Genomic DNA, 58,179 nt, shown 5'->3' with positions numbered 1-58,179 from the left:
CCTCCATTCTGGGAGTTTCCCGGTAACACCTTACTGGTCATTTCTGTTGGTCTTTGCCCAGCTCTGCTGGTTTTATAGACTAAACCAGAATAATACTGGGAATAGCAGCGTGTGGGAAGGATGAAGAAGGTTTTAACTGCATGGGGTCTTCCATCTCCAGCTCTGTTTCTATGGATATCTGAATGGAGTTTATATTTATCCCTCCCGTTTGAGCCATGTGTGCAACTTTGGAGGAGGAGGAGGAGGCCACGAGCAATGCAGCTCCGTCAGAACTGCTGGCTCTGCTGAGCCCTGACCCCTTTGGGTCAGCAGTGAGAGCATCAACCCGATGGGCAACATCAGCCTCCTCGTCCTTTCTCCCAAGCCAAAATGTCACTGCAAGGGGGGAAAACAGCAGAAATACTTGGGCTAGAGCTTAACACAGCAGCAAGTGCCATGTGCAGCAGGGAAATGGTTCTGTCTGCGACCCCCAGCTGCCATCCAGAAATGTCAGGGCAGAAGCTTCACTCCTGGTCCACAGTCCACAGTCCCTCATGCAGCTTCCCTGTAAACTGCCAAATTTCCTGGGAGCAAAGGATTTTCCATCCGTCACATTGTCCTTTGCTGTCAGGAGAGGAGTCGGAGCAGCCCCGGTGCTGGGGCGCCGGAGCAGGTAGGAGTGGGAAGGCGAGCGCGTGACTCGGCCTGGCCCTGGCGCACCGGCTGCTGGAGCATTACTGTGATGGCTCCATCATTAATTGATCAATCACAGGATGACAGTTAATTAAGTAGAAAATAAAGCTACTCTGCCCAGCCTGGCATTAGTAGGCAGCAGCATTAAGATTTCTGGAGTACAAGGGGGGAAATTAAAAAACAAAGGCACAGCTGGAGGAATAACCCCATCGCCGGTGGCTGGGGGTGGCAGCCTGGCACAATGGTCCCCAGGCTGGGATGTGCGGGCAGCCCCTGCACAGTTGTGATGGCCAGTTCCTGGCTTGTCCCCTTCCTGAGAAGCCAGATCCCACCCATTGCCTTCCAGGAATATCCCCTGTTATCTGTGTGGCCCCTTCCCTGCCGGCCACGGCACCCTCGCCAGCCTCCAGATCTGCAAAGGGGTTTTTCCCTTCAACCCCATTTTCCCAGCTCCCAGTCCTGCCCTGTGGGCTAACCTGCAGCCAGGGTGGGGAAAGAGAGAAAGCCAGAAAGAAAGCGTACTTCTCCCCCACACCTCGTGTGCCAGGGATTGTCTTGATATGAAAAATTATGGGTTTTGTTAAAAACTATTACTAATGAGGCGTCTTTCCTGCCCTTAATTGTTGCCAAGGCGATGACCCCAGCCAGCCATCTTTAATTAACTTAGACTAGATCTCCTGAAATGAGTTCCTCGGGTAAATTGCTCACCACAGCTTTCAGGCACGGAGCCGTGTTTGCCAAGCCCACCCACTCCAGCGTGCCACCACAGCCACCAGCAGAGGTGATGGCACAGGCTGGCATTCCCCCCTCCGCCTCCCCCTGCCACAACCAGGCCAGGTAACCCTGAAGCCAACGGGTAGAAACTCAGAGCAATACAGGGGTAAGGATGAAGGAACGACCGATGCCTGACCGCAGGGAATGGGACAAATGTGAATTTCTCTGTAAAAAGGGAGTTCACCCTGGCTGCCGGCTTCTCCCAGGACCAGAGCACGACAGGGGCCATGGGACCGGCCACGCAGCGGCTGGCGCCTCTCCAAGCGAAAATCACATTTCCTGCCTGACAGATAACACCGGTCAAGAGAATGCCAGGACGATTCCTGAAAATGCCATAATTGTTTTAATCTGATGGCGGATAAAAGATAATGATGCTAACAATATTTAAACGTAATTATAGTTTCCTGTGGCTGTTGGGCTCTCTGAATCCTCTCCACTCAAGTGGCTTTGTTTACGAGCAGCTTCAGTAAGGCAGGGCCCGTTTTCCTCTTCTATCACCTTCACACCTGCACCTCCATCGAGGCAGGGGGGTGGGCACGTGCCAAGGGGATGGCTCTCCTCAGGGATTGGCGCTGGCTGGCTTTGTGGTCCCCTGGGCTCTTCTGCCCTTGTCCCACCATTGCCCACTCTCTGCCTTCTGGGATGTGATGCCTGCATTAGGAGAGGGGCTGGGATGTGGTGCTTGGACCCTGGCAGCACCCAAATAGTAGGAATCTGTTTAGGGACAGGTGGTAGGGGTAAATCCCCCGCATTGGGATGGAGTAGGCATAAGGTGGCTGATTTATACTGGCCACCTGTGTCAGAGCTGTGACCCTCCCTATAGTCCCCAAATCACATCCTCAGCTCCCCTCCAAGGTGAACTCGCTGACATCGATATAAAACAGCAAAGTAGCATGAAGGGATTTTTCAGGAATGATTTGCTAATGGCAAACAAATAAAAAGCCCTGGAGGTGGATGTCTGGGGGCTCAGCATCCGCAGGAGAAGAAAATGGAGGAACGAGAAAATGGGATGAAACCCTGCATTGGAGACTGCTAGCATGATCTTAAAGATATTCCCCCAAAAGCAGCTTTCTTTCTGGGGGGCTGGATGCAGTGATGGCCCAGGTAGCGGTAGGAAAGGTTGCAGAACAGCCCCGTTGAGTGCGCAGAAACAAATAGTGAGAAAAGGCGGGATTTAGGCAAGGCTTTTAGAAGAACTTAAATATGAAATGGCTATTTCAGTAGCTGGAGTTTAGCCTCCTGTGTGAATCAGTCTTTGTAAATAGGAATGGAGGATAGCCAACTTCCCCAAAAGGGCTCTACAGGGGGTCCGGAAAATCACAACGTCCTGAGTTTAATGGGGAAAACAGATAGAAATGGTAACAAAGAATGGGGAGAAACAGCAATAAACCTGATTGTTTGGTAAATAAGGCCAAGCCTGTTGCTGAGAAGTGAGGTTTGAAAAGCAGCTGGGGAATGAATAACCGGTGAAAAGTTAGGAGACAGAGTGGCATAACAAACCCGGGGGGTTCCCAGCGCGGAGGGGTCAGTGCCGGAGCCCCCACAGCAGGCAGGAGCGTGGGCCTTCAGAAGTGCCGGGAAGGAGGGAGGAAGCAGCAACAGGACAGTATCCACTGCTGCTCCAACAGGATAAAATCTGACTCTGTATAGAGGGGAATGGAAGGGTCTCACTGTGCTGATGAACTTGGCCTTAAAATGAGGGAGGAATTGTGTTGAGCACAGAGAAAGCAAATCCATTGCCTACACGGCCATGAAACCGCTACATACAGTGAGGAAGAGTGCTCTGAGCCATGGATATGACTCTGGAAAGATTGTCTTGGTCACTGGCAGGGGGCAAAAGGTGCATAGCAAGTCAGGAATGACTCAGGACAGACCAGAGGAGAGGGCAGGCATGGGCTCACTCAGGGCTCCCTGCCTCACCAGGGGGATCTCACAGGGCCAGGGAGGCAGCAGGGAAGGACAAGGTGGGTTGGAGATGTGTGATAGCTGCCATCCAAGGAAGGATTAAATAGAGTAGGCCTGCAGCCTGCAGAAATAGGAGACTAAGGAGGAGAAGAGAGAGGACTGTGGAAGCATGAATGGCAGGGAGAAGGTGAATGGGCGCTTACTACTCACTGCTTGTCTCAGCAAAAGATGCAGAGGGCATCAGATGCGCCAGCTGAATGCCCAGCTCAGGGAGCTGCTTTGGCAGTCACCTGGGGGGCTGCAGGGACCAAAAGTTTGGAGAGGCTGGAAAAGTAATTGGGAAATCGAGAGCAGAGAAGTACCAGGCTGCTGGAAGGGCTGGGAGCCAGCTGGGGCTAGGGGCTCTACAGGACACTGGGCAGGAGAGCGCGCCCCTCCCTGCCGCCATCCCGTGCCCTGCCCTGGGTTGGGATGCTCTGGGGAGGGGGTGGCTCATCCCTGGAGCTGCCATGAGCTTGAGGGTGGCCCAGGGTCCTCTGCTCATCCACGGAGCATCTCTGACCCCCAGAACCAGGGATGCTCCTCAGGAGGGGACCTCTTTCCTAAAGCACTGGGCAGGACCCACTCCTCCCTTCCAAAATGTGCCTCCAGGTTTCCCGGCAGCTTGCCCCCAAGCCGCCGGGAGGGGGATCTCACCAATTACCCCGTGTCTCTGGGGAAATCCACACGAGACACTCAGGGACAGCTCTTTACACAACACACATGCACAACCGTGCTCGCCCACCTTGCTCGCCCACGCAGGGTCGAGGAGCGGGTGGGGGAGCAGAGGCTTTACCGGGGAAGCCCGGCCCCTGCCCTCCCCGGCCCCACAGCCCACAGCCCCAGCTAGCGGCCCACGGCCACGCGTGGCCGGCGCGGCACATCTCCACGGGCTCGGCGCAGCCCCGACGGGGCGCGCTGACATCTGTAACCAACACGGCGGCTCCGGCAAAGGCAGGGCTGCCCGGCCAGGCGGAAAATTAACACTGACATTGAGTTTAATTAAACAAAACAACCAGGCTGCGAGCTGGAGCGGGGACGTGGCGGCAGCTGGAGAAGCCGGGCTGGCCGCGGTTTGGGGGCGACACCCGTGGGACAAGCCCACCCCGGCCGGCTGGAGTCACGCCGGCCCGGGAGGCCGAAGCCGGTCGGGGGTCCCGGCTTCCCTCCGACCCCGCCGCCCAGGGCCGGGAAACGCCTTTTCCCCTCCCCTTTTGTCCCGTCTCTTTAAAAAAAAAAAACACAAAACAAAAACAAAACAAAAACAAACGCGCGGGGTGCAGCACGGCGGGGGAGGCTCACGCGTGTCCGTGCCCTGGCGTGAAGCGGGGGGGGCTGCCCGGCGGGGGGCGGTGCGGGAGGGGGGAGGTCGGGGGCGCTCCCGGGGGCGGATTTCGTTGAAGGGGGTTTGGGGAGTTGCTGCTCCGGCGAGCCTGGGCAGGGTCCGGCGCACACCCTCCCCTCCCACCGTTACCGGCTGCGGCCCCGCTCCCACCCCGGCCCCAAATAAAAGAGGTGGGACGGGCCCGATCCGGGCTGGGAAACCCCAGCAGAGCATCTCCCGGCCGACTGCTGACCGCCGGGCACCAGTAGCCCCAGTAGCACCAGTGGCGCTTGCATTTGCCCAGTGCGCGGGAAGCGGAGCGCAGACAGCGCGGGCAGAGGGGGAGCCCTGCCCGCACGGGAACCGCCCGGCTCCGCCGTCCTGCGGGCGAGGCAGAGCTGCCCGCTGCCTTCTGCCCGCTGCCCGCTGCCTGCTGCCCGACGTCCCTGCCCGATGCCAGATGTCCGATACCCGATGCCCCTGCCCGATGACCCTGCCACTGCCGGCTGCCCCTGTCCGCCGCTCGCACGGCAATTCTTCTGCGGAAGAGCTGAAAATAGCGCGCAGCCCCGCGCAATCCGAGCGGGAGCAGCCCGCGGGCAGCCGCAGCGCGGGTGTCCGGCCTTCGGGGCCGGGCGATCGCCGCTGCTTCTGCCTGACCCCCGCGCCCAGCCCCATGGCCCCACCCCGGGGCCTCCATCCAGCATCAAGGACCCCTCTCTTCCATCCAGCCCCCCTGCGCCCGGCTCCTGGAGGCGAGGGTGATCCCTCCACCGCCAGATTCACCAACCTCCTCCCAGTCCATGGCTTTGGGGCTTTTAGTCTGGTCGTTTTATTTTATTTTATTTTATTTCATTTCTTCCTTTTTTTTTTTGGGGGGGGGGGGGGGGGCACGTGAAATGTCGGCTTTGAAGGATATTTGTAATAACATAACCAGCAAAATGAATGTCATATTTTTGCTCCAATGAATTGGATTTCCTGAAATATTGTCTCCGTAATGATGCCTTTAGGCTCCTCTGGATTAGATAACTCTCCAACCACATCAAGTAGGCTAATTATCCCAAAGCCACTTTCCCCGCATTTCCACATTGGTTTCGCGTACACCTGGGTGTGCACACGCACGATATTGTTGCGACATAGCGGGGCTGCCGCGAGGCGGGGACACGCACCAGGAGGGGAATAAGGGCCCATCACCGTGGTGTCCCCCCGCCCGGGCCGGCGGAGCAGCGCGGGGTGGGGGGAGGGGAGGAGGGGGGGAGGGGGGAGGGGGGAGGGGGGCCCCGTCGAGCTGCCATGACGCCATCAAGCCCGACTCCCCTGCCAGCCAATCAGCAAGGTCCAGCCGTATGTCGTCAGACCACGCTGCCCAATGAGGGGCGAGCGGCGCGGCCCCGGCGGGATCCCCTCGAGGGCTCGAGTCGCACGTGGGGAGGTTGGGGACCCCCCCCCCGCCCCCTGGGGACCCCCGGGGCCGCGACGCCCGGCATGGGGGTGGGGGTGGAGAGGGCTGGGACAGCGCCGGGGGTGGCAGGGGGCTTGAGCCACGCTGCCCCCGAGGTCACGCGTGGGGGGGTGGGAGGGGGTGAGGCCCTCGCGGGGGTGTGTGGGGGTGCTCAGAGCTGAGCCCCAACCAAGAGTGAAGGGGCTGCCCTGGCCCCACCAAAACCCCAACTGGGTGGGGTGTGGGCAAGGCCACCCCTGCACATGCGTGGGCGGGGCCATGATGGCCCACGCGTGGGTGCCCCTGCCGCTCCCCCTCCCCCCCCAGCGCGGCCTTCTGTCCCGGCCTTTTGCCTGGGCCGGGGAGTTCGTACTTGGGGATTATTCATCTCCTGCGAGCTTTTTGTTAGACGGCCCTGAAAGGCCTCAAAGGCTGGGAACACCATTCTAATTACGGGGAAGCACAGCTTATTTAGGAGATAAAAAGAGACTTGTAGTCTCATAACAGCTTCTTATATCCGTCAAATAAGGATCTCTAATGACGGGGTGAGAGCCAGTGAATGCCTAAAACAAACTAAAAAAAAGGGAGCGAAAATAAAGCAGCCAGGGGCTTAAGATATATTAAATTACCCTGATTAGGAATTTAGGCCGTGGCTCGAGTCTGCTGGAGAGGCTGGCGAGGGGGGGGACGGGGACGGAAAGTGCTGCTATTCATTTCTGGGGAGAGGGGTCAGTAGGTCGGAGGAGTTCACAGGGCCTGGCTCTATTCTTATGCTAACAGAGAATACGAGCGCTGGCCTGGAAAATAGAAATGAATTTGCAATAATCCGAGCCCCTCTGTTTGCAAGGCGAGCGGCTCTATAGCTAATTGCAGCCCGGCCTCCCCCGCCTCATCGCGGGCCGCTGTAACGATGCATGGGAGATTAGAGTCCAAGGGGCTGGGGGCGGGGGGACGGGGGGAGACGGGGGTGATTTCAGCTGTCTCACCCCCTAGTTCCCGACCCTTCCCTCGGCCCGGCGGTGAAATATTCCGGGGCGGGCGCTGGTGTTTGGGTGTCTCCGCTCGCAGCGAGCGGGGCCAGCCAACTTCCTGAACTCCCCTGGAGCCGCGCAGGGGAGCGGGGCGGCGTGCCGGGGGAAGTGGGGCCGGGGGGAGGCAGCGTAGGTCCCGGAGAAGGGTGGGGGAGAGGACGGACGGACACGGGGACCCCCACTGAGCTGCCGGTGACAGGCAGTAAATCGAGGAAGAATAGCGCCTGGAAACGCGCCGTCGGGGCCGCTCGCCGGCCCTACAGCTGCCGCCCCGTCTCGCCGCCATCCCGGCTGCCCGGCGGGATGCCTGGCTCCCTCCCGGCACCCGAAGGGTTCCTCCCCGCTCCCGAGGGTCCCTCCCAGCCCCCGAGGGGTGACCCCCCGCCCCCCGCGGGGTCCCACCGCCCCCCGCCCGGTCCCGGTCCCGCCCCCTCGGCGGCCGCGGGCGGTTTCAGGACCCTGGACAGGGGCGGGACCCCGCGCGTCCCCCGCCACGTCCCGTCGCCCCGAGAGGGGTCCCTCCCCGGTCGGGACCCGTCCCGACCCCTCTCCCCCTTTTCCCTACGCTACCCGGCTGGGATCAATACCCGCAAGGGGCCGCCGAGCCCCGGTGCCGTGCCGTGGGCGCGGGCCAAGGTTTGGCAGTGGGTCCGAGCCCAACCCAAGCCAAACGCACCCGTCTGTGCGGGGAAACGGCGTACAGGGGACGAAAAATGCAGCTGCGGAGCTGTTCGAATGACTATGGAGCGACTCGGCCAGCCTGCGCTGCCCTCGCCGGCATGCGGGGCTGCTCCGGTGCTGGGGACGGTGCGGACGCCCCGCCGTGCCCCGACGGCGGACCGGGGTGGCAAAACCCCGGGGTCGCCCTGCCCGGTCCCGGCGACAAAAAGCCGGACCTGCTGCCAGAAATACAGCCCTCTTTCGTTAACGGCCGCTTCCCCCTCCTCCTCCTCGCCTGCCGCTGGCCCCAAAGCCGGAGCCGGAGCCGCTCGGGGTGAGGGCTGTGCCTGGGGCCGAGGGACAAGGCTGTACCAGCCCCGGAGCCAGAGCCCGGCACCGGCTCCGCAGAGCCGGGCCGAACCCCGCGTCCCACATCGCCCTTGCAGTAATTCTGCCGAGCGCTGTAAACTTTGCCCGGCACCCCAGGGCTGTCCCCGCCGCCCCGATCCCACCGGCCGCCCGGGGGAACCGGGCACAGGGGGACGGGGAGCAGCACCGGGCACTGGTGCGGGGCCGCTGCGGTGGCCGAGGGTCTCAGGGTCTCCGTAAACCTCTTTTTCCGACACTATGAATTTTCTCACTCGAGACTGAAATTAAAAGGACGGTTCCCGTAAGTGGCACACGCCGGACAGATTCCTCCCCGCTCGGCTTTGTCCGTACCACGGCGCTTCTCCCGGAGCCTTCACCACACACTTTTGTCGTTTGAAAAGGCAGAACCCCCGGATTTTCCCCCAGAGGGCTGTTCTGAAGGGCTGCCTAAGCTTAAGAAAATTATATTTCAGGTACATTAAAAAATCCCAACCAACTAACAACAACAACAAAAAAAACCCAAACACACAGACGTTAAAAAATCCCAACAAAACAACGGTGTTTCTAATTTCCAATCGTCTATCGAGTCGCTGAGAAAAGAGGCGGCATTATTTGTAATAACAATCTATGAACTGGATTTAGGAGGAATTTTCAGCAGAAAACAAAAAATTCATTACTGGGCTGCTCTGTGAATTTTCGCTCTCCCGAGGAAATACGGGAAAAGGAAAAAAAAAAAGAGAGAGAGAGAACAACAAAAAAAAAGACATACGGGAGCTTTTAAAAATTGTTTTGGAAAACAAATTCGCCGGCGCTTTTATCTCCCCCGCGGTGGGACACAGAGATGAGCCGCTGCGAGTTTATTTCTCAACGCCCGCCGGGGTCTGGGTTTCCCCCTCCCCAAAATAACGCCCGGCCCGGCCCCGGCGCCTCTCCCCGCCCTGTCCTTCCCGACCAGAATTAAACCGCCGAGGCGCAGAAAAGCGGGTTTCTTTACTGGAATAAAATCGGGTTTATTTGCAAGAAAAAAAAGGGGGGAAATCGTGTTTATTTGCAAGAATGAAAAGTGTGTTTCATTGCAAGAATAAAAACCGGGTTTATTTGCGAGACTAAAAAGCCGGTTTCCTTGCAAGAGCGGGGACCTGCTGCTTTGGGAGCTGTGGGACGGAGCGGGGTACTGCGGCCCGAGGGAGGCAGGGAAAGGGGGTGATTTCCCCGCTGAGAGCCCCCCGACGGGGGCTGGGGTTTGTCCCCCTGCGGGTCCCCCCGAGCTGCGGAGCGGCCGCTGCGGGGGACGCCGGGGGCCGGCACCCAGCCCCGCACCCGGGCGCTTCCCCCCCCTCCCCCCCCGCGCGTCTCAACGCAGCCGTGCGGGGATTTGGGGGGGGGGGGTGTGTGGAAGGTGCCCGGGGGAAGTGTCCACCCCACACACCCCACCCGCGGAGGGTGGGTTCCCCTGCGGATGCTTTCCCCGCGGCCCGTTGCGGGCTGCCCCGCCTGCCTTCCTCGCAGGGACGGGAGAGCGGTTCCCCCTTCAACGAAAACGCGGTGGGGTGAGGGCAGGCCCCGCTGCGGGGCCCCCCCCGCCGCACGGCGGCCGGCGCGGAGGGGAAGCCCGGCCGGAGGGGGGTCCCTGGCCTCGGCTGCGAGCGGGGGGCGGCGGCCTTCCCCGCACCCCCCAGCCGTGGTTGCGGTGCTCGCGCCCGCGGTGGGATGCACCCCACGGGTGCCCGGGGAGGGGGTGCACCCGGTGTGTGCGGGCACACCCAGCTCAGGCACACACACGCGTGTGCGGGGGGACACACACAGATCCACCCCCACACACCCCCCAGGTCGGATACCCGCCGGTGTGACACACCCACCCGAGTGGGTACGGGGCGGGAGGGATGCCACACGCGTGTGCGGACACGCACGGGTCGGCACATGCGGAGGTCGCGGACACACTCGTGTCTACACACGGACACCAGATACACCCTCGCCGTCTGCAAACGCCCCCCACGCTGGCTGCGCCCCTGCTGCCACCCAGCTTCACGGGGACCTCCCGGGCCAGGCCGTGCTCCCCCCGCCCACAACTTCCCTCCCCAGAATCACCAGCTTCCTCGCCCCCTTTCCCCACTCCACCACCCCACGCAATTAAGGGCGGTGGCGGAGCGGGGCTGCAAGAGGCGGCGACTCAGCGGTAAGCACACCCCCCCCCCGCCCGCTCCCTTGCCTTGCACGAGGTGAAAGAATACAGAAATAGGTGAAAACACAGAAATAGCCCCAAAATAGCGCTGCACGAGGTTTTGCTTTATTTATTCCTGCAGCCCCGGGCCGGGCGGGACGAGCCGGGTACGTGGCGGGGCAGCCCCGGCGGCGGCTCGGCGGGCCCGGGTGATGGGGGGAAGGGGCGATGGGGGTCCCACCGCCCGCAGCGGGGGGCCCGGGGAGCCGCAGGTGCCGTGGCGGGAGACACCAGCAATGGCTGTTTGGGTGTTGCATTAAAGCACGCTGCAGTGCGCACACAGGCGGCCCCTCCCCCCGCAATCTGCCTGTATGCTAATGACATGCAAAGCGACTCATTTGCATGTTTATCTCTGTCAATGGGCAAGCGTGGAAGGCGAGGTAATACGTTTCCCACCGTGGCATGGAGGCCTCTCTCCCCCCCCCCCTCCGCGCCCCTCACCGCCCCGCCGGGCCGGGGAGGGCAGGGCGCACCTCCGCCCCCCCCCCGCCCAGCCCTGGCACGACGGCAGGCACTGCCACAAAATGGCTGCCGGGGGGGGCCCTGCCAGCGCCCACCTCTGCCCCCAGCAGTCCCGGGCCCACCCGCGCCCCCTCCTCTCAAACCTAGCGCCGGATTTTGTGCTTAAGCAGCCAATCGGGGGGGGGCGGCACCCTTCCCCCTCCCTCCCTCCTTCTCCCCCACCATCCCTTCTCTTCCACCCTCCAACCCTCTTTATCCCAGCTCCATCCCTCCTTTCCTACCCTTCATGCCTCCTTTTCCAACCCATATCCTTCTTTCTCCCCCTCCACCCTTCCTTCTCCCACCTCCATCCCTCCTTTTCTCCCCTTCCAACCCTCCATCCTCTCCCCCAAGTCTCCTTCCCCCGCTTCCATCCCTTTCTCACCCAAATCCCTCCTTTTCCACCGTCCATCCCGCCTTCCCCACGCCCAGAGCCAAGTCCTCTCTGTTTCCACGCGTGGGGGGATTCCTGGTTTCCCACCGCCCGGGGGGAAAAGTCCCTTCCCTCCTTCTGAGGGCTCCGACCCCGGCGTCGCCGCTGAGACCCCGGCAACTCGTGACCGCTGTGGGTCTGCCAGCACTGTCTGTGGCCCCGGTGGGCGCGGACACGCGGGTGGGCGGCCCGGGAGGGGGCCGGCGGTCAGTTCCTCTGCTGAGGGGTATCCACGGGCACTAGTGGAGAGGAGCCGTGTGTACACTCACGCGTGTGGGCCCACGGATGGGACGGGCATTGGAGGCGCCTGGGCCGGTGTGGGTTTCCTAAATAGCCACCAAAGTAATAGTAGTACTAGTAGTAATAATATTAATAAATCCTGAAGAAGCCGCTCCCGCCGTCCCGAGGTGCGCCCACACTGCTGCTTTCAAAGAGGCCCGTTGGAGGGCAGGGGTCTGGTTTTGGGGAGCGGGGGAGGGGATCCCCGCCTGCGTGGGGATGCGGCGACCCCCATGGACTCTCGGCGGAGGCACGGCACGGCGCAAACCCCACCCCACCACGGGGCGTGGGGGCCAGCGGGACCCCCCGGGGTCGGCGCACGGCTGTAACAGTGTTACGCACCCTCCGTACTCCATATATACATAAACCACGTATATGATGTGTTAGGCTGCCCTTCAGGAGGCTGCGATGTGGCAGCAGGGCACCCGCGGCACGGCCCCCCCGAGGTCCCCGGGCGGCAGCACACACCCGGCACGGCACTGCCCCGCCCCGAGGCGCCGGTGACGGGCGCCCGCCTCGGTGCGCTGGGCTTGGGGACGGTTTTCGGGGGAGCCCCTCCTGCCTCCCCACCCGCTGTCCCACCCCTTCCTCGGCCCCTCTCAGCCTCTTACACCCCTCCTTTTTTCCCCTCCAAGTCTTGCTCCTCTTCCCCTGTCAAGGTGGTTTCGCTCCCTCCGTCCCTCAGCTCTACATTAACCGCGGGGGAAAGGTTTATTCTCCCTCCTTCACCCGAAAATGTCTTAGAAAAGAATAAAATAACCTAAAAACCCCAAATCTGCCAGTCTGTGCCCGAATCCTCCGAGCAGGCGCGGCCCCCCGACCCGCCCTGTCCCGACCAGTTTATCCCAGCAGTGCCCAGAGGCAGGTACCGGGAGGGGATTTATGTGGGGCATCAGCCAGCCCCCGCCGCCCCCCGGACACCCTATTACCACACCACCCCCATTATCGCACCTATGGCGAGGGACGTGTGCCTCCAGCAGGCATGCTGCCGCTGACCCCCCCCGGGGGTGGGGTTTGCCCCCCAGCCGCCGGGGGGCAGCGGGTCTCGGGGTGCCGGTGCCCGGGAGCTCCGGGGGTGCCGGCCTGCCGGGGTCCACCCCAGCCCCCCGGCCCGCTGCCGGGTGGGTGTTCCCCTCCCGCGGGGGGCGGAGAGAAGCAGGCCGGGGCAGAGGCAGGTTTGGGAAGGCCCCCTCCCCTGGCTTTCCGGCTGCCCCCGCCAGGCAGTGCCGTCCCCCCCGCACCCCCGCCGGGGGGGGTCCGCACCCCCGGGGCAGGCCGGCCCGGGGCTCCGCATCACTGTACCGGGGGCAGGGCTGGTTTTGAGGGACCCACTGCAGACAGATACCTCCCCTCCATCACCCCCCAACACCTGCCGTGCCATCGCGCCCCGCAGCAGAGGCAGCCCCCCAAAAGCGAATGGGTGGGGTTCTTCCCTTACCTGAGAGCTGGCCCGGGGGAGCCCCGGGGAGGGGGGGGTGCTGGATCCGGCTCGTTTTCTCCCGCCGTGTCCCGCAGCAGAAACTTCCTGCGGCCGGGGCCGGGGCCGGGGCCGGGGCCGGGGCCGGGGCCGGGGCGGGGGAGCCGGGCTGCGCCGGGGGGACCCCGCGGCCGGGGAGAGCCGCACACCCCGGGCTGTGTTTATATGTAGAAAGAAGGGTAATTTGAGTGCTTATACCAAGAACGGGGGTTGTTAAGTTTGCAGGCAGGCAGCTAAACGGTGCCAAGTGCGGGCAGGGAGGGGGGGGTGCGGGGGGGAGGCTGGGGGTGTGTAAGAAATAAAGAGCAATTGTCAGAGGCGAACAAAAGGCGGAGGATGGAAAGGAGCTGGGAATCCCGGGGCAGAGCCCTTCGGCGTGGACTTGAACTTGGGCTTTGACACCGTCTGCGAGGCGGAGAGCGGCTCCGGGCCGGGCGAGGCGGGCTGCGGGGGGGGGACAACAGCCTCGGTGGCGGAGAGAGGGGGCTTTACCCCTCTCCCCTCCCCAAACACCCGCCTTTGCGGGAGGGGTCGGTGCACTTTGCTTCACGATGCGAGTGATCCGGGGAATAACCCAGACGGGCTGAGACCCGACGGGCTCAGCGTACCTCCCGGGGTGGAGAGGGGCGGCGGCGGGGGGACCCCGTCGGGGCTGGCCGGGGCCAGACGGCCGGGGGGGCCGCTCGGTTCTCACAGTCTGCGCCCTAGCCTGGATTCTCTGCACGTCCCGGCCGGTCCCCCCTTTGCTGCTATTCAGCACTTAATTGAACATTAATGGCAGCTGGGGATGAGGTCATTGGAGCCGGCTTTTCTCACACATTTTTCATGCAAATCCGCTAAACTCTAAACAAATTTGAATAAAACCCCCTTTGTGCGGGCCCTCCATGGTGTTTTTCCACGGGCCGCTCCGCCTGTCTCCGCACACTTCATCCAGGAAGGGGGGAGATGTGCTGTGCCGGGGGAGGGAAGCGGGAAGACGAGGGGGTGTGAGGGGGTGCCCGGGCTTGGAGCACAGGGCAGAGACATGTGTAACACCCAGAGAGGCTGCATCCTCTGCGGGGCTCCTAAACCCAGACACCGCCCACCCCCTGATGCACATTGCACAAGTGGGGCCCCAGCACTGTGCCATCACCTCCCGTTGCATCTCCCCATGGCACCGGTTCCCCCAGTAATATCCACCAGCAACACCAGTTCCCCCATAACACCTCACTAGCACCAATCCACCCCAACACCATCAGTCCTCCTGCAGGTAACAACAATCCCCACAGTAACACTAGCTGCCCTAATAGCATCAGTCCCCCCAGCAACCCAAATCCCTCCCAGTACCACCAGTGCCCGCAGCACCCCTTGCTGCATTGGGCAGTCAAGCCTCGTCGCCTATCCATAAGGTGGTTTTTGAGTGCTCACGGCCGCACAGGATAATGGCACGCAGAGCCCCAGACACCCCTGCTCCGTGCCTCCGCAGCCCCTGCGCAGCCCCCATTAGCATCCCTGTGCACCCGGCCCCCTGCCCAGCCTTGAACTTGGCCATGCCGGACTGCGCTCCTTCTGCCTGCCTGGGCTTGCACAATGCCGGCCTTGACCCATTGTTTGGTTTTTCGGGTTTCAGCTGGGAAAGCGGCCACCTCGCGCAGCCTGCCCCAAGCACGCCGGGAACCGGGCACAATGGGGAACCCTGCTCTGCAGGCAGAAGGGCTCCAAATCATTTGAGAGACATATTCATTATATTCTTTCACGGGGGTCTGTTTGCATTGGATTTAGCGGTTACTTCCCAGACAGGGTTCAGACCAAATAAAGATCGTTTAGCGGCGAGGGATTCGCTTGGGCTTTCAGGGAAATGTGCCTGATGTGGGGCATGGCGCAGCCCGGCTGCTTGGCTTTCAGCTGCTCCCTCTTCCCTGCTGATTTGCCTGGGTTTATTTTGTGCCCGTTGCCTCCTCCATCCCGAGACGGCACCAAATCACACGGCTCACTTTTGCAAAAGGGAGAGTTTATTTTCAACAGTGCATGGGGTGGGGGTTGGGGGATTTTAATGGGAGAGAATTACAGCCAGTACATTTCTCTTACAGGAACAGAAAGGGTGCAATAAAACAGCAGCAGGGCCGCCTGGCCCAGACAGACTCACAGTCCTTTGGGCCTTGAGCACAACGCTGTTGGGACGGCTGTGTTCCGCACACCCAGGGATGAAAAGCGGCAAGGGCCGAGCTCTGCTCCATGAGCAAAGCCCGGTGCTAAAAGCTCCCTCCAATGTTCACACACCCAGTATTTTGCCAGGTGAGGCAGTGGCTCGCTCAGATCCCTCTGCCTAAGCACCGTGGTCCTGCTCTGGGGTATTTAGGGCACCAAAGACAACGTACAGGAGTGATGTGGGATGGTCCCCTGGCTCCCTGTGTTGCCCTGGTTCACTCCCCATGGCTGGACCAGCGTGATTCGAAGCGATGCAGAAACCCTCTGTGTTCATGAGCCAAAGCTGCCTCCTCTCTGGTGCCATCGGAGAAGCAAGTTGAGACGCTCCTGCAGAAACCTGGAGACATCAGATGGCAAGTCTGGACAGGTGGTAGCCAACTGCAAAAGGGAACTCACAGGCTTGAAAAGTCCCTTCTCCACTCACTGGGATCTAGGAAGCAAAGGAAAAAATGGAGCAGTTATGATCTCCGGCAGGGAAATGGTCCAGCAGTTCTTGGCTGAGAACAGACCAACTCAGCTCACTGATGGAGTGAAACTCCAACCCTCTTTCCCTCCTCACCACACGTTTCCCACAGCTCCAGGTCACTTTACCCCCTTCCCAACCGGAAAAGCTGTGGTCGCCAAGACATGGAGCTCTCCCTGTGCCTGCCTCAATCCCCTACCTCCGCCTGCCCCACACACCACCAGCCAGGGGAGGGCTTGCCGCTTGTCCTTCCTCCCTAGGCTTTGGGGCATGGGATTACTCTGCATGTCAGAGCCACTAAAGGCACAGCCCTCTGATGTTTTAATCTTCGTGTTAACTTTCCCTGCCCTCGGAGCCCTTGCCTGGCTGGAGAAAGTGATACTGAGCCACGGAGCCGGAGCCAAAGCTGTGACGCTCAGGGAAAGTCCCCTCCTCGGCTTTTTCTGCACCTCCTGGGTTTGCCACACACATCCTGCACCTTGCATCAGGTTCTCCTCCCTTTTTCCCCAATTTTTTTCTCTATTTCCTTTTCACTTCCCCCACGGCGAGTGTGGATCCCCTAGCACAGCCTCCAAACCCAGTCTCATCCCTTTGCTGTCCTCCCTTTGCTTTGCCTATAAATTGTTGTACTGGAAGAAGTAGACTCGTGTAACTAATTCTTGAATACACTTGGATCCAGAGTGCAAAAGGAACCATCAGCTGGCTAATTTATTCTTTTTATTACACCAAATTGTAATTTTATAAAATATTGCAAATTTTATAAAATATTTGCAAGCCCATTTTAAGAGATAAATCTTCTGTGTGGCTCTCTAATGAGCCGCCCTGGGAGTAGCTGGCATGTGATCTGCTGTAGGTCGCACCGCGACGTTGCTGGGCTGCGACTGGATGAACCACCGTAACTCTTTGAACTGTGCAAATACTCTGCACTCTGGGGTCCAGGCTGCAATTTTCATGGGTATTTTTTCTCTCTCTTAAAAATAGATCTTCTGTAACCCCTTTATTGCAATATTCATAAAGCACTTGATGGAAATCCGAGGAAAATCCCTTCCCGTCCACAACTTTGAAGCAAGCCTAAAACTTAAGAGAGGCAGAAGGAAAACCCACCCTACGTGCATGGATTTGGGGAAGGACCACAGCCTGTCTCTGGAGAATGAGGGTGCCGAGAGGACAGACCCCTTGCTGGGGTGTGTGTTTAGGGAGACTCGGGCTGCAAGAAGGCAAGGCTCAGCACTGCTTTATCCTATGTGACATTAGGAGCCACCTGCAATGCTTCCCCAAGGCTGTTGAGCTTATGGCAGATGAGATCTGAAGGGTGGTGGGTACTTTCCCTAGCCCAGGAGAGGAAGAGGAGGCTGAGCCCTTGTGCTCACCAGAGAAAAACCCTTGCAGGGAAAACCCCCCTGCCCTGGGCAGTGACAGCCCCTGCCCTCCACCTGGGCAGGCTGAGCTTGCTGCGACCTACAGAGAAACTCACCTATGGTGCAGACAGAGAGGATGCTTGTTGGCATGAGACATCAACCCACCCTGGAAATGATGCCCTGCCTCCCTGGTGGATTTGCACCTTCCAGCATTTAGTAACTGGGGGCAGAAGGGGCTGGACCGAGCCAGATGGTCGGACATAAGCTTCAGGAAAACCCAAACCTCCTACACATACTTTGCCCATAGGCAGAGTTCAGTCTAGCATTGTGGGTGCCTGCAAACATAGGGCTGCACCAGGACCTGATCCCAGCCCAATGCTGCCTTCCCTCCCCAGTGCCCTGCACAGGGAAAGCATCCTGCAAAGTAGCATGTGGATTCATTATCCCTCTCTTTTTTTAAAAACGATGCATAAATAATTGCAATTACAGCTCAGCCTCTACCCCAGTGCTTGCTCCCATGCCTCCCCATGCCCTTACAAAGGCAGCGCTGAGGTTTGCACGCTGACAAACTCCCCTGCCACGGCTATTCTGGGCAGTGGGAAGGGCAAAAAAACCCCGCTCAAATAATGGCAAATAGATGCAGGACGCTCTGCCTAATCAGATTCCTATCCCCTATTGAGGCTGGGAAGGAGGGACCCTGCTCCTCCCCTGCCCTCAGCCCAGCCTCCGCTTCACCGGCTCAAACGGAGAAACTTTCTGGACAATTTAATCTCGCCAGGGTGTTACTTAGAAAAACCTTTTTCACTGTCAATTTTTTTCCCTCCCTTGCTTCGCTCACCCCCCCACTTTTTTTTTTTCTTCCCTCCCAGCCTTGATTGAATTTTGCAAGCCCCTGATATCTTTCTTTTTTGTAGGGATGCACGCTGCTTATGCAAATACCAGCCTTTCATACCGCCTCCCTGGCTCAAGCCCTCCAACTTGAATGTGACCAAAAGCTGTGCTCTCCCCTGCTAACTCCTTAGCACAATTACACCTCCATTCTGCTCCAGGGGCCCAGCAAGGGGGGGGAAAAAATCATTTTAAACTAATAACACGTGCTGTTTGCTTTGGATAATTACAAGGGAGCTTCGGCTTCTAAAAGCTATGAAATATTCTGTTCAGTGGGGCGGGAGGGAGGCTCTGTGTTACGCCTACGCTGCAAGTTTTATCTCCTTTTGGAGATGCTCGCATGGCCTCTTGAGGCCCCCTCCATCTCGTGCTCGTCCTGTGCACCTGGGCAAGCATTTACATTTCCTACGTAGGAACTTCTCGGCGCTTTGGGCTACGGGAGAGAGGAGAAGGCGGCTGACATTTTTCTTATCTCAAGTTACAATTTCCTGCAAGCATCAAGATAATAAAACATCAGCGATGGGCAAGACGAGCGAAATGAATGCGTCGGCTGGCTCTCCCGTGGCAGCACGGGGAAGACCGGGGAGAAAGGACACCCGAGGGATGCGGCTGCTCCACCGGCTCTCGTTTGCATCGTGCCCTGCTGTTATTGTCCTCCTGCCTTGTCTGCTGGGGAAGTTTATGTAGAGGGCTTTTGCCGGGGCGAGGAGGAGGAGGGGAGTTTTCCCCAAAAGCACCCAGGAATCTGTCAAAAGAGGGACAGAAAAGAGAAGAAGAAGAAGAAGGGAGACAGAGAGTGGGAACGTCAAGGACCCCTGACTAATGAATAGCAAGTTTGCCCTTGAACCTCCCTGGGCTTTGCCATTCCCAGGCTCCAAACAAGGGCTGATGCATGCTTGGGCCCAGCTGCAGGGGGACCGGGCTATGGTTCATCTCAGACACTTTGACAGCCCGGGCCCTTTCCCCCGCATAGCTCAGACTCGCCTAACTACTCCCCTGGCAACAGCTCAGTGCAGGAACCTGCACTGAGGCCCTGCCTGCTGCATACAGAAGTGCGAGGAGGAGGGGAGCCGCTGGGAGAAATTAGCTGGAGACCGGCTTAACCCATCAAATGCTGGGCAGGCATCGCCAGCCCCGGCACCCTTCGCTCCATCCCCAACTCGGCTGGCTGGGTGCTCGTGAGCAAGTATCTACAGTGGAGCAGGAGAGAGGCAGTGATGGGTTAGATGTGCTGAGTCGCTGTGTATTGCAAATCCCATGACCTGCTGCTTCATCAAGACCCAGTGCCGTAGACCTGGTGGGGCTGAAGGTCCTTATGGTGCCAGGGATGTAGGAGGGGGCTGAAATAGATGGCTGGAAAAGGCTAGTGGGCACTGAGCGGGAAGGGCATGGTCTCTCCCCAGTGTGGCAGGGACAGGGCATCCCTCTCTGCCAGCGAAACGAGGGCCCAGGCTGGATGAGAGAGGCACAAACTTGCCCTGGCCACTCTGCATTGCAGATCAAAGGCAGAGGAGAAGCTGGCCTTAGGGGTCTGCACTGAATGGCTGGAGAAAACAGGCACGAGCACCCAGCAGCTCCAAAGCGCGACCCAGAAATGTTCCCACATCCCAGCCCCATATAAATCAAGGGGGAAAAAGGAGGGGCTCTGTCCCAGCCTCTGTTTTTACAGAGCATCTTTCATGTGCAGCCCCTGAGAGAGAGGGCTTTGCTGAGCTTGTTAAGGACGGCTCCTGCGCCAGGCAGAGAGGGGGACGCACCATATGGAGAGGAGAAAAAGAAAAGGGGACACTGAAAATGGAAAATTATGCAAAGCAGGAGGAGAGCGCTGGGGGAAAGGGGGGAGGGAGGCAGCGAGGTGGTGGGGGATGGGAAGAGGGTAGGCTGGGAAGGGAGCCCTGAAGTGGGGGACACCAGTGAGCTGGCATGGGGGCAGCAGGAGGGACAGAAGTTTCTCATCACCAGGTGCAGGACAGCCCTTGGCACCCTTGGGTGTCATCACTGGAGGGCAGCTCTCCAGCCAGACCTTCCCCAAGCATGTCTGGGCACGGGGCAATGCCTGGCTGGACCGCAGCGGGTGCACCCTGCATCCGGAGCCGTGCCATGCTGGGAGATGCAGTAAAACGGGGCACGCAGTGACCTACTTCAGAGGTGTCCTCAGGACCTCTGTTACTATGGCAATGAGGTTGAGAGCAAACATTATGGGGTTTTTGGTCAAGGTTTTTGCTTTTAATCAATCACAAAACCCAGACTCATGTACCAAGGTGGCAGGGGCCTTGTAAGAAATAGCCCTGAAAAACAGCAATGACAGTAAGGGCCTGAACCACCCCCAGGTCTCAGCCGCCTGTGCAGTGATGGTGGACACTTGGGTGAGTTAAGGAGAAACCAAATGCAGCTGCCAGAGCTCTTCCCTTCCCCTTGGCCCCCAGAGGGTCCCAGTGCCACAGGGCAGGCTGCAGCCCCAGCATGGTGCAGGGATGCTGGGGATGCTGTGCAGGCACAGGAGGGAAAAAGAACTTTCCAGTCCCTTGTGTGTGTTATTGCCCAGCTGGTGCTGAACCTCTAGCATCTGGCCTAATGCAGCCTTTGGAGAAATGACTCAGCCCTTCCCAACCCAACAGCAGATCACCTTCTCCCTCTCCTGGAAACCTTGGCCACGTCTCAGCTTCTAGGATCAGCTTACCTTTGGGAAACCACCCACCCTGCACCATGACTGCTCCTCCATCCCAAAGCCACCCTGCGCCTCTAGCCTGTGGGACTCTGTGCTGGCTCACTGTCCATGGGCCAGGACCACCTTGCACATAATTACCGGGTACCAGCCCCCTTCTCCAGCCTACCTTTCACCCCAGAATGGATAGCCATCCACTTGCTCCCCCAAAAATCCCCAAGCTTGGTTCTTGTTGCTCTGCCTCCCCTGCTTGGTCCCCTCCATCCTGCTCCTGTTTCCCTCCAGCACTCCTCTTGATGGCTTTTGTTCAGAGCAGTCAGTGCTTTTCCTTCACTCTCCTTGGCATTGCCCAACACCCAGGAACACAAACTGCTCCTGGCTGCCACCTTCCCTCCCTCTTGGACCAAGCACGGCCCTTGCTCTCATACCTGTCTCAACTACACCACTCCCTTTTTTAGCTCCTTCTCCTGTGTGTTGCATCAGGAAACCTTTCCTCACCGCATCCCAAACGGATTGTTCCATTAAACCCTTCTACCTTGCTTCCCTCCATCTACCATTGGTAAATTTACCATCAGACCTCGTGGCCACCCTACACCCCCAAACCCACGTTTCAGGCAGGTATGGGGCAGATTCACATGGCACAAGTACATGCAGATGGGCTGGTACATGGGCAGGCGTGGGACAGTGTTTGCAGAGATGGGCATGCTTGCCCCAGCATGCACGTGTTCCTGCCTGCACATGCCAACCCCTGCATGTTCCTGCCCACGTTCCTGCTGCTGGATCCAAGGCTGCAGGGTCTCAAGGGGAGCTCTTGTTCTCCCCCAGGACATGGGTGTTATCTGTGCAACATGGCCGTGGGCTGCAATTTGGTTACTGTTTGGTCTTACAGTCACTAGACAAAAAAGATGCTGTGTCCATCTTCTAGTTTCTTCAAAAGCCATGCCCTGGAGTAAGGCTACATGTGTTGGCCAGATCCTCAGTAAAGCCCTGGAATAAGGTGTAGGCACTGAAGAGGATTCATCTAAGCAGCACACAAAGAAAAACAGCAAAAAATAAAGTTCATGGGGGCACAAGGAAAACAGAGCTTCCACCCACAGAGCAGCTATGTGGGGCTCCGGGGACAGGCAGGCAACGTGGGAGATGTTTCAGAGCTTGCTCTCAAGGTGATTGATGCATTTGCAGCCACTTCCCTTCTGCTGCCAGTGGAGGTAAACTGAGCCTCCTGCCCATCACACACACATCTTAATGCATGTACCTTTGGGTACAGGTACATGTCCTGAGCTGCTTTAAGGCTGGCAAGCCACCGTGGCAGAATGAGACAAAAAAAAGATGTGCCTTCATGGCAGAGGAAGAAGAGGGATCTTTTCTATCCTGACACAGGCAAGCAACTGCCCCTCCACGAACGAACTCCGGTGAAGGGGCTGCTTGGTGTTCTCACTGCAAATTCCCACTTGTGAAAAATGGCTGGTATGGGATGTGGGGGGAGCACATGGCATTCAGGGTGTCCTTTGGATCAAGCTGGCCTCAGCTGCCGCTCTAGAAGCTGAACCATTTCCAAGGACGATATGGCAAGAACAGTGAGTCCTGCCCAAGTGACAGTCCAAAGTGTTGGCACTTTGTCCTGATTCAGCCTCGCCCCAGATTCCTGCCCCTGGCATGCATCCAGGTTTCTTTCTCCTTGACCCATCTCCATCAAAAGAAGTGCCGTTATGAGCCTCTGCTCTGAGTTTTTAGTCTACAAATAGAAGCAAAGCTGCCCCTGCTCCAGAGTTTAACATTTCCACTAAATCCTATTTTGATGCCTGTCCCGGCAAAAGAAACCCTTGGGGACCGTGCCCCTTGTATGAGATGTTAAATATTTCAGCCTCCAGCAATACAAGACACCGATACGATATTAAACTATACAATTGCTGTGTGTCCCTGCATTCCCGCCCTGGCTGCCGAGCGGCACTGTGAAGGTGCTCCAGTAAACCTTCCTCTGGACAGGGCCAGGGAGCTGGCTGCCTCGAGTGCTGGGGCACAATGTGCTGATCGGGCAGCAGAGCTGGCTCTGTCACCCCACAGGGAGAAGTTGTGCCATGAGAGCTGCTAAAAGAGCATTTCATTTCCAAACAGGGCCCTGGAGACCTCTTGTGCGAGTGCCTCAATGGAACGAGCTGGGGGAGTGCAGAACAAGGAGACACAACCCCAGGCTAAAGACAAGCTGGACCCCAGGGTTGTTGGACCTTATTGCTCTACACCAGGGTTCAGGCTGGCCTGTCTCCTTGAATCAGTGCATCTCTCCTATGCCACCACTGATGGGGAAACAGAGAATTGGGATTTTTTTTGCCTCCCTCTTCCTCCCATTTCCTTCCCCTAACTCCTTTTCCGCATCATAAGCAAAGTCCTAATAAAGCTCCCATCCCCACTGCCAGCCCTGCACCATGCTCCCAGCAGAAAAGAGATGCAAAGCCACGCTTGGAATCTGATTCCCCGGCTTTAAACGCTGCTCTGCCAGCAAAGTGCGACTTGAAAGCTCCCCTGTCACAGTTACAAAGCTCCGAACAGCCCTTCCTCGGATAATCACGCTTATCTCCAGATTAAGAAAGAGAGACCTGCAGCTGAGGCTGGTCACATGGGCTGGGATGTGGGCAAATCTCTTTTAAACAATCCCCATATAGCTGTGACCTCCACCACAGCCCAAATACACCATCCCTTGGTCCCACTCAAAAACCAGCTCTGGAGACATGACGGAGCATGAGAGAGGAGACCACGCTGGAGAGTGTGGGCAGGAGGGAAACCGAGGGGAAGAGTGAGAAAGCAATGGAGAAGACGAGGATGAGAAAGACGGAAGAAGAAATAAGCAAAGGGAGGATATGTGAGAGGAATAGGACATAGTGGAGAGGGAGGAAGAGTGCGTGGATGGAGGGGGAGGATGATGGACAGGGAGGTCTCTGCTACTCTTACTGCTGGGGATTATTTGTCCCTGCACTGTCCCCAGGTTAACTCTTCCAGCTCTGTCCCCGGCTGGCAGCCTAGCCCGATTACGTGACTCCAGCTGTGCCAAGCAGCCTTGGCAGTGTGAGCACATTACCTACTTGCTGCCACGGATTCATTAAGAGGCTTTGCTTGTGTGGGAATAGTCATCCCAACAGGGAGAGAAAAAAAAAAACCCTTCTGCACATCAACCTGGCAAGGAGCTCTGACAAAGCGGTTTCCATGGCCCTGCCTGGAGCTTGGGAGCAGAATTAAGGAGAAGCAGGGAAGTGCAAATGGGAGAGGAGGGCAGAGGAGGAAGATTGGTGGGAAGGGGTCCCCAGCAAGGCTTCTGCTTGGGTATGAGGCACCAGCCAGGGAGGAAATTGCCAGCCCTTTGCAGGATGCTGGTCCCTGGTTCTTCTTCATGATCAAAGGCCACCTTGCATCTGGGTCAGGCCTGGATGACACATTCACCCCGTGAGCAAACGAAAGGTCTGAGCAACCGCAGAGTGATTTTTTCCAATGGCAGGTTTCCCTCTTATATCCATGTGGGATTAGCACAATTATTTTGCAGTGGAGGAGCCCAAACGGCTCCAAAAAGGTCACAGATGCAGAACACTGGGGCTGGACCTCTCTGAGGATGCCCACGATCTGTTGGCACTGACTTGGGGTTTCCAGACGCGGGGCTTGGCCACCAGCTGCAGCTCACTGGGAGGGACTGCAGTGCTGCCTCCCCGGCTGCTCATTATTCACCCTGCGCAATTAGGCACTGCTGATAAGTCACATGAAATTGCCTTTGTTCTCCAACTGGATGACCTGCATTTCACAGGAGTCCCTTTTTCCTACACATTACTCATGAGTTGCCCGCCGTACCTACTGCTGGAATGGCAGTGAGGATTTTGGGGCGCTCTTTGGGCTGGCCACAAGTGCTCCCTCACAGATGCCCCATGTAGGTCAATGGGGAGATGCAGCCTCACCCTGCCTCTGTTCCTGGGCTTCTCTTAGCACAAAGGAGAGCTGTTCCTCCTGCAGCCCACCCTGCCTTGCCAGGGACATGTCAACTCTCCTCCAGGCAGGTGGCTTTGCCACTCCCTGGCTACTCTACCATCTCTTCGTGTCACCTCCCAGCTCCCCTCCCAGGACCAAAGCCCAGTGCAGCTGCAGAGCCATTGGTGAAGATGTGTCAGCCCTTGCTCAGCCCAAACCCTGCTGATGCCAATGGCCATCTCACCCTGTTCATCATGATCTTCCCTTTCCTCCCTGGCCAGCCCACCAGAAGGCATCTATCCCATGCTCTCTGGCTCCAGCCAAGCCATCTCCCATGTAGGCTCCTTGCAGGACCAGCCCTGCACCACGGTGTGTCTGCTCCTGCTTTCCATCCCTTCGCCACAACACCAGGACCCAAGTATGGAAGAGAAGGCAAAGCAGATGGGAGCCAGCATGAAGCTGGGTGCGACCAAACCCCACAGCAGACAAGCCATGCTGCAGCAAAACTTCCCAAAATGACCTCTGCTTCAGAGCACCCTTGCACCATGTAATTCCCTGCTCTTTTGGCACCCAACAGCTCCTCAGAAGAAGATAGGAGCACAGGGTGAAAAGACATCTTGGCCCATTCTAGAGCTTCTTCCCAGTCTGCTCAAGAAATATATGTGGGCTCTTAAATCTTGTTGATTTAAGGGAAAGGATGCAAAATTAATTTAGATGGGAAATTAATTAGATGTGAACTGGTGTTTACATCCTACACATACAACAAATTCTTGTGTGAACCTGCGGAATGCAGATGGATGGATGGATGGATGGATGGACGGATGCATGCATGCATGCATGGATGGATGGATGATAACATGCTTGGAATGACTTTATGTGCTGGTCCGTACACTGGGGATGTAGAAAGACCTTTCTCTGCATTGGTAATTAGTAACTCCATCCTGAGCAAATGTTGATAAATCCTTTATAACAAATTATCTCTGAATCTGCAACTCCTGTCCTGCATTTCCATTTCCCTGTTTCTACTGCTCCACCCCTGACACCCACACGCTTCACTTCCCTCCCGTATTTTGTAACTGGCAGCAGATTGGACTCCCTTTCTGGAGAAGCAGGAGGAGGTTTTGTTGCTGGGGCTTTGTGTGAACGATTGCATGGGCATGTGTATATACAAAGATGGATACAAATCCATTGGAAATAAACACCTTTTAAGGGACTTGAGAGAGAGACATAGGGCAGAAGAGAAGAAAGAGCCTACAGACCCTCAGCCAGACACAGACAATCAGCAAAGACGAAGAGAAAGACCCAGTGAAACAAAAAAAGCCTCAGTTCTCTTTTAAACTCTCCATGATTTGCAATGAAAGCAGCAGATCCCATCACTGGGAAACCCAGCTCTGCCAATGCACCAGAAGTCGCAGCAACCTTCACCCCTTCTTCTCCCAGCTCCACACAGCTCAATTACCCCAGGCTGCCAGGCTGCAGTGAGCACACCCCCACCGCCCTGCATCTCCCCCGCCGCCGAGACAGCTTTCGCCAATGGAAGGAGTACAAATATATTCATTGGCACCTTATCAGACATGCATGCAAAACTAATTAACATGGGGAGACATGCAAGCTGCCACCCAGCCACAAATACACACCCACAAGCATGCACACACACACGCACGCATGCACAAGGCAACCCTTGTCTAGGGGGGACATTCAAAAGGCTTTGTCACTAATTTAGGCATCTGTCTCAGTCTGGTCTGGTCCTCCTGGCTAGGCTGGAGTTGTGTTTTTTTTCCCACTCTGTTTGACAATGCTGGGAACATGCCCGGAGACCCCTCATTCAAATCACCCCTTGACAATGGTCTCATTGTGTGAGCATATAGAAAAGGGAAAGGATGGGGGAGAAGATGGGGAAGGGGGGTGAGGAATTTAAATGTGAGCCCAAGGAAGTGTTTACTAACACAAGCCTCGCAGCTGCCCTGTCTCTCCTCCACCCCCTTCTTCCGCCCCGGCCGCTCCAATGACCCAGCTTGTCCCCAGTGCAAGGTGGGCAGCAGGATGGCGGGACAGCAGAGCGGGAGCAGGAGCAGGAGCAGGGCTGCACAGAGGTGCATGGAGAGATTGCGGACTGGAGGGATGATGTCTCAGGGCATTCAAGTCTTCAGCAGCAGCGGGGCAGGTATGGGTTTGAGGAGAGAAGATGGAGTCAGAGATGCATTGGAGAGGATTAGTGACTTAAAATGTCCTGGAAAGGACATCTTCATGGAGGAGCAAGGGATTTATTGGTACAACCACTCCAAGGCTTTCCAGGCAGGGACAAAAAGTGTTTAAATCTGGCTTCATGGATTAAAGCAAGGGAGCAGACTTGTGGTGCAGTTTGGACTGCTCTCTTTGGTGCTGCTGCCAGATACGCCACAGCATAAGAAAGGGAGAGAGCAGTGGTGTGCTGGAGCTGGGGGCTCAGGGAATAGACCATACTCCCTTCAGGACCCAACTGTCTGCCTATCACTAGTTATTAAATATCAGGAGACAAAAAAGAGGAAAAAATGCTCCCAATGCCCTGACCACCCCCCAGCCATGCCTGGGGAAGTAAATAGCGACGGTGCAGATGGGGGTGTTAGCCTCCAGCCCCTCCGCGCTTGGCTGGCCTTGGCAGACACCATTCAGCTGGAAATGCTCGTAAGTCGGCAGAGCAAAGGGATTAGGAACTGGGGAGGGGGAGAGGATGATGACAATGTTTTCCATACATGCAAATGCATCCACACAAGATACCCAGAGGGAGACAAAACAAAGAGACCTCAAAGAGGCTGGGTCCGAGACCTGCACTAAGCCAGATACCTCTGTACACCTACAGTGCTTGCATGTGAAGACCTGCACAATGCAAGATGCAATGCTGCCCAGAGGTTCCCCCATCTGAGCAGATATCAACCCAAAGAAAGCCCAGCAAAAGCTGCAAACACAAATGCCACAATCCCACATCCTCCTACACAAACAGATGCACCTTAGAAACTATTCCTGTCCATCAGCTTAGTCAGAGAAGAGAAAAGCTGTGATGTAAACCCAAAAGAGCCCTGCCTCGATGTGGCAGAGGTAGCCAGCTCCCCTGACATCGCCCCTGCAGCCGGATCCACCACTTGGACCTTTGTTTGGTTTCTGTAAGATGAAAGCTAAGAGATTTCTGGACATCGCTATAAATAAGGCAGGGCAAAACGTCACAGAAATCCAGGAACATGTATGACAGCGAAACATTTCCTTCCCACAACCAATGCGACAAAACAAAAGTCACTTGTGTAAACATTTGTGCTTAAAAATGGGAAGCTACTGCCAAGTAAGCAAATCTGTGCTTTTTATCCAAACAAGTGGTTATGAGCAGTTTTACTGCCACATTCCTCTGCCCCAATACACAGGGATAAGCACTCGACATACAGTGACACGTAGGGACTCAGGGACAGAGCTGTGGTTTTAATAGGGCAATGCAGACACCGAATGAAATAAAACCCTACAGAGATCAGCTTGCTAGGTCTCAAGGCTGAGAAAAGCTATTTGACGGTAAAGAGAAACAAGGACACTCACGATTCTGCTCTCATTTCCATGCTGTAAATGTGGGCAGCTTTTACTGAACGCAATTAAATACTCACTTAGGATTTAACCCAGTGAAGCTGAGAGCAGACCTCGGTACAAGACCCACCTCTGGGCTCTTCCCCTTGACTTGCTCTGCAGAGGTCAGCAAGAGTTCTGAAAAAGTTGAGTGAAAAAGCAGGGGGATTCATAGCTCCCAGCCAATGTGGCCATTTTAAAGCCCCCCCCCCCAGCTTCGTCTCGGCTGTTCTTTCCTTCATTGGTGATGTGCCGCTTTGTTCAGGGAGCCGTGGCTGCAGGGGAAAGTGAGTACCAGCTTCGTAAGCACAAATACTCAAGGGTATTTGGGCACCTCCTTCCCTTTACCACTAACGGGAGCTGAAAACCTCAGCAATCCTTCCACACATCTATTACCTGCCTCTGGGGGCTGATCCTTCCTTTCCAATACCCCAAGGGTTCCAGTGTAGATTCTATACAAGACCCCTGCAAGAAACCAAGCAAGACCCTCTGTTATTAACACCATTTTGACTCTTCTTTAAATTTTACCTTATTCTAAGACAATGCATTTCAAAGGCTCTTCTGCTCACCAGCGCAGTTTAACACTCTGGGTTTCGCAAGCAACAAGTGATAAAACTCCTCACCTACTTGCACCACATAGGTAAGGTCACCCCTGGACTGTGACCTTAAATCTATACATGCTTTTCCCCTCAGAAGCTGAGAGGTGTAAATCTCAACATCTCATTAAACAGCTCTGCAGATCACTCAGAACAGATTGCCTCACGACATAACTTCTCGGCTGGTCACTACCCACGAGCAGATGATTTTACATGACATTTATTCATGCAAATTGCAGAGGCTGTAGTCTGGTTACCCAGCAAGAACGTAAAAGATTACAGTTTGGATGCATAGATGCTGGCACCACCATAGAAGGCATGATGAGGCTGGAAACACATCCCTGGGTTTCAAATGCAGTGCAAAAAAACTTAGGGTGAGTCCTTGTCAGATGGGGGTTTATCAGGAATGACCCCCTCGAAATGACCCAGGGGAGGCAGAGGAGAGCACATGCAAGGCTGCAGGGGCTACGAGAAATGAACTTCTCCCGCTGCATGTGCAGAAACCTGCCATGGGGAGAGCACACGCGACATTTTACGTCACTCACAAAGCCTACTCTGTCCAATAAAGTGGGGAAGTAAAACAAAGCATGAAATCCAGGCATAAATTAGCATCCCTCTAGTCTAGCTTTATTTGTGCTGCTGCTGCTGTGGATTAGCATCTAGCTGGCTGACAGGCTGATAGGCAGACAGAAACAGGGAGAAATAAAAAAAAAATTCAGTGGGTGTCTTTTTTTCCCTATGGTTCCTGGGATGTCTGCCATCAAGGAGCAGACAGTGTTCATCCCCTTAGGACCAGAATTTTTCCATCTTTCTGGGAGAGCAATAGGCTCTGCAGGAAAACAAATCCCCCTGAGACATTTGTGCCTGTGCCCTGCAAAGCTGGCACCTGTCGTCTGACTGCAAGCCCAGTGCAAACCCATCACATCCACAGCCGACATCCCTCCAGCATCCTCAGCATCACTCCAGCAGTGTTTCCAGAGAGCCCCAGAGCCCCAGGAGCAGTTACGGTGCAGGGCTGGGAGACTTGAGGATGGCACCTTGCTGCAGGCACATGGGGGAGCAGGCACCCCAGGATTAGCTCTGGATCATGTTCACCAGCACTCAGGGCAGCTGCTTCCTTTACTGCTCACAGCCATGGATGGGTTTGGTACCTGATCCCAGTTGACATGGCTGGGATCTCATGCTGGCATCTCCTCTCAGTTCGTGTCAGAAATATGTCACTGCCAGCTCCCCGGGCAGGGGGACCTGCAGAAAGCATCCGTCGGGCTGTCACACAGCCTCCTACTCCTCAGGGCTGCATGGCAAAATGAGTGGCCATCACTGGAGATGTCTCCTTTCCTCAGGCTCAGTGGTCTCGCACCCACCCACCCTTTCCAAGCATAGCCGTGAAGGGACAACGCTGAAGAGGTGCCAGTCCTAATGGCCACCACCCCAGTACTTCCCAAACCAGACAGCCCTGCAAATGGACATGTTGCTGCCCTAGCATCTTCAGGCAGCAGGGGTGAGCTGGAATGCTCAGGGAGGACAATATCAACATGGCACTCTCGCCCATACTGGGGGAACAACAACAGCAACCTTGACTGTGTTCAAGAAACACTGCAAAACCCATTTCCACCTTCACTGTGCCATTCACAGCCTGGCTGGGTTCTCAAGTCACAGGAGATCTCTAGTCCCTGCCTGTCACTTAAGGAGCCAAACAGAGAGCTCAGTTTTTAGGCTATGGAAAGCAAATTTTCAGTCATTTTCAAAGGTGGCCTAGAAAACACAGACTAATTCTGCATAGCCATAAAGCAAGTCTCTCAGGAGCACAGCACGCAGTTCAAACACCCCAGTGTCCCTCTGCCTGCTAGCATGACGCTTACTGAGTGGGTCTGATCAGAGGATGCAGGTGTGAAAATTCCCAGGATGTAGTGAATCCCTCCTTGGCAGAGCCCACACAGTTCCTGGCCCCACAGCCAAGTGTGCTGGCCCCATTGAGCACTGGTGCCTGCAATCTCAGGCAGACCCCAGCAGCTAAGCTCTGCCTTTGCAGTGGGGAGCTGGCAAAGCCTTGCATGCAACAGGCATCCATGGCTGGCTCTGCATGCCCCATGCCCAAATGAGTCAGCACAAGCAGCTCTTCCCCAAAGGAGGCACAAGGGCATGCTGCAGGGCTTGGGAGACAGCCACTGCTGGGAATAGCCCAAGCAGAGGGGATGTATCCCTGTTTCTCCAGCCATGCCTCCCACAGCGTGCGTGGCCCAAGGCTGGAATAAGACACATTATCACCATCCTCTTCCCACCGCACACAGCAAGACAGTCCCCTCCACACCCACACACCCACAGAGGACATCTGTGCTGATACCACATCCCATGGTATCAGCAGAGCAGCTTCTTCTAGGGGCTAGGAAGGAAGGGGAGAAGGATGAAGACAGTGCAGAAACCTGAGCCTTTGTTCCCCAGCACTTAGCCATGTTGCATGCTGTAGATTAGGTACTGGAGACCAGCCACTTCCTACCACATCCTCAAGCTCTTGCAGCAATAGCAGGCACTCCTTTAACCTCTGGCGTTTCGGGATAGAAGGAGGCAGAAGTCAGAGACTACAGAAATGGAAAGAGCTGCATGAAAGATCTCCCCTTTGTAAGGAAACAGTCCCCTAATGGGCTCCCCAGCCAGAACTTATCTACGTGAACCATGTGTTCCCCCCCAAACTCTCAGCTTGCTCTGCCCCATCATCCATCCACCTGATCGTGTGCAAAATGAGTCTGATGAGCCTAGCACCCTCCCATATGCCCTCTGTATTTCTACTCTGCTCCTCAGTGCCACAGTATCAGGAAGCCCAGCCTGGGGATGGTGCAGGACCACAACTGCTTTAAATGCTTGTGCAAGTCCAGACTTGTGCATGCAGTTTGCCATTCATTTTGGAGAGTTCCAGTACACTTCTGCATAAGATATATTAAAACTTATATTGGTTACAGCGCATTCAGGCAAGTGGCCCCCGTGGGGGGGGGGGGGGCCCACTGGGGGCGTTGTCTATGAAATGCATCACAAATGGACAGAAAGAGCACATTCCCCTGAGACAGCGGTCCGAGTGGCAAGTTGGGTCATGTCTGCAGCAGCCTGGGGAAATCCTGCATGGTCCCATGAGGACACCACAAACACAGCAACAGTTAAAGCAAGAACTAAATAAATTTCAAAAGGTATTTTTTTCCCCAAGTCCTGGCAGTGGGGAAGTCAAATGCTGTTTTGTGAGCTGTTCCCAGAGTGAGACAAACCTGTACATGTCCATAGGCACAGCCAGCCTGCATTCATACAGCCTTGTCTGCACCGCCTCCACAAGCATGTACACAGATGTGGATCCCTCACTTGGTGTCTTACAGAATAGGGCACCAGCGACCAACATCACCAATTATTACCTTCCAGAGGCTGAAGCACACAACACAGACCTTTGCTTCGAAGTTTCTCTGTGCCCAGGACCATATGACAGTGGCTGAGACTACACCCGAGAGTCATCTCAGGTGTACATCTACTAGATGTACTAGTACATCTAGTGGCTTCAGTGGGACCCAAGCCAGCCACCATCCAACCCAATGTAATACATGATACTTTGAATTGTCAGGCTCTCTTTCACTCCCTGCTCAGTGTTACACAGCACCCTAGACTGTCAGCCTTGAGCTTTGAGTACCAGAAGTCTGGATCCCCAAAATTGCTATGCTTGACTCCAAAAAAACAAGTATTTGGAGGGATATTTTTCAGACCAGTAATGCCTAAACCCTATGAGATCTCTGACTTGTTTCCAGAGTTTTCCCCACAATTATGATGTCCCTAAATACATTCCTTGTAAGCATCATTTAATTACTTTTAAGTGAGAATCACCAAGACTTTCAAACAGCCCTTGATTACAGTTGCTGGGGGTTTGCAACAGACACTCCAAATCCCAAGCTTTGCACTAAAACCCCTGTGAGTCATTATGGTCCAGCCTTGCCAGCTGCTGTTCTACCCATAAGACACCTGCCCTTGAGAGCAGCATAGTAGAAGAAGGGAGGAAAGCTGGAAAACAGCCATTTCTGGGGCTATGAATTAAATCAGGAGGAATAGTCCCAAAGCCTCCCCTAGCCTTGGCCACCAGCAGCAGGTACTTGTGGAGCTCCCACTGAATTTGTCCAAATGAGATGCAGAAGAAAAGACACATTGCTCCTGCTTTGCTAAATTTTCTGCCAACCTTGCCAGCAAGGCATGTTCAGCTGTGGCTGCCCAGCATATGCAAACCTGGCCTGACACCCTCTCCTTTGCATGGCTTTCTGGACATCTACCTCTGCTTTCCGCTGCCCTCCCTGAACCACAAAGCCAGCAGCACTGCTTGCAAGGTGCGCCCCATACCAGAGGCAGTGAAGGCGTGCTCATCACAGCCTCCTGGTCCCAGGCCTTCTGCCAACACCGTTCCAACATGGGGCACGCAGGCAAAAGAGCTGCCGAAGGAGTCCGCAGCAAGCGGCACTGAGCACGACCTTTCTGCTTTACAATGGTAACCTGAATCCTAACTACTGGATTTCTAGGCATGCATTAAAGCCATGAGACAATGGGGATGGTGAGGCTGGGGCTGGCTGCAAGCCAGCTCCGTGCTGGCCCCACCAGCACCTGATGTCTCCTATTTCCCTCTTTTTTTGCCCTGGCAGATAAGCAAAGTCCCCATAAGCCAGGAGGTACATGCACAAGCTCACCCGTGACTTGGGGACTGTCCATGACTCACTACCCACAGAAGGTGGATGCCTGAGAAGACTCAGAGGGGTGGTTGTCTTCCTGTCTCACGCATTCTCTCGTACGAGCATTGCTTCTCCTTTAATTGGTTTCATTCATGGCGGCCCTTTGCTAAATGTAATTATGCCAGGCTCTCTCCATCTGTCTGTGTTTAGAAAAAGCCATTGCTCTCAGTGTTTTTATTTTCAGTCTTTATTTCTGCATTAATCCCCCCTCTGTGGCTCACATGCACAACAATGTCCAGGACCTCCTGAGCACATACAGGCATCAAATGAAGAGCAGGATTTCTCCCTGGGTGTCTCCTGGCTGGAGGACATTTTGTCACATGGGAAGTTCCCTACCTCAGTTGCTCTCTGCAACCACCTCCATCTCTCAATACCTGCACAAGCCAGTCTTTTTGCAGAAACTCAAGAGCTGTCTGGGAGCCCAGGCGAGAGGAGATAGCTTGATTTTGTCACACCCACAGATGCAGAGGTATCTCTGCCCTGTCTTCCCAAGCCCAGTACATAAAGGTAGCAAGGAGATGTCTGCTCAAGCTGACATGGACCACTTTTCACATGAAGACAGCATTCAATCCTACACAAACTAATGTGCTAATTTTCCTACCCAGGAATGCAGACAAGGTGAACATGGCAGAGCACAGGGATTAAAAAACCTCAGCTTTGCAAGGGCAGCTCATACCTGCATAGCTGAGGCTGCAAAGCACCCAATGCACCCAGAAGCTTTTCATCCCTTGGGGTATGTCACCCAAGGTTCTTATGCCTTCCTCAGCCAGAGTAGGTAGATCTTAGGGGCAAAGACAATGCTAAAGGAGTTGTTAGTTTACCGAGAGACCAAAGCCAGCGACACAGACCCTGGGCAACCAAGCACCATCTGGTGACCTCCGGGTCTCAACACAATAGCCCACGTTGGCATGTTTATGATAGAGACCAGAGGCAGATTCCCATTATCCCCATCAGATCCTGTGATGTGGTTTCAGAAGAAGGACCATGAGAAGCAGATGGGATGGCTGAAGAGAAAAGAACACAGTGAGACAGACAGACAGGAGAGATTTCTATGAAGCTAAAGCACATACCCATAAACATGGGATAAGTAAATAGCATGTAAGTATGAAATTAAATGTGGGGAATCCATGGCATCCAGTAATCAGTCAAGTATCTCCTTCACCTTTTTTTCAGTTTATCATCGGCATTTTAAAATGAGATATTTATGCCAATAAGTAACCCAGTTGTATATTGTAACCCTGCAAATATTGGCAGGGATCTCAGAGATTCATCCCGACAGACAATTCATTTTACAGTTATTTTTGGACTCCCAGCTTTTGTGGAACACCGGCTCTCTGTGTTGGATTTTATGCCCCTGAAATGTATTTACAATGCATGGCATCTGTATTGTGCATTACACACTTAAATCATTGCTTTTCATTCATTGCTTATAAAAAAAAAACCTGCAATATCCTGAAGCTCCAAATACTCAAATTCAAAATATTACTGCTGCATTTTCAGAGTAATACTATAAAATAATGTTATGTTTTTAGATAAAGGAGGGAAAACTGATCACAAGGAACAAGGATTCCCGAGATCTGGGAAGGAGGGGAGTTTGGATTTCACACCACAGTAAATTAAAAAAATAAAAATAAAAGCTGAAAAAACCCACAAAGGTTTATTTTCTAAACAAGAACATAGAAACATTTTGTCACTTAAACAAAGGGAGGAGGGCGGGGGAGGCTCCGCATCCCTGGCTTGCTCTCTGCAACGGACAAATACTATCAGAAACAAAAAGCATGGCATAGTTAGCAGAAGCAGAGCTCAGCGCTTTAGATTTAATGATATGTATTTAAGTTCCTTTTAGGGGAAGCCTTCTGCAATTGTTGGGGGGAAAAATAACCCCATGGTTTTAAAGGCTTCTGTCATTGTTGCCTATGAGCTGAAGGGAAAGGCGCTTTCTTTGTCATCCAGGGGTTTATGGAAACACCTTAATGTGTCCTTTTCATAGGTGAAGCAAGGCGCACAAAGCAGCCGCGTGCCAATGCGTTCCCCCGCCACCAGCAAAATAAATAAATGGAGGAACGCGGGGACCGCGGCTGTCGTAATCCCCCGGCAAAGCGGCAGCAAGGATGGTCTGGTGGGGTAAATATCGCACGTCTCCTGCCAAACCCCGCATGGGCTATTGTCCCACCACCCCTTTTAGATGTCATTAAGAATTTTTCGCATACAACCAAACAAGCGGAGGGGACGAACATGCTTGCTCCTTCCCCACCAGTTGGAGAAGCCATGACGAGGTGGCTGGGAGCCAGTGCGGGTAAAAAGCAGGGCAAATTAGGAAGTATGTTAATTCAATTAATATCACAGAGGGGCTGGCGGGCGGGGGGGGGGGGGATGTGTGCGCGCCGATTTTCCGCCCGAGGAGGGAGGTGGCAGAGAAAGAACTGGGGCATGCCAGCTCCCGTTATTGTTCTGCTTTCATCGGTAATTAGCAAGATAAGGAGGGGATGGCGTGAGGGAGGCAGCGTGGTGAGGACGAGGCAGCGCTGCACCCCACCTCATGCCCATGCGGCCATCTTACAGGCGGTGCTCGCCTCCCGCAAAATGGCCGCCAGGGCCTACGCTGCCTCAGGCCCGCGGCCGGCGTGCCCCAGCGGGCTCCCCTCTGCCCAGCCTGAGGTGGCTGGGAGCAGCAGCTGCCATCCCACAGACCCATGGGGAAAGGGGGGCCTTGGGAGCAAGGCACTTGCCATGGTGGGCCCAAGTGCATTCCTGAGGCCTGGCGAGCAGCCATCTTAGCCCGGGCCCTGCTCACGGCGCCAAGGTACTGGGCATGCAGCACTTCTACAGCGTTTACACCAGCCCTCCTGACTGGAAAAAACATAATACACTTCTCCTTCACGAGGCAGCACACATTGCCTCGGGCCTGCTCGTGGCCATGGAGGTGGCGGCGCCCTTGCCATGGCTTCCCTCTCAGATGAGAATGGTGCAGGAGCAAAGGCAGGATTAGCCACTTTTGGGGCACAGCTACCTGCCTGAATGTGCCCCGATGAGTCCTGTAAGCTGCCAGGTTCTGGGCTGGCATCCTGACCAGGGTCTGACCCTGGAAGACATGGTCTGACCAGGTACAGTAATACAGGTTGGCAATCTGAGAGCTATGAGGGAAAACATGACCTGCCCGGCCACCAGAAAGCAAATTATGGGCAAATTCTGCCTTTCTCCTGACCGAAACAAAATAAATCCCAAACCAAAACTGCAGAGACACCAATAAAGAAGATGCAAGCTTCCTAAATCTTAATTTAACACACCTTTAAAACAAGATCAGTTAGAAAAGGAAAAGGCACGCTTACACAGACAACATGACAAAGCTACACCTGCATTTCCCACTCCAATAGAGCTTTACAGTGGAAACATCAGAGTCGTTCAGTTCTGCACATGAGCAGTACCAAACACCAACCAAGGAACCCTGATCCTTGGTCCTGGGCTATCCTGAGGACAGTTACAGCAATAACTGACATGAAAGCAATATTTGGGAAGCATTTTGCATGTCTTTAGCCACGATGGGGCTATTTCACACGGTGCGATAGGCACACAATGCACAGTGAAAATTCGGCATCTGCTCCAGTACTCTGCAGAGAACCAGAGCACGAGGGTGACTGCAACTGCACGCAGACAGGGCTGTGTTATACATCTTGGTTAGACAGTGAAACATAAGGCATGGCAGACTAGCTGCTCCACTCCAGGGTTGTCTACACAGAAAACCACACCATTATAATGACAGCACTATAGGTCAACTGCTACTGCTCCTCACCACACTGGTGCATATCTCCACTCTTAAACTGGCTTTCTCCAGTTTAGCTTAAACTGCTTCCAGCATGACATAACCGGTATACAGGGGAGTTCTGCCTTCTGCTAAAGTAAATATCCAGAGAGGTTGTACACGTACAGCTCCTTGCTTTAAAATCTGCCCCCCAACCGTATGTCTGTAGACAGACCTGCCCTTCAGCTAACCTTTCTGTACTCCACACACTTCTGGGCTGTTCACAGTGCCCGTGAAACACTATTACACCCTGCTTCCCTTGGGTGCTAATCCTGCTTGTCAACCCAAAGGCAGAAGCAGACGGTGGCTTGGCATTTTGATTACGTTGTGATCTGTTTGAACCTTCCAGACTCTTTTGATGTCTGTGCAAATTTGAAAGGGGGAGCCTTCATCCTCCACAATGAAACTCCACTATCGCACAGTAAAACATCTCGGGACTCCTATGTCCATAGCCATCGCTAGATTTGAAGCAGGGAGGGGAGTTATGGCTCCTCCAGGAAGAGTCTGAATTTCAGACTAACCAGTTCTGGCCCTGAGCAGAGAACACTATGGGGACAGTGTGTTGCTCTTCAAACAAATGCATGCATAGGGGAGTGTGCGCATGCACAGAGACACCATATTTATACAAATAGACACGTTCATAGGAAAATGCAAATAGCATCCTCTCCCGTCCCAGGCTCCCTTCGAGCTCCTGACATCCCAAGGTTTCAGAGGAGTACAACTGAGCTTCAGATCAAACATTAGCCCTGCGGGGGTTCCCTCAGGGAAGCAGTCATGCACCAGGGTCTTTTCCCCGCTTCCATGCAAGGTTTCCCGACCCGGCCTTCCTTGGGTGCTCTGTTCTGACACGCATAAGACACACGCGTGCGCATGCAGAGCCTTGCTAAAAGGCACTCTGGGAATTGAGCTCTGCTTCCTCCTTCTTCTAAATCAATTGTCATAAACCAGCTTTTGTTTTATTTTTAACAAAGAGACAGAAATAATCTCCATGCACAGTCCTTACCACTCCCACTGCCCCATCCTTTGGCACAACAAGCTGCCTAGGGCCCCCCCGAGGACACAGGCACAGGAGGACAGTGGGTAAGAAAGACTGGGAGAGGCTGCTTTCTGGTGCACAGAAATCTGCTCCTCCTCTCTTGAGCCCATTACTTGGCAGGCAGCAAGGCAGCGGGATGGGAAGGGAGCTGGATAGCAGGTAAGGCACTCCCAACCTCCCCAACCCAATCTCCAGCTGGTCTGTTCATCCCTAGCCCAGTGAGGTGCCCGCTTTCGACCTGCATTTTACCTTGTGCTCTGCAAATCACTGTTTCTCTCGCTCTTTGGTACCAGCAAGAGGTGACCTCCACAGCACCATTGCAGCAATCAGTGGGCTGACATGCAACTTGCGACAGCCTGAGCTCTGCCTGCCTGTGGCACGTCCCTCTCTCCAGCCTAGCCAAGGACCCGTCCCTCCTCCTCCTCCTCCCATCCCACTCGCCCAGGTCCAGGACTCAGATATATGGAGACATTTCTTGATGAAACCTATCAGTGAGTGAGTGGCAGCTGAGCAGGTACCGAGCAAGACATGGGGCCAGACAGCAGCCAGGGGGGAAGGCAGCGGGTGGAGGGAACGTGCCTCGGGAGGAATACTCACAAAGGGCTGCTTTCATTAATAAAACATTCCCCCCTCGGTCGCCTTTTGATTTGGGTGTAAGAATTAACCCCATCTGCCCAGCAGCATGCTACCTACCAAGTCATCTCTGCTGAGGAAGGCCGTCTGACGTGTCTGCTCAATTGCTACACTTCCCCCTGCCCATACTCCTCAGCTCTCCAGCCCCCCTCCAAACAGCTCACCAGCCTTGCTGGGTCTGCCCTATTGAAGAGATCCTCTTCCCACAACATAGATTAGACCCAGTGAAAATAGGCTTAGTGAAAATACCATTTCACTATTAATACCCTCCCCCCCCCCCGCCTTCACACTCTCTCACACCCAGAAAGATTATAACAAATCCCGGTCACCTTTTGCCCCTGCTAACTACTGCTCCAGTCTTACCACTGCATGCCTTCTACTGTGAGTAGAGAGCCGGGCACAGGGTAGCACTTATATATATACACACATATATCTAGTCAGCATTGGAGATATTCAGCCGCAGAACACAGAACTCCCTGCACAGCATCTCGCCTTGTCACGACACACCAACCAGTCCCTCTCTGCTGTAATTGCAACGCCTGGTCCTTGGGCATCAGCAGAAAGTTGCAGCAAAACCTGCGTTGTTTAAGCATGATCTGTCCGTTCAAAATTGGTGCGGGCTTGCTTTTACATCACTGAGATATTTCTATTCTCTTTCTGTTTCAAGTAAAAACGAGATGCAGAGATGCCTTCGAACAAACAGCCCCTTCATTTTTCCAGAGGTGTGTTTTAATGAGTGATTCGCCTTCCAAAAAGGGGCCAGCGGAGGGGAAGGACGGCAGATTCTCCACACAAATTCAATAGCTGGTAGGTTGCCATGGGCTAAAGCATTTCTTTGCACACATGAAGGGAAGGGACTCCAGAGCGCTAAGGGTTTTGCCTCCCATGAGTTATAGCTCTACCCTTCAAGAGCGGAATAAATGCTTTATCCCATTGCAGCCTGCGATGTATTCTACATAGATGGATTGATTTCCCCTATTGTTCTTAATAAATCCTGGCGCATGAAGAAACTCACTGCACAGCCATTTTTCCTGCCTTGTTCTACCTTGCAGAAGTAATAAGGGTCAGATGTGACTGCTGTGGGAAGCAAGGGCCATACGCGAGGTGGTACTTTGTTGGATGCAGTGGGTGTGCTTGCAGGGGTCCGGTGGGTGTAGACAAGCAACACCTTTTGCGTGGTTTATTCCCCCTTCTAGTCTAAGCTGAGGAAAAGGGGAACCACGGCTGGGTACCACAGCATTGGCGTGGCTCTGAGGGGAGTAACTGCTCTACAAGCTGAGCCTGCATGAGCTCCCCTGCTCTGCACAGGGACAGGCAAGGCTCCAGCCCTCTCTGACCGAAGCCCTCACAATGGTTGATAAATACAGGGCTGAGCCCTGCCCCTCCGTCAAGTCTCCCCAAGCACACCCTGCTCCCTGCTGTGCCCTCTCCATCAGACATGCCCCTGCCTCTGTGCCAGCTGAGAGGAGCCTCCACCGCCAGCCAGGTTTCTAAAAAAAAACCATAAATCCCAAAACAACAAACCAGCTCCCCTCTCAATGACCCCCAGCTGCACAATTCAGACCCCAGTTTGTTGTTGAAAGGCTCTCTCCCTCCCTACTGCCTTTTCTACTCCCAAGGTTGACATCCATCCTCTTTCCCTGCTCACAGGAGGGTGTTTGCTGGCCACAGCTTCATTGGTGCCCAGCAAGGAGGCACTGCTGGGCTCTGGGAAGCAGGTGGCTTTGCATGGACCTGCCTTGGCCACCTGCCTCCAGCTCCGTCCAGACTCCCCGGATTATCGCTGCTGGCCTCCTCCAGCAGAAGCTAACAACTGGCCCCCTTTCAAAAGTCTGGCTGAGAAATTTGGCTGCAGGAGGGAGGGATCAGGTACAAGGGCTGGTCACCCATGCATGAGTTGGACTTGATCCTTCAGCAAGACTCCCAGGGGGACTCACCTCTCCTTGCTCAGGTGGAGACGTCCCAGCCCTTCCCAAGGCATTCCACTCTGCGAACTCACAGTCGTGTCTGATTAAGGAAAAGAGAATTTGTCTCAATTAGAAAGAGGCTCCCATATACACGGATGGATGTTAAGTAGTTATCAAATGTTACTCACTGCTGGAAAAGAGACCTTAAATTTGGGACTGTGCAAACTTGAACACACAATTGCGAGTGAGTTACGAACCTTGGCATGCTTCAGAGCATACCTTGTGTGGATGCTTTCAAGACCGTCCCCTCGTCTAAAATACACACAGCCACGTAAAATACAGCGAGACACAATGCCATTCTAAACAAGGAAATAAAGCCGAGTGGACCTGTGTTGCCAGAGCCCAGAGAGCAACACTGTCTCTTTAATTTTCTCCCTGGCTATCTCATCCTTTGCACAAACTCTTTCCTCCCCGTGGCTTCTTCCAGCCTGGTGGGCAAAGTGGGAAAACATCATTAGGGAGGAAAAATAATTTAGTTTGTTAATCAGTATCCAGTGGTGGGAAACAAGAAAGACAGAGAGCAGGGCTGGCGGTTAGGGCTTAGGAAGGCCCAGCACAAAGCCCACCATTCATGACATCTGGGGCTGGGATTCTCATTGAATTAAACAGACACAAAGAGCAGAGGCATTTCATGCTCTCTTCACAAGAATTATCATATCTCCCTGGCACTAGGAAACCTTCAGCACGGGAGAGGGGGGGAGAGAGAGAGAGGGGAAAGCGGGCAGGCTGGGTAGAAATATGGGGCAGGGTAGAGGAGGCTTTGTTCCAGGGTTGGATTTATGGATGGGATGTGGCGCGTTGCTTTGCGGGGAGAGACAGGGCCCTGGCGCGCTGGGTCTAATAAGAATCAGCAAATGTGAAACAGGGGGCCCCTGTGTACCATGAAGCAGGGAAACCCGCATTTGACAAGCCAACAGAATAACCGCTCGCGTCTCAAGGCTGTGGAAGGATGCTGACGTTCGTACGAGATGTGTCGTCTTGTGTGTGTGTCAGTGAGGAGGGGGGAGAAGGGGAGCGCCGAGGAGTATAAACAAGAGACCAGGCAGCATCGTTCAGTCATGAAAATTAATTAGTTAATGTGCAAACCATGGCTGCCTCTTCCCACTGCCCTGCAAGCATTTCCCATAAAGCTATGGTGTGTGCGGAGCCTGTGACTGGGAATGACAGGGGCAGATTAGGCAGCATCTTGGGACACAAGCCTGGCAGCAAGAAACCCACAGCCCGTGCAAAAAAAGTGAGAACGGGACAATTAGGGTCCCTGGGGAAGGAGCAGAGTGCAGGGCCAGGAGAAAGAGAAACAGGAGAGGCTGGGCACCAAGCTGAGACTGGGCATCATGTTGCTGCAGCAGCAGAAATTGGGGCGGATCTGAAAGACCAGCCATTAACAGGGTCTGGTGGAGAGCAAAATCATTTAGGGTTTAGACCGCACGCTCTCTGGGGCAGGACCTGTCATCTCCTGCAGGCTCACACCACAGAGGCCCGTCCTACATGGTTTCTGGGCATCACCAGAAGATCTGCTTTAAATACTAATTGCTCCATGACCAAGACCTGTGAGCTGCTCGGAGCCTCCCTACAGCATCACCTGCGGGAAGAGGGGACAGATCTCTGACCTCACGTCCCCAGGGTAATTTGACCCCGTGCACTGGTGCCACAAGCGAATATTCCTACCTGGTGACAAAGATGAGAAACTCCTGACCGACTTCATGTGCCCCATCCCTCAGCTTTTGGATCCCACTACAATATCGTGTTTATTCTTTGCTGGGAGCAACCACAAGAGAATGAGGGTGCAGGTGTCAATTACCCAGGGGAAAAGGGCACAAAAAGGGAATGAGGAGATGCAGAAAGCGGTTGGCAGGGAGAAAATAAAGAGAGAAGCCTCTTCGACATGGGATGTGTGCAGAGAACAAGGAACACACTGGAAACAAAGGCATGCAAGGAAAGAGGAGAGGCTGGGATGGGCATCTCGGCAGACATGTAGGTAAAAGTTGAAAAGGAAGCACTAATTAGCACCCAGACCATCACTTTCCATTAATAGCTTGTCACCGTTTCCTTGATGTTGCTGAGAGCAGGAAAGTTGGTATGTGTGATGCTTACCTGTCTCTATCTCATTAACAGAAGTCAGAGTGAGAACAGACGTTTATTGCCTGCATCCAGATAGACAGGCCCTTTGCTGAACTGAGATGTGGGAGAGAGGGGGGAAATTATGAAAAAGACACTCATGAAACACAAGCCTATACCCACACGATGGAAACCCAAACATAGGACACTCAGATACCTGTGCCAGTGCAGGAACAGCCCCAGGCAGGCATCAGGCTCCAGGAATCCACAAGGCAAAAACGGCCAGGTCAAATAATTATAATCCAGGCAAACACACTGCTGGTCAGGGGAAAACGCTTGGGTATCAGCGTTGCACAAGGTATGTGCAAGGGGCCATGGCTGCATTACACCCAAGAAAGTAAAACAAAAGACTGCTTACTTCCCCAGACAGATTTGCTCAACCAGAGTCCACTCAGCTAGAAAACACACAGCTGAATGTCTTATCACAAGCCAGAATGGAGAACCTCCCCAGTAAACAAAGAAAAAAGAAAACAAACAAAAAAAAGGCTACGTTTCAAGCAAAGATAAATCTGCATTGCATGTAATCACCTCCAAAGTAATTCTTCCAGCAGTTAAAAAAAGAGATTAGATCTCCCGTGTAATACACAAAGGCCTCTCCTTTCCCTCCAACATGTGCAACGGCTCCTGTTAGCGACACTGGAAAGAGGGAGTGTGCAAGGCAAGGCAAGGCAAGGACGCCAAGCAGTAAGTATCTGTGAGCTGGTAGCACATGCCTGCTGGTGCGATGACAGGAGCGTGCGTGCGCGTGCACCTTCCCAGATACACCCTCGCTTTCACAAGTGCACAAATTCACTACGCAAGCCAAAGGTTCCTCAGGAGCAGGAGCCCAAACCTCCCCAGGAGTGAACAAGGCAAAACGAAAGGCAAAGAAAACATCAAGGCTGGGGCTGGAGAAACAAAGGCTCCCCCCTCTCAGCTTGGAGGCATCTTCTTGGCCGTTTAGCTCAGATCAAGTGTAGGATCTGTTGACTCCCCCATCTATTCAAACGAGCACTTTCAATAATCTGCTAGGTCTTTTCTGCTCTATGGCTTCTCTACCCCTGTATTTGCCATCCCTGACCAATGCAGTTAATGCCACATGCAGAAATACTGCCCTGAAAAGCCCTTGTTTAGACTGTGTGGTCAAGCACTTCAAAGTTAGGAAGTGTCCAATTTATGGCTGTCCATGCAACCTTAATTCCACCTCACTGTGCAGCCACCCTGGCCAGGGAAAGAGGGAGCAAGCTAAAAATAGGCTGTGACCGTGTCATTACAGCCTCATAAGGGCACGGGCAGGGAGAGACTGAATTAACATCTCATGGTCAAACGGAAATCGGGTACCCCCTGACTTGCCAGCACTTGCTTTGGTGCCTTCAACCATGTACATTTTTAATATACAGAAATCACATGCATTCTAAACATACAGAAAAATGTATTATTTATAGCTAATAAATAATAGATTGTTTATATAAGCAAAAAGAAAAACAATTGTAGGCAAGTGTAACAAATTCCCCTCCCTCCACCCCGCACCCATCCCTGCCTTCGTCCTGCGTGGGCAGAGCGATTTCAAGCCCCAAGCCTCGGCACAGATTTCTGCCACTATGAAATACAGGACTAATGTTATCTGGCAGCGGCAGAAGGCTGCTCTCCCGGGGCCGGTGGGGAAGGGGAACTGCTAGGGCTGGCAGTGCCCAGGCCAGCGCACCCACACCCCCCTACACTTTTTCCTCCCAGCGCCAGGACCCCGAGGAGTTTTCTCCCAGGAGATGGATCCATGCTGGAAGAATATGAGCTAGAGGTGGAAGGGGGTCGTGGAGTTGACCGCAACTGTCCTCCCACCTTCCCCAGCTGGTCCAGAGCTCTGCAATAGAGTGGTGGGAGTCCAGGGCTTCACCCTGCTCATGGTCTGTTATTATTATTCCAGGGAAACAATAAATTTTTTTTTCCCCGCTGCAAGAGGCAACTGAAGGGAAATCGTGATTCCGAACAATTCATAATTCAGCTAAACCTGAAAGGAATTTAAGGGACAAAGAATAGGCATTTCTCAAGCCGAAGAGCTTCCCCCCGACCGAATTTCAAGGGCCCGCAGCAAACAATGGGAGTGTCAGGGGTGCTCAAAAAGAAAAAAAAAGTTCAAGAATCTTTACAATAAAAAGTGTTAGGCAACACAGAGGTCAGAGCCAGCTCCTCCTATAATAAATAGCCGACTATCCTACATTAGCTATAGGAGACATTTTAATGCAGTGCCTTGGCTTCATGCTAATTATACTTTTTCACCATATTTTGAACCTAAGAAAAAATGTCATCAGTTAATTATAACAGATGAGGGAGTGTGAAGACTTCCTCAATAAATAATGCCTTGATATCTCATATCCAACAAGCTGCGCATACTGCTCTGAAGGTGCCCAGAAATATGTCCTCTCAGGAAATATATCAAGAAATGATGGTCCCATAAGCTGGCTTTGTTTCCAAGCCTTGATTTTCGGCCCAATAATTAGGTGATTTTTATGGATTGGGTAGAGTAAAGGTCGTGGGATTGCTGGAACCGTGCCAGAGAGAGTCAATGTTTAAAAATAAATAAATTCCCAAATCCAAATGAGATACAAAAGACCTCAGTAAATTCCTCCCACAGCCGCACATGCAAACACACCGAAGCGATTTGGTATCTGGACCTGGGTCCCATCCTTCCTTCGCTCCTGGCATCTCCATGGCAGTCTGGCGTGCACAGAAAATGCCTGGTTTTAATGAAACCAGGCCATGGCCACCAGCATGACACTGGGAGCCAGCCACTGCCATCCACTTGGCCCTGTGAGGAGGGACCCCGTCCCCCTGCCGCCGGGCCACCCTGGGCGCAGCCTGCCACTGCACCCATCCCTGCCGAGGCCAGTGGGCGCCTGTGTCCTTATGAAGGTTCCTCCACTAAACCATCTTTCTTTCAGCTCCCTTCCCCACCCGGCACCCCTCACTTCCCCCTCTGAAGAGCCAGGATTTGGCGTGGGAAAGATGTCTTTGGGCTTTTCACAAATCCAGTATCCCCTTGAACCAAAACCAATTAGCCTGGCCCAAGGTCCTGCCATTGAAGGACTGTCCCTTCTTTTCAAACCCCCGCGGGCTCAATTGCTCTAAGGAGCCTGGATGTGAATGAGCAAAGCCCACTTAAAGTGGTACTTAAGGCCAGACCAGGGTGAAGGAAAAGAGAAAGCCTCTATAGGAACAGCAAGCTGAGTTTCCAAGAGACAGCTAACTGCCGGAGATTGTGTTCTTTTGCTCCCCTCCATTTTCTTTTTTGTACCCCCACTCCTGAGCTTTCGAGGCAAACGCTCCTAACCAAACCTGAGCCCCTGAATAAATATTAGATGGCACCTGAAAATGTGAAAGCCATAGCCCCATCCTGACTCTCTGAGGATGCCGGGAGCCTGGCCGCAGGCAGCGTGATGCCTCAGCCTTGTACCAGCACAAGCTTTGGTCCCGAGCACGCGTGCCTGGAGGGATGGAGGATGAGCAGGCCGAGAGGATGCTTTTGCAGCTGGGCTCTTGGCAAACACATTCCCCAGGTGACGGGACTTGTGGGCACAAAACTCAGAACTCCCTGACCTGGAAAGGCAACTCCCAGCACCATGTGCTGGGGAAGCCAGCGTGGGCAGCCATGCAGCCATCTTACGCTCACTGCCCCTGAGGATTTCTGGAAGCTCAGGGCGACCGAGGGGCCGTGATGTGGCAGCACTGCTGGCAGGGGTGACACGTGGTACCCACGCCACAAATGGGGTGCATGCACTGCCACATGCCAGGCGCCAGCACCTCAGCGCTTACAGCTGGGAGAAAATCCCAACACCCGCAGATGCCACATTAGCACCCTCCCTCCACCGAGACATGAGAAAGCATGTTTCTGGCACTCGGCCGCGCTCCCTCCCCAGTGCATGAGCAGCACCCATCTGCAGCCGCAGGCGGGATGGACCCTCCAAGCCCCTGAGCTCTGCCCATTCTCCAGCAGCATGGGCAATGCCAGGGCAGAGCAGCAGGTAAAGGGAGGCACCGTCCGCCTGCATCAAGGGTGCGGGGAGGGGGTGGGAGCCGAGAGAGAGACAAAAGAAATGGCCGAGCCTGGCTTCAAGCATCGAACCCGCCATTGCCAGGCGATCCAGCAAAAATACCCATTGATGGATTTTCATCCATAACCAAGCAGGAGGGCTTGCATGGCCCAGGTCCCAAGGCGGCTCCTTCGGATGGCAGGGATGAACAGCCCCTTCTCCATCTACCCCTGAGCCCGGGTGGGTTTGGCTTCCCCGGGTACCTGGTACAAACCGCCTTCACCTCCTGCCTCAAGCCAAACCCACTGCACAGCGGCCAAGTTTTAGGAAAAGATGGGAAATAACGTGTTGAAGCACACAGTGTCCCAGGGCATCATTTCCCTGGGGTGAAACCCACAAATTATATTTTCCATTTATCCCCCAATGGCACACGCCGATTCTTCCGTTTCTGGCTTCCTCTGCCCATCCCCAGCCCTGCCTCAAGAACAAAGACATCACGGCCCAGCTCCAGAAACCTCACCCACGTCTGGCCTACGCTGCATCCTATCGCTCCCACCGAGAAGAGGAACCCACCAGCAAGGACCATGAACACCAGGACTTGGGCTTTTCTCCCTGCACAGCCAAAAAAAGACACCTTCCCTTCTGGATTTGGGCTGTGCCGGGGAAAAGATCTGGCCGAAGCCAACTGCTATGCAAACAGGGCAAAAGGCTAAGCCGCAAAGAGACCCACATGTAGCCAAAATCCATCCCTAGCCCAAAGACGGACCCTTGGGGACCCTCCTTCCACTGCGGCGCTTAAAAAAAAAAAATGAGCAGAGGCAGTGGGCTGCTGGGGACTCTCTAAATGCAGCAGGTATTTCAGGAGCAGGGATTTACCGGGGGGGTTATCTGCCTCCTTGCCCCCCACCCACACACACATGAGCTGGGGATGCTCGTGCCACCGTCCCTCATCACTCCCTGCCACCTCCCTGGTTAATGCGGGGGTGCCTCCAGGCTTCCCCCAAACATCCACAGGTTCATGCTGACAACAGGGGCGAAAATTAAGAAATTAAGTGCCAGTAAAAATTCAAGCGTGGTTTCTCTCTCCTGGAAACTAAAGGCTAAATTGCTCAGTCCCTGTCAATCCCCTTTGGGGGAACCGCTCTGGGACAAGCGAGCCAAGTCCACAGCCTGAAAAATTGCCTGAAAAATCAGCTCAGAACAGGAAATTTTGGGGAGAAAAAAAATTTAGGAGTCAAGGGTGGTTTCTGAGCAGCTGATCGAATAGCAAGGTGAAAAAGCTTGCATCGATCCTTTGTAAGAGTTCACATGTAGACATAGATTTCCACACTTCCATTTTATTTCATAAAATTATATATATATGTATTTATATACACACACACAAAGACATTTATTATGTGTGTGTATATATTTTTTTTCCTCAGATCCCCTTTTTCTATTTTCACCTTTTGCAATTACAAAAGCCAGGGACAGAAATACCTCCTGGGTTCTGCCAGTGCAGAAACACTCCCACCAAACAGATTTTCTCTAACATGCTGGTCGAATGATTCCTCCTGAATTATATTCATTAGGAATTTGAATGTTTCTTTCCTCCATCCCCCATCAAATCAGTACTCCGGAATAAATGCATTCATCAACCACCTTGCTCAGCTCCCTCCTGCTTTGTTCAGTCTAGTTTTAAAGCATCTCCACTGAAACCGTTTGCACCTGACTGGATGCTAGCGTGCAGAAGGGGGGAAAAAAAATTAATCAGCGAAGAATTGAGTGCCACTCACAATATTGTGGAAATAATTGGAAAATTATTTTTTAAAAATAGCCAACACAATAAAGGAGGGCAAGGACTACATTCCCTCCACCCCACCTCCAATCTCTTCCACAATTTCTGGGATTGCATCGAGCATACATATTCCAGATGGGCTGGAGAGAAGGAGGTTGGATCTTAATGACACGTCTTTCGCTGCCTTTGGAATGAATGATTCATTCGGATCTCGCCGACACTTGGTGCCACAGTTGAGTTACATTTCTAGAAAATCCGTATCTTTAATTCTGGCGCTGCGTGTGGGACCCAGCAAATCATGGAATTACTGCTGTAACTTCAGATTAGTAACGCTTTCTAAATGATAGTCTAATTCCAGGCCTTCATGCTTTTCAGCGTTCACACTCACACAGCCTTTTCCCTGGGAGGCTTCCTGCGGAATTAGTGCTGGCGTCTTCGTCTTTCTCTGCCCTTTTTAATTTCTCCAATGACTTCTCATTAGAATATATAACAACAACAGCTCCCCAGAACTTTTCTTTCTCCTGGTATAGCCAAATTCAGGCTGAGATCCTTTTTCCTTACTGTGGTTATGGCGGTGCTTTCCTGGCCCTGGAAGGGTGCACAGGCATATTTAGCTTTGCGGGCCTACGTGGTGTCTGACGCCATTACCCCATGCAAGGGAAGGTGGAAAACCTGCCTCCAAGGTGCGCAGAGCTCCCACCTCTCGCCATCCCCACACACCGGTGGGCACGGGCATCTCAGCCCTGCGATGCTACCCTCTCCCCTCGGCGAGGGGTGCCCAGCCACAACGAAAAGGATGGGGCAGGGTACCCACGCTCCACCTCTCTGAGCAGTGGGAGAGCGGCACCGTCCTTTGCCCCCCGCTCCCCATCTCCCGCAGCATCTCCCGGGGGACAGAGAGCCAGCACACAGCCCACTCGCAACCCCAGCCACGGGAATCTTTTTTGCTGCAGCCTCCCCGGAGCTGTCACGGCCAGCGTGGGTTTGTGACAGTGCGGGGATCATCCCTGCGGGGTGGAAACGGCCAGCGACGGGCGGGGGGCTGGCGGCGATGCCCCACGCCCTGCTGCAGGGCGCCGGGGGGGCCCGGGGGACCCCGGCCCCGGCCAGGGGCGCTCGCCCCACGCCAGCTGGGGAAACGTGCCGGGGAGGCTCGGCGGAGAGCGCGGTGCTTTGTGTCGCCATGGGAACGGAATGCAGATTTGCCAATTGCTTTTTTTTTCTTTCTTTCTTTCTTTCTTTCTTTCTTTCTTTTCTTTCTTTCTTTCTTTCTTTCTTTCTTTCTTTCTTTCTTTCCTTTTTTTCTTTTTTTCATTATTTGCCAGACATCGTAATACATTTTATCTTTCAACTTCTGGGGCTTGCGGCGGAAGCGAGGGAGGCTTTGTGCTCCCAAAGAAGCCCCGGGGCCGGCGGCTGCACGCCGGAGGGGTGCATCCAGCAGCAGGACCCCTTTCCCGGGCATCCCCCTCCCCGGAGAACACCCCTCCTCCAGCTACGGACAAAAGCAACAGCCACCGCACGAGAAAAGTGATCACGTTATCGCCAACTTGACCTTCCAAAGGGAGGCCAGGATGAAATCCAAAGCCGAAAAAATAAAAAGAGAGGAGAAAAAGGAAAACAGCCAAAAGCGGGGGTTTTTCGAGGTCTGACCCGCAGGCTGGGGCGGGGGAAGGTTTATCGGGGGAGGGCACTCGCCCCCTCCATCTCCCACAAGCCGCGACCCCTCGCAGCCTGGGAGTGCATTTCGAGGTGCGTTTAACCGAGAGTTAGACCCCGGATTTCTTCGGCAATGGACGCATTCGCGTGGGGCTCGCCTCCCCCTCGCCGGTCCCCCCGCCCGCCCCCGCGAAGCCCCGGGCTGCCGGTGCCGGAGCGGCCCGACGGGGGGGGCGCGGAGCCGCGGCCCTTACCTGGAGCACCGAGGGCGGAGGGTCGGGTGGGCTCCGCACCGCCGGTCCCGCTGCGGCCGCTTCCCCCGGGCGAGCAGGTCTGGAAGTCATTTCTACTTTCGGTTATCTAGCTTTATGATGGCTCCACAACACTCATACAGCTAGATAACCAAAGACAGAAACATCCCTCCGTCGGGGATGCCGGCCATCCGTCCGTCCGTCCGTCCGCTCCAGGGTGCGGGCACGGCCGGGGCAGGGCGGCTGGGAGCTGCCACCGGGAACCACACAGACAGACATAAAAAAAAAAAAAAAAAAAGAAAAAAAAATGAAATAAGAGAAGAAGATAAATAGGAGATGGAGAGGACGAGCTGCGGGCGGCACCGCCGGCTGCGGGGCTGCGCCGGGGGCTCGGGGCGGGCTGCGGGAAGCCGGGGGGAGCCGCACCGGGCGTGCCGTGTTGTGCCGTGCCGTGCCGAGGGGCGCTGCCCCGGGCCGGTCCCGCCGCCGTCCCCTCCCGTCCCGGCCCGCCCGAGCGACACCCGCGCTCCCGCCCCGCCGCCCAACTTCTGCTCCCCTCGCGGGGCGATCGCCCCCTTTGGGAAGTGACGTCACGCCGCGCACAGCCAATCCCCGACCCCGCATTTAAATCAGCGCCCCCTTTCCCGCGCTTTCCCAGCCCCGGCCCGACCGGCAAAGAGCGGCGGGTCGCGCCGCGCCCCCGCGCCTGGACGGGGCGGACCGGCCGGCTCGGCTCGGCACGGCACGGCGCGACACCGGGCAGGACAGCGCACACCCCCGCGCCCCGCCACCGGCCTCCCTCCGCCCGCCGTGCCTGCTCTCCCGGCCTGCGCGGAGGTGGCTCTGCCCCCCCGCCCCCTCGCCGTGTTCCGCTGGGCCGGCAGCGGGGGGGGAGGGGGGAAGCATGCCGGCACGGCATGGCCTGGCACGGCGCGGGGGGACCCACCTGCCGCTAACTTCCCTCTCCCTGTCCTCGGCACTCCCTCCTCTCCCTTTCTTTTCTCCCCTTCCCCGGCCTTTCTTTTTCCCCTCCTTTTCCCTTTCCGTCCATTTTCCTTCCCTTTTCCCGACCTTCCCTTCCGCCTTTCCCCGGTCCCCACCACGCCGTACCCCCCCAAGCCAGCGCACCCCTCACACACCCTCTCCCCCCCAGCAGCGCCCGCCCCGTCCGGCCTCGGCCCCCGGGGGCAGCCGCAAGGGCCTCCCCACAGCCAGGCGCGGGGCCCGCCCGGTCCGAGGCGCAGCCGGGGGCCGGGGACGCACCCGCGATCCCGCACCCTTCCTCTCTGCTCCCCTTCCCCCCCTCATTTTAATTATTTCCTCTCCAGGTTTTGCTATTTCCCGTGCAGGTTCTTAACGCGATGTGCGTGTAAGCGACGAAGCCGGCATGTACAAAAAATAAAAACAAAAATAATAATAAAATGCCAGAAGGTAAATATCTGGGGTGCTTCTCTGACCTTCTCCGCATAAAAAAATTAAAATAAAATAAAATAAAATAAAATAAAATAAAATAAAATAAAATAAAATAAAATAAAATAAAATAAAATAAAATGTAATCCCACGCCCCTTCCAAACATCGCCTTCCTTTAAATCCGAGGCGACGGTAAAATGTGACCTGCTGCAAAACGAGGGATCCGCGAAACGGATCGATCGCGGCGGGAGCAGCCGCGGCTGAGCAATGCCCGCCGCTCCCGCCGGCTCCGGCTCCCGGCGAGCTCCGCTCGAGTATTTTTTCCTTCCTCTCCTCGCCTCCCCCTTCCCCTCCATCCCCTTAAAAAAAAAAAAAAAAAAAAAAAAAAAAAGTAAGTTTAAAATGAAGTAAATAAATTCTACCAGCTCAATTAGGCTAAAAGCTAAAGGCTGAGCGCTGCCAGCCCCGCTGCTCCCGGCGCTGCTCCTGGCGAGCCCGGACGCCCTACACGGCTCCCGGTAACCGTCGGCTCCTTTCTGCCTCCCCCCTAACGAGAAACGGGCCCGGGGGTACCCCGGCCGCCCCGACGGGGCTGCGGACTGTGGGGAGAAATCTTTGCTCCCTCCCCAGCCCCGCGGTGCCCTCCCCGGGGCCCGGAGCCGCTCGGGAGGGGGCTCGGCTGGGCTTTATTTTAATCTGCCCCGGAGAGAGGAGGGTGGGGCTGGGCGGGGGGAAATTGCCGTGAATCGGATCTCCTTAATTTTCCGGCCCTGGATTTTTCTCCTAATTTACCGCTGTCGCTTTTTGGGTGATGGGTGCCGGTACGTTCCCCGTGCTGGGCCGGAGGAAGGCGCCCGCCCGCCCCGCCGCCTCCCAGGGGCAGCGGAGACGGGGGCACGGGGGGCTTGCCTGGGCCGCGGCCCGGCCTCAGTTTCCCCCCAGGAGGGGGGAGTCCCCGTTACTCACCACGGGGCCGGGGCGGCGGGGAGCAGCGTGGGGCGCCGCCGGCAGCTTCCCCCGCTCCCGGGGCCGTTCCGGCGGCGATGCGTCCCCGTTCCGGCCCCGCGGCAGCGGCGAGGGGGACCCGGGCGGGCAGAGCCGGGCCCGACAAGGCGCAGCTTTGCCCGGCTGCCGCCGTGCGAGGTCTCCCGCCCGCCGTGCCGAGCCCAAGGGCCGCCGTGTCGCTCGGGCAAGGATGCTGCGGGTGAGGCACCGCGCCTCGCCTGGCTGCTCGGGGCTGGGGACGGGGTCCCCCCTCCCCGCCGGGCAAAGAAGGCGATTTTCTTGGCAGAAATATATATAATACTATTACACCACCAACCCCACCCCGCTCCTTCAATGCCTCGCTCTGGTCGGAGCCCTCGCCTCAATCCACTCCGTGCGGGCAGAACCCCAGCACCTGGGAGAAAATTGCACCTTGCGCTTGGAGCATTTTGCGGTTTTATTTTTTTAAGCTTCGGGGTGGTTTTTTTTGTTGTTGTTGTTATTTTGTATTTTTTGCGGGGTTAGGGTTGGTTTGGTTTTTTGGCGCAATTTTAGCAGCATCCGTACAAAATGGCTCCTTGGCACGGCGCAAAGCGTCGGCGAGCAGCCTGGGAGGGACCGGCGGGGGCTGCCCGGGCTCCGGAGGTCCTGCCTCACCTGGGCCGCCCACGGGGGCCGTGGGAGCCTCCTTCCCCTGCACGCACCCACGAGAGAAACCGACCGGCGGCTGCGGGCGGCCCGACGGGACGGGGAGGGGCGCGAGTGCCGGCGCGGCTCTGGCCATGGTGCTGCACCGCCCGCCGGCCCCGCCGCTGCCGCTCCGCGCTCACGCGTGGGTGGCGCGGCCCCACCGGCCGCTCCCTCCCGGGGTCACCCGGCGGCGGGCGGCCCCCCCGGCCGCGCCTCGGGAGAGCCCCGCTGCCCAGCGCCCGCCAGGCCGCTCCGCGATGGTTTAACGTGGTCGCCCTGTAACGAGTCCGCTGCCTTCCCCTCTTCTACGTCCTGCACGTCTGACGTCACTTTTCTTTAATTAGGAGAAGTTATTTTTAGCCAACCTGGAGTAACCCCCAGTACCTCGCCGCCTTGAGCTGCATCTTCTCTTAACTGGTTTTCTTTTTTTTTATTTTTTTGTTTCTTGTTTTGGTTGGGGTTTTTTGGGTTTGGTGGGTTTTAAAAATTTTTTTATTATTATCTTTTGCTTTTCGTCTCGCAGTCGGGGCTTCGCACAGAAGCGGCAGCTCCCGACGGGCGTGAAGGAAACGCGTTTGCTTTGTTTAGCAATTAAAAGCCACCTCTGAGCAAGCCCCGGCGCTGAAAAGGCAAAGCAGCGGCGTCCCAGCCCCCGGCTGCTCTTTTTTCTCTCCTGCCGCCGGGACACGGGGCCCGGAGCCTCCTGGCTCGGCGTAGCGAGATGCTGCCCGGCCCGGGGCCGGGGATGGAGGCACGTCGAGGGGATCCGGGCTCTCAGGCCACCTGCAATGCTAGGATTCGGGTTTCCTTAAGGCTGAGGCCTAAAATGCATTTCACTTCCAGGTAGACACGGGGGGAAAAAACCAAAAAACAAGCAAGCCACAAAGAAATAAGCGTTCGCAGGAAGAGAAGGGGCAGAAGGGAAGGATGAATGGGAGAATAAAGATGGAAAAAAAAAACCCAAACAAAAAATGAAAGAAAACAAAAAAGAAAAATAGAAAAAAAAGAAAAATAATTTTTAAAAAGGCAAAGAAAAGAGATACAGCAAATAAGAAAAAAGAAATAAATCCTCCAGCACCAGAAGCTGGTGGTGGATCGGGGCACGGGTAGCGGCGGCCCCGCTGCGGCGCCTCGGCGGTAAATCCGAGCAGGGGAGCGGGGCACCCCGGCCCCCTCCCCCCCACCCCACCGCGCTAAACGAAGCCCCGCAGCAGCCCCCCGCTGCACCGGGAATAAGAACTTCCCCGGGCGGCAGGGATTTCTCCCGCGGCCTAAAGCCTGGGTGCCCCCGAGAGGCTCGGCCTCGTCGCGGCGTTCCGTCCGGTGCCGCCCCTCCGTCCGGCGAGCGGGGACGTGCGGGGGCGGCTCGGCAGCCCCCCGGCAGCGTCCGACCCCGGCTCCCGCCGCCCCGTCGGGGCACGGCACTCCCCAGGTCCCGCTGCCGAGCCGCAACGTCCCGGGCAGCCGGGGGGAGGCTGCCGGAGCAAAGGCGTCCCCGGCACCAAAAGGTCCCCCGTGCCTCCCGCTCGTCCCCCGCCACGGGTGGGCCGGGGAGCGGCGCGGGGCGGTCCCGGTCCTGGTCCCGGTCCCGGTCCCGGTCCCGGTCCCGGTCCTGGTCCCGGTCCCGGTCCCGGTCCCGGTCCCGGTCCCGGTCCCGGTCCCGCGTGGTGCCGGCACCTGCAGGCGCCCAGCTTCCCGGCGGGGACTGGCCCAACTTCGCCTCCTCCCTCCCTCCCTGCATCCCTCCTCCCCCCCGGCCGCGGTGTGCCCCCCGCCCCCCCCAGGGGAGAAGTACCCCCGTGCCCTCCCGCCGCCCCGGGGCCGCCCCGCCAAGGCGGCGTTGCCCGGCCGCGACACTCACTCTTGCAGCCGTGCCGAGGGCAGGACGCCGGTCCACGGGCGAAACGGGCGGCGGGGGCTGCTCCCCCCCGCCACTCCAGCCCCGGGCGAGCGGGCGGGGGGGGGGCGGGCAGGCCCCCCCCAACCCCGGCCGAGCAGCGGCCCCCGCGGCCCCCAGCCCAGGGCGCGGGCCGGCGGGGGCGGCTCTGCCCGGGCTCCTCGCGTCTTCCCGGCTGCTGCTGCTGCCGGTGCCGCTCTGGTCGGTGGCCGGGAGCTGCCGCCGGCGGCAGGCTCTGCCCGCACTGACGTCAGCCCGGCAGCCTCCGATTCACTCCAACCATGGCGGAGAGGAGGAGAAGGAGGGAGAGGGGGAGGGGAAGAGGCGGGGGGAGGGAGGGGGAGAGGAGGAGGACGGGAGGAAGGCGGCGGTGGCGGCGGGGGTTGGTGGCTGGCAGGCTCCGCCAAGCAGAAAGCGCAGCCCCTCCGCCTCACCCCTTAATTACCCCCCCGAGGACGGGGCTGCGCGGGGAAGAGGGGCCGTGTGTGTCCCCTGTCGTCCCCCCCCCCGCGGCGAGACCCGCCGCCCCCCGCGCCCGCGGGGCCGCCGCCGCTCCCCCGGGCGCCCCGTCGCACCGCCGGACGCCCCGCTCTGCCCGCCGGCCCCGGGGAGCGCTTCTCCGGGGGCAGACCCGGAGCCGGGCCCCCCACCCACCCCGCATCCCGGGAGCCCCCTCAGCGGGGTCCCCGTTCCCTCGAGGAAACCCCCCGCCACGACGAGCAGGGAAAGGGCTGCAGCCGTCCCCTGCTCCCCGCCGCCCCCGGCCCGCCGCCGCACCACTGTCCAAATGCTGAACGTTCCCGCGGCTCCCGAGCACGGCACGGCCCGGTACGGCCCGGCACGGCCCGGTACGGCCCGGCCCGGCCCGGCCCGGCTCGGCCGCAGCCGTCGGGCAGAGCCGGGGCACCGACCGCCCCCGGCGCCGGAGGTGGGGGTCCCTCCGCTCCGGGCAGGGCCGGCCCCGCCCCGAGGGCCAGGCCGAGCCCCGGGGACCGCTTCGTCTGCGGCGAGCCGGGACCGGGGCGCAGGCACGGCAGGTACCGCCTGCGCTTCTCTCCTCCGCTCCCATTTCTCCATTCCTCCCTTCACCTTCTTTCTAGAACCGCACACACGCTGCAGCCTCTGCGGCCAGGCAAAAATGCCCCTCAAACGCCCCCCCGAGCCCCTCCTGGCACACCTTGCCTCCGCTTCCGACCTCTCCTCCTCTTCCTTCCTGCGTTTAACCTGGCTCCTATTTTTTTATCTCGGATCCACTCCACCGCTGCCCCGGAGCGGCTCTGGGGAGCCTCTCGCCGCCCCGATGAATACACAGGGATCCCCGGGCGGGTTTTCTATGTAGGAAAAAATAAACCGATCGAGCCCGAGAGATCTGCAACAGCCGAACGCGCCGCCTCGCCTTTACATGCGTGTTTTTAAATTCCCCCGTTATTTTTCTTTTTGCATCTGTGACTTGCCACGGAAGGAAATACAACCCCAAATGCCACCGCCAGCAGAAACCGGAGCTCGTTGCCAAATTCCGTAGTATTTTATTTTAAAAGCAATTAAGTAATACCGTTTTTTTTTTTTTTAAAAAAAAAGCATCTTCTCGTCTTCCCGGGGAGTGTAAGAAATCCTTTTGCTCACCCAGAGTCGAAAACCTAATGGCATTGTCGTTAAACACGAAAAGGAGAATATTAAGAAATTGCAACACTCCCTCCCGAGCGCTTCCCCCCCTCCTCCCCAGTTTATTTGCCCTAATAATTAATTCACAAGAGCTTAACTTCGGTGTAACCCTGGCGGTCTTTTCATTAAAAAATCCCCGCGTTTCCTATTGAATTAGCTCTGCTCCATTGTCGCTGAAATGAAGACGCCAAACCAACTTTTACCCTGAGCATTTTCTCACCAGCCCAAAGAAAAGTCTCTCTCCTTTTTCTTTTCTCCGTTTTTTTCCCTTTTTTCTTTCTTTTTTATTTCTTTTTCTTTCTTTTTTTTTTTTTTTTTTTTTTTAAATTCAAGCACCCAGGCGAAGGACGTGTCCTGCAATTTAACTACTTTCAAATTCTTTGTTCGGGTCCCACCGGGGCTCTATTGTCACCCTATTGAGAGAGCTTATTGCCAAGTCAAGCCTGAGCGAATTGAGACACGCACGGGAGGAGCCCCGGGGGCTGGGAGAGGGCTCCGTGGGCTGCCCCGCCCGGGGGGACCCCGGCCCAGCCCCGGGGGAGCGGGCAGGTCGCGGGGCAGGGACTGCCCGCACTCTCGGCCGGGATTACCGGCACCCGGTTCTCCGGGAGCCGCAGCCACCGAAGCAGCCCCGGCCCCGCAGCGCCCGAAGGAGCCCGGCGCGGGGGTGGGGATGGGGCAGCCCCGGGCCTGGGTACCCCCAAAATCGGGCTACTTTGCACCCCCAAAGCCCCCC

At 55.9% G+C, this 58,179-nt stretch overlaps 1 long non-coding RNA gene across 2 annotated transcripts; it reads right to left on the bottom strand.

Annotated features, from left to right (window-relative positions):
* Window positions 1-15,109: 15,109 nt before the first annotated feature.
* LOC135314274 (uncharacterized) lies at window positions 15,110-51,491 on the bottom strand. Of its 2 annotated transcripts, XR_010373729.1 has the most exons (4): window positions 50,803-51,491; window positions 40,958-41,027; window positions 28,611-28,679; window positions 15,110-15,743 (listed from the first exon to the last, which is right to left on the bottom strand). It is a non-coding gene; the product is annotated as an uncharacterized LOC135314274 (long non-coding RNA). The 2 variants fall into 2 exon arrangements; XR_010373728.1 differs by lacking the exon at window positions 28,611-28,679 and having other exon boundaries at window positions 50,803-51,476.
* Between the last annotated feature and the right edge of the window lie 6,688 nt (window positions 51,492-58,179).

This window comes from Phalacrocorax carbo, chromosome 7 (assembly GCF_963921805.1).
Source record: "Phalacrocorax carbo chromosome 7, bPhaCar2.1, whole genome shotgun sequence".
NCBI lineage: Eukaryota > Metazoa > Chordata > Aves > Suliformes > Phalacrocoracidae > Phalacrocorax > Phalacrocorax carbo.
This window is presented reverse-complemented; position numbering and strand designations above follow the sequence as displayed.